The 72,089-nt window shown below is 43.3% G+C and overlaps 1 protein-coding gene across 1 annotated transcript; it reads right to left on the reverse strand.

Annotated features, from left to right (window-relative positions):
• Nucleotides 1–4,496: 4,496 nt before the first annotated feature.
• sc5d (sterol-C5-desaturase) lies at nucleotides 4,497–11,683 on the reverse strand. The gene is made up of 5 exons (XM_056285056.1): nucleotides 11,535–11,683; nucleotides 9,895–10,112; nucleotides 6,658–6,790; nucleotides 6,150–6,250; nucleotides 4,497–6,001 (listed from the first exon to the last, which is right to left on the reverse strand). The coding sequence occupies exons 2-5, from the start codon at nucleotides 10,102–10,104 to the stop codon at nucleotides 5,537–5,539; spliced, it is 909 nt and encodes a 302-aa protein (XP_056141031.1). The 5' UTR covers nucleotides 10,105–10,112; nucleotides 11,535–11,683; the 3' UTR covers nucleotides 4,497–5,536.
• Between the last annotated feature and the right edge of the window lie 60,406 nt (nucleotides 11,684–72,089).

Genomic DNA, 72,089 nt, shown 5'->3' on the forward strand with positions numbered 1-72,089 from the left:
TCACCTGTAGTGTATGTGGCTGAGCATCTCTGGTCATAGTATTTTGGGGGTAATGATCTTTTGACCTCTGAACGGGATGCCATTTTGCAAACTGATCTCGTCTTGAAAAGGTCAGTACTCTCTCACTGCGAATGGTGTTTCCTCTTTCAGGTCCAGTCAACCAGTGAGAACCATGGACTTCAGTGACTGCAGATGTTCGTCCTTGTCCGTGTGTTATCTGACCTGGGCCAGGTGGTGATCTGGGATGTTTAAATAATCTGCCTGGTTGATTTGTTGAACATCTTGTTATTCCTGCAGAAGTGAGCAGATGGCATGCCGCTGATATGCCGTAGCTCTGCCTGTGCATTGCACCATTGCCCTGCTCATTGTGTTGCTGATGAACATCTGAGGTCCCAGCTTGTCAATGTCCTTCAGGCTGTAGTTTTGCAGAGTCAGGAGCATCCTCGGAAGCCTCTTGGACGCAGTGAGGTGAGGCTTGCCGAATATGGCAATGAGTGGCTTGTGGTCAGTTTCCATAGTGATCATCTCACAACCATACAAGTACTGATGGAAGCGCTGGTAGGTGAAGATGATGCTGAGGCACTCTTTCTCGATTTGTGTGTAGTTTTGCTCTGTGGGAGTGAGAGCTCTTGAGGCAAACACTAAAAAATGCTACTTGAACTTGAAACGTGACTGGTTGGCCCTCCTGCATAAGGCAGCAACCAAGTCCACTTTGACTGGAGTCACTCTGGATTGTGACAGGCTTTGTTACATCATAGTAAAACAACAGTGGCATAGACGAGGCCAGAGATTTCAACTTCTGTACCGCTGCCTCATGCTTGGGTAGCCAGTGCCATGGTGTCTCGTTGTCCAGCAGCCATCGCAGAGGCTTGCAGACTTCGGACAAGCGTGGCATGAACTTTGCGAGATAGTTTGCAAAGCTGATGAGCTGCTGCACTCCTTTTGCATCAGTCGGGTTTGGCATGTCGAGGTTCGCCTTCACTTTTTCAGGGTCCAGCTTCAGGCCTGTGGCTGAGAGAATATGGCTGTGGAAGTGAACATCTCTCACCTTGAACTGCAGCTTCTTCAGGCCAAGGCGCAGCTTGATCACTCAGCAGCACCCCATCAGTGCCAGGAGCTTTACATCATGGTCATGTTCTGCTTCTTCACCAGTCACCACAGCCTACAACCAGGATATCATTAGCGATGGGTCTGATGCCCTTGAGCCCAGCCAGTAACTCGTGCTGCTTGCGCTGGTAGACTTCAGGTGCCACGGAGATGCCAAATGGGAGCTTGAGCCAGCGTTTTCGACCCCAGGGGGTCCAGAAGGTGGTCATGAGGCTGCTTTCCTCATCCAGCTTGCATTGCAAGACCGTATCTCGAGCATCTACCAGGGTGAAGATCCTGGCCTTGGGAAGCTTGTAGAGGACGTCCTCCAGTGTCGGCATGATATAGTGAGAGTGTTTCAGTGCCCGGTTCAGATGCTTTGGGTCATTGCAGACCCTCAGTTTCTCTGGCTTTTTTACAATGACCATATTGCTGATCCAGTTAGTTGGATCAGTCACAGATGTCATGTGGCCATTCGCTTCATACTCATCTAGCTGTGCCTTCACAGATGCTTTCATTGCAATGGCCACATTGCTAGAAGCGCACTGGACTGGAAGTGCACCTCCCCAGGTACTGATTCAACAGGCCTGTTGAATATGTCGTCATACCTGCTAAGCAGTTGTTCTTTGGACAAGGGTCCATGCTGGACATGCTCCATGGTGTGCAGGTCATTTGGTATTGTGAAGTGAATCAGTCCTGGATGCCTATTGGCTCTGTTGTGTGTCTTTGCTGTTTGCTCTTGAGCGAGGCATTGCTGCATCTGTGTGTGTTTTCTCAGCATGGTACAAGAGACTTAATAAACCGATTTGTGCAAGAAACTAACTGTTGTCTCCGTTTTTGTAAGTGAAACACTACACTGGTATCAGAAGTTAACATTGTTTGACTAGGGACAACAATCCTCCTTGGGAGTTAGCCGGGTATTTAGTGTCAGTGAGTTGGCCGGTTCGCTAGCTGCTAGTCTGGATTGCTATGGTGGGACAAGAGTAAAGAAGAAGAAAAGGAGGAAGGAGCATGCGGGTGGTCGGAAGACATGGTCAGGGAATTCAGAACTACGCAAGAGGTGAAGGATCACCTGCGGTGAGGATGGCTGCAGACGCGGGTGTGACTCCCTCATAGGCGTTTCACGCCATTTCTTCTTCCACTTGATATGGGACACAGGTCGAGGCTCAAGATGTAAACAAACAAGGCGGCGCCCATCACCCAACAGCTGTCACAGCAGTGAAAACGCCCAAGTATTCCGGTAGGTCAGAGTGGGAGGCATTCCATGCCCAATTTGAACTTTTAGCCCAGGCATAGGGGTGGTTGATAGAGACTAAAGCACTACAGCTTGACTTGACTTGACTTGACTTTGTGCCTCACGGACGATGCTCTGTCCTATCCCGCTCTGTCCTATCTTCTGCTGCTTAGCCTGGAGAGCAGACATAGCTATGGGGGCTGGCGGTTTGGACGGTGTTTACAGCCTGAGCTCCTGCGTAACGAACTGAGTAATCGATGCAGAAAATCTGGGGTGCCGCTGCGGGTGTTGGCCAATGACATAAGAGAACATGACGTGGCGGGCATATGCACATATGCCCCCAGAGGTACAGAGTGAGCTGGCATGGGACCAGTTCATCAGAGCCCTCCTCCCCACTGAACTGTGTGTCCAGTTACAGCTGCAGCATCCGCAGACTTTGCAGGTGGCTTGGAGATGGCTGTGGAGAGGGAGAATGTGCGGTGCTTGGCTGCTGGGATCTGTCATAAGGAGATCCCACCTGATGTGAGGGCTGCAGTGGCGAGCTCCTCAGAGGGCCAGCATGGGTGGCTTTAGTGACTGAACTGAAAAGGGCTGTATCACTACAACAGACATCACGCGAGTCACGTTCGGGTCCCAGGGTCTGCTGGGGGTGTGGTCAGCCAGGGCATTTGGTCAGGGAGTGCCCCAAGTCACCCAGGGCTCAGGGAAATAACTAAGGGCCCACATAGAGGGGGTTATGCAGGCCCCAGCCCCAACTTCAGTACTGTTTACTCAAGTCTCGCCATTGGCAAGAGGGGCCCAGCCGGGGGAGCCAGGCTCCACTTCCCCCAGAAGCAGATGTTAACAGATGTCTGGAGCCTGTCGTCACTGTGGGGCGTACCTGTGTTGGGTACTCTTATTATGTCCCTGTCACAGTGGAGGGGGTGCCCTGCTCTGCTCTAGTGGAAACAGGGTTGGACCCTTTAGTCGACTGGTTAACGTAGTCGCCTGTGGTGTGGGAGACCTGGGTTCGCGTACCGGCGGCAGCAGTTCCCGGCTGCCCCCTGAATTCGCTGCAATATTTTAGGGTGGCCCGGCCAAACCTGGGACTTAAATCCCATTGAAAATTTGTCCTAAAAAGTGCTGTCCATCGATGTCTATATAATTTGGCAGAATTGGAACAAATTTGCATGGAAGTATGGGCAAAATTGTAAAAATTTTACTGTTCAAAGCTCATTAAGACTTACCAAAGGAAACAAACAGCTATGATTACTGCCATAAACAGGGTGTAGCTAAAATGTACTGTACTGACTCGGGGGGGAGGGGGGGGTTACATGAGAAATACAAGTCTTTCACTTTTTTTTAAATGTGCTTGAATTAAACAAAAAAATGCTTCATAATTGTGTGTACTTTTAAATTAGACAAGGCAGAAAATATTTCAATGTATTAAAATTTGGAGGTGTAACAGAACAAACTATATAGCACTAGCAGTTGAGAAGGTATTTGTCTTACTTTATAATGGGATTGTTCTTGCTCTGAGCCTTCAGTCCAATCCCAGAGAGACACCATGCTGTTAAGACCATATCAATCCAGCTCTGGATTTTCTCTTTGCCAAAGAGAAAATGTTTTAAGTTTAGAGAGATTCATAAGTCAGCAACCACTGTAAAACCATTTGGGGGGTGAACATCTTTGTTTAGGGCGGATTACCTGACATGGAGACATAAAAGTCTGAAGACAGCCTTTTCATGAACTTTCAGCTCACCGATCCATCAAATAACCTCAAACGACTCAATTTTTGTTCAGGGCTGAAAGAGAAACTATGCAAGGTTTTTGAGTGAAAATTGAAATGTACAGCCCCATTTCAATTGAAGACTCAGATCTCAACATTTGTTTAGCTTTTTTTTTTTGTTTAGAATTAATATTATCATGAATATTCACATTTCCTACAATAAATCTGCCAAAATTGCTGTTTGAACTCAGCCATAGGCATTCAGTCCTGAATGCTTGTGACCAAGCACCTGTGGACAGACAGGTTACCATGCAAAAGAGAGTATGAATGTTACCAACCCTACCGATGAGAGAGACAGTCTGATACAAACCCACAATTTACCCTTTCCCGTCTGTACAAGCACAGACACAGAATAGAATAATCCTTGACAGGCTGCATTTGTAACAACAAATTGAGACATATGAAAACTTGAGCAAAAGGCATCTTTAATATTTTATATTCAGTTGAAATTTAGATACAAAGGACGTGATTAAACAATTCTTTCCGCCTATCCAGAGCAAGCATTCACAGAACCTATCACCACAAGAGAAATTATATTGTCCACTGTTAAGGAAAAATGTTTCTACATTAGCTGCAGGATTTCTCTAGAATGGGATGAAAATGATTAAATCACTGTGCAATTACTGTTAGTGTATGGATGATAGCAACTCTAAAAAAGAAACCAATAAACAAGATGTTGAGGCTGTGATGACTTCAAAAGATTTTTCTGGAAATGCTCCCCTGACAAATACAAGAACAGTTCTGTCCGACACGCTTAACACAAGTTGTAAGCCTTATTATTCAAATGAGCCTCTTTTCACAGAGGTGCTACGAGTTCTTAATCAGAAAATTAGATGCTCATTCTGAGTTAGACTCAATTCACTGTTAATGGTGCAGCTCCAAACATGGTCTCTTGATGTCCCCACCCTTTCTATCGTTCCTACCATTGCAAGGATTTTCTTAAGCCAAACTGATCTGTGTTTAACTCTGATTACTCTCAAATCATCTGTAAAATCTACAAATAGAAATGCAATTTTATGGGGCACTTCATCAGCTCTTGTTTCAATTATGAGTGCTGTTTTTGCAGCACCAAGATTCACACAAAAGTTATCATAGTTTTTAACATACTCTGCAAATCAGCATGATACAGAGTGCATCGATGTCAAAACGCCCCTTTAACAACATTGTCAATCCACGAGGTTCACCATCATTGTGTCTGCTAGCAGTTCAAATCTCCAAAATGGCTCACGCATGTTTGGCAAATATAGCAACTTAATTAGTTACCTTTTCTTAACTCTTTACAGCTGAGTATGGGTATAGCAGGTTGTCTTTACATGCTCAGCTTGAAAGAGCAGCCTAATTTAAGTTCTTCATGTGGGCATGACATCTAGTGATAAACATACTGATCACACCTGGCTTACTCTAGCAAGTATTTACTTATTCCAGTATTGTAGATGGTTTACCTTCTGCTACTCCTCCTTACGTGTTGTTCCCTTATTAGCATGTCCATTTGTTTGCGCTTTAGCCTTCACTCCTTCAAGGCTTAACTTTCCCTCTGCGGCAAGTTTGCGGATGAGGTCATGGGGACCCTTCCCCATTAAAGCAGAGGGATGTCTGTAGGACCCTCCAAGGCGATCCCACAGTGTGAAGTACTGGCCATAGTTGTAATCGAAGAAAAGGTGGTGGTCCGTGTGGTGGGCTGAGCCATTAATCACCTTCGTCAGAGAACCCGGGACCCAGTAGTCACCATCATGGATAGAGATGGTCCAGATGTTAACAAAAACATACAAGGCCAAGTAAAGTACTTTATGAAGGGGAAAGAAGAAGGGGTAAATGTGGTAGGGTAGTCCTTGAAGAAATCCATCCACTGGGTGAAAGGCATGACTGGCGAATGGAGTAGGGATCTTCCATATGTGGTGTGGTTTGTGAAACATCTGATTTGAGCAAGAAAGCAGCATCGTCAGTAAGGATTTCACGACGTACATCTAAAAGCTCCTACCTGAACATCCATGTTGTAATCAAATCATTAACTCTTAACACTAAGTATAAATAGATGAAAATATGAATCATGGATATGATCACCTTGTAGATAAGCTTATGATGCAGAAAACGATGGATCCAATAGATACACATGTCGGTGAAAAGCAGGAAGGAACCCATACTCAGAAACACTCCGGGCCAACCTGCGAAAACAAAGCCTGTGTCTGAAATCTGTAACAGCCTAATAAACATTCATAGTTGAGATTTATTTACTATGCCACTATGATATTCAAAGTGTATGAACAAGTCAACATTTCAAATTCTGTTTCATGAATCCTGTTACAACAACATAACAGGAAGAAAAAAATCCCAACACCTGAGATTTTTTTGTTTCAACATCCTAAACGGCATCAAAAGCCAACTCTTCAACTGTGCCAAGTAGTAATCATGTTTTACAGATAGCTTTGTACTAGACAACATTTTCAGCAATACACCTACTCTCTCGCTCACTGCAACAATTAAATCTGAATAACATCCCATCCTTCTGAGAGGAGTGTGCTAAAATAAGCCCTATCAATTACGGTTTAGGTTGGTGAAGATGTTTCCTTACCCATGGCAGATTCACTGACATTGTCATATAATTTGCTGTAGCCCCTGACCTCAGCAAAAAACAGGGCAACTGTGGGGATGCTGATCCAGGGGAGAGAGGTCATTGCATACTTGATCTCCCTCTGTACCTGATTCTGAGCAGCAGAACAGATCAGGAATCAATATATGCAGACATTGTTATTTTTTTCAACTATAAGTCTCTTTAAAATAATCAGGTATCAATATACACCACCCCTGCACCTATGTCTGGTCCTCCTTAGTCAATTACTTATACTCAACTTGCACCAGTTGTGTAGTCAGTGTAGTGAAATGCTAAATGATAAGTATTTTGTAATCTACTGGACAACACATTTTTTCAAACATTTTGCTTCCTGGAAAAAAAAAAGAGGGATTATGATAGACAATGTCAAGCCGAACACAAAAATAATTTAAGATTTGCTGTATGATGTAGGAATTTGGAGAAACATTAAAATAACTTTTATTGAATTTAACATGTTTGATTGCATAATGATGCTGACACATTGTGTCAGTTCAACTGAGCTTAAAATGTTTTGCAGCTGATTTTCATTTGTACTCAGCATCTGGTGCCTCTCGTGTCAGTGTCCAACAACAGTCGGCCAGCATTGATGGATTCCAGTTGCCCTGATACCTCTTTTCCATGGTCACAATGTCCTGGTGAAACCTTTCACCGTGTTCTTCACTGACTGCACCAAGATCAGTAGGGAAAAGTCTAAGTGTGAATGCAAAAAAGTGAATTTTCAGTGACATGTTGCACTTCCTGGTTTTGTATGCTTTAAGCATGTTGTCAAGCAGCTCAATGTAGTTTGGTGCTCTGTAGTTGCCAAGAAAATTCTCAACATCCTTAAATGCCTTCCATGCTATTTTCTCTGGACCCACTAGTAGATCTTCCAACTCCCTGTCATTGATGACCTGTCTGATTTGTGAACCAACAAAAATGCCTTCCTTAATCTTGGCACCAATTATTCTTGAAAACATGTTTCAAATAGCAAAATCCATCACCTTCTTTGTTCACTGCTTTCACAAAAAATTTCATCAGTCCGGGTTTTATATGAAGAGGAGACAGAAATATCTTTGTTGGGTTGACAAGGGGTTTATGTGCCACACTCTTCTGCCCTGGAATGAAATGCTTACGCAGCAGCCAGTTCATTTTAATGTAATGTGACTCTTTAGCAGGGCTATCCCATTCACAAAGGAAACAACAGTACTTTGTATAACCAAGCTGCATTCCTAGCAGCAGTGCCAACACTTTTATATCACCACAGATGTCCCAGCCCTGATTGTTGTACTGTTTGTGTTTAACAACAGTTCCATGTTATTGTAGGTTTCTTTCATGTGTACTGCATAGCCAATGGGTACTGAAGGGTGGACATTGCCATTGTGTAACAGGACAGCTGTCAGGCTTAACTTTGATGAATCTATAAAAAGACGCCATTGTTGTGGGTCATGCACGCAATCCAAAGCCATGAACAATCCATAAGTGTAAGTGCAGAAACAGAGGTTGTCAACCTGCATAAAGAAGTTTGTCAAATGTTCTTGATGGTTCCAAAAGATAGAAATTTTTGTACCTGGTGACAGCAAACCCCATTCTTGCAATCTTGAACCAAGCAGTTCTGCTTTAGTTTTTGACAAATCCCTGTCCCTGACCAGGTCATTTAATTCGGGCTGTGTTATCACATGAGGATAACCAGGCATAAAGGGTTCAACATCTGGATCAGTCATTTTTCACATATGGTTCATGTGTTGTGGCAACTTCATCTGCCCCATCTAGGCTCCATGTCTCTTGTGGCTTCGGTGCTGGCGTGTCATCATGTGGCACTGGTCTCATGGCTGAAGGCAGATTGGGGTATTCAACAGATTTCTTATTTTCAGTGGAGAAGCCAGATACATTGGTCAGACAGAAGTAACAGTCCGTCATGTGATCCTTCCATTCTCGCCATATCATTTGGACTGCAATTGGCATTGACTTCCAAGTACCTCTGAGCCAAGCTCTCAGGTTGACTGCACATGTTGCACAATGAAGGTGAGGAGCCCAGGGTTTCTCTTCGTCACCAATTTTACATCCGAAGCCGAGCTCATAGGCTTTCTTAATAAGTGAAGTCATGGTGCGTCTTTGAGCCTTAAGCGTATACTTGCCACAGATGTAACAGAATGTATGGCCGCTGTTGCAACATTGATGAGACGTTTCTACTGTATTAAATCTTCCTGAAGACAATACATCCTATTGTTAAGTATACTCACTATGATATTGCCTGAAGAACATGTGCATCAACATGTGTCCAAACAGCATCTGTAAATATCAGCAGCTTTCATAGCCTGTCTGTCAGCATCTAACCTGACTAAGCATGCCCAGGCATGCCTAAGACAACATTTGCAGAGCACCTACACTGAGTGCATGCCCAGGCATGCTTGGACTGACCAGAACAGCTTGCTTTGTGGACAATATACAATCCATCCATCCATTATCCAAGCCGCTTATCCTAACCAGGGTCGCGGGGATGCTGGAGCCTATCCCACCAGTCACTGGGCGGCAGGTGGGGAGACACCCTGGACAAGCCGCCAGCAATATACTAGTAAGTCAATTTTTAGTAGCGAAGCCAGATACATTGGTCAGACAGAAGTAACAGTACGTCACTTAGACTCAAAAGTATGTCTGTAGTCATATGATTGGAATATCACAAAAATAAGTTATATCTACAAAATGGTATGTGATAGGAAATTTTTAAGGTGATTTTCATGATCAGTGGCCAAAAATCCATAAAATACACCCAAAAATGTTCATGAAGCAAAGTCTTCGTTATCCAGTGACAAACTGCTCAGGTTAATCTTCCATGTGTCTTTGTAAATTCTTGGTATTCTGTTTTTTGGGGTTTTTTTTTTAAAGTACTGGTGATCCACAAGTTGCACATTTTTCCTATTTGTAAGTTTTATTTTGCTTCCTAATTTCCTACACTGCCCTTGCCCACTTAGAAAAACTCCTTATATGTTGTGTTAGATCCTTTATGGTCCATGAGTAACCCACCAAGTCAAATCACTTGTTTGTGTGAATTTATAGATAATGAAACAGGTTCTGATTTTTACGTGACTGTTTTCTGATGTGATTGCAGTAATTACACCCCTATGTTTGGCAAAATAAAAACGACCTAACATTGAGGGAAACATTTATTTTCATGATGTAATGTAAGGCAAATGTAAAGCCAAATATATGTAAGCACTATACCTCTAAAAAGTGTGGGTGTTTCATGAGATTGTGGTCAAAGATGAGGTAGTAGCTGATTGCACCCAGGCCCAAGTAGAGAATCGCAGCCCCTAGATTTGTCAACACCAACAGGCTGATAATCTGGCGCAGTGCCCCATCTTCAGGCCATGATGCAGGGTACACATATGGGGTGAGGACATAATGGTCAGCAACACTCAGCACAAGATCCATGGCTGAATCTGTATGAGAGATACACAGAGAGACACAGAGAGACACAGAGAGAAAGAGAGAAACAAGTTGAGTTTTTACTACAAAGACTATATAATACAATTGTGTGTAAGTTTTATTTTTGTGAGATATTCAATTGTAAGTACAGGAATTACAGAACTAAGCATCAACAATACTTAACCAGCCCATACAAACATACAATAACAAAATCCACTACACTATTTTTTTAAATAACATAGACCTTTCCCAGGAACATTTGTGGAGCCTTGCAGACTTGATTGATTCCATCAGTGCAAATATTAATCAATTTAAATCAAACCAGAGAACCTGCATCTTATGCCACTTCCAGAGTATGAAAACAAATTACTAATACTACAATTTAGGACATAAATAACTCTTATCTAGTCCCCATCAACTCCAAAAAGTAGAAGAAGAAAAAAGCGAAACGTTGAGCGAGGCTCATAACACAATACAGATCTGTGTCACAAATCTCAGACACAGACTGGATGAAGGCAGGTTTCACTCACAGGAGATTTGTTTTCAATATTTAATAAATCCAGTGTTTGTTTTAGCCTTGCTTTGCGACTGCTAACTGAAGCGAAGCCAAAATAAATGGAAATCAAACTGGGTTTACTATCTGTACCTTTTACAAGTTGCAAAGCATTGGAAAGATGGTATAACCAACATTCCCGTGGCCTCTTTTGCAAACAGCTAAGGCTGTTCTTGATTGTGCTGTCAATAACCAAAAGGCTTGTAACTGCAAAAACGGCAATGTTATATATTGCTGAAAATATTGATCACCATGTTAAAAGGAATATGGTGTAGTAGCCAATTAGCTATCGAGTATCTTAGCTAATTTACTACAAATTGCGCACACCTTATATCTCTCCCGACCACGTCCCAAAGCCTTCCGTAGTGTTTCAGATTAGTTTGAATGAATGACTTTTCCGTCTTTCCAGGCTGTCATGGGCTCCAGCCATTTCAGTAAGGTTTGAAAATCGACTTGTGGTCTTAAACCTTGCTTGAGACAACATGCAGGGTTTTTAGTATTTGTCAAACTTAAGTTAACGTTGCGGGATAAAACAGGTGAAAGAGCAGATTGATTTGAGAACAAAAAACATGTTTAAAACATGTCAACATGACTGTTAGCCTAATAGCTTAGATTGAAAGGAATTGTGGAATTGGGGTAATTTCTCAAAAACTTCTCACTTAACGTTATGCTTCGAAAAACAGTGGGGGGTAATATCAATTAACCGCTACAGCACACTCGATTCGTAGTAAATGGGCTGACACACACACACACACAAAACAAAAAACAAAACACCGACAGTATTGGAATAGACTGATAATGTTGCTCCAGTATAAGAAATCACACCTAGATCATTTTCTGAAGCCTAAAAAAAAAAGAAGAAAATGTTGTAATGTCACTCTACCTGCTCGGACGCTTGAGGTCCTCCACAATCCAGGTGAAAATTATGTAAACCTGATCTAAACTACAGCCGGACAACAAACCCTCTGGCCAGCCCCTCGCCACACAACCCGCTGACGTCACCCAGAGAACATCCAATCAAAACGCAGTTCTCCTCACGAAAGGTTTGTTACTTCCTCCCGATTGGACGATAAGTAAACTGGTCATGGTGCTACGAATCATTGGGGGGCAGTGCCAACAGCGGCAAGCGTCCGATCCTGAAATTTTACAAAAGGGCGAAAGGTGATAAGCTAAAGATAAACTTTTTCGGAATAACATAATATATTGGTATGATTTTAGAGTTAAGATTACATGTAAAAGGTAAATGGCTAGAGCAATTGTAAATTCCAGTCTACGCTTCAGATCAGTGAAGTAGCAGGGCCGCGTTTTTTAAGTTGTTTACCAACTGCTATTCAGTGACGCGAAGAAGAGGTGGAAGTGGAGGAGGCGGAGGAGAAGAAGAAGAAGAAAAGGTGGAAGTGGAGGAGGCGGCAGAAGAAGAAGGATAAGAAGAGGAAGAAAATACAACACAAAGTACATTCTATGCATGATGACATTAAAGCACATGATTAACCCTCGAATAAAACTGAGCATTTCAGTAACATTTCAAAATATATTTCACAATCGGCTCCAGCATCCCCGCGACCCTGAGAGCAGGATAAGCGGTTAAGATAACGGATGGATGGATGGATGGATGGATACATCATCACAGTAATTGTTGTATGAACATCAGTTACATCACCACATGTTGTTTTACGAGCTACTTTCACTGATTCATTAAATAATATACTAATTTTCAAGTTCGGATTTATGTTTCAATCACCTCTCGCCGACAACGTGCAAGTTTAAAACGGAGACGTATGATATATAATGAATAAATAATCAGGGGTGGACACCATAATCGACAAAAAGAGAACAGTTTGAAGGCAATTTAACGTTTCACAAAACTCGAGTATGAAATTGATCTAATACATTTCTGAAAACATTAGGGAACATTTTGCCTGGGTAATAAAGAGCTGGAATTTGCTTTTTCCCCTTTTTTTTATTAAAAGTGCCTTTTGTTCCCCCAAAATAGTCCAAAATGGAATAATTTTCATCTGGAATGTTGAGGTTGAATCAGTTCATCTGGATACAACGTTTATGGACAGATACGTTTCATCACTCAACTAAGTCCATCTTCAGCCGAAATTGACCGCAGGTCTCCCCACCACTATATTGTAGCGAATTCGGGGGACAACGCAACCACAGGAACTGCCGCGGCCGGGAAGCGAACCTGTATCGCCCGCACCGCAGAAGACATCGCTAACCGCTAAACTAAAGGGTCAGACCCGCGAGCCAGCGGCCAGCGTGTCTTCTTATCCATGCGTTACAATATTATTCAGAGAAACAGAAAAGACGTGAGAGAACAGTTTGCAATAGTCAATAATCTATACGCTATAATCTCATCGGCAGAACAGTGCTTGGTAAATTAATTGACAATACAATACAAATAACTTTATTAATACCACCAGGGGCAATTTGTTTGGAGAAGCTTGTGAACACAAAACACAGTAACCACGCAAACAAACAAATAATGCAAACACCAAATGATAACACCCCAGGGAGGTAAATGTGGAATAAAATCTACAAAATCTATAAAAGTACAGAAACCAACCCACCATGCAATACAGGTTGTGAAGCACTCAACTTAAAGGCAACTAATTGTAGGTTAAGGCAAAAAGACGAGTTTTAAGTTTGGATTTAGGACTCAGCAGACTCCGACTGTCTGATGGCAGCAACTTCTTTTTAACTTTGGGTATACACAGGAGCCCCGTATTTTGAGAGTGAAGAGCTCGAGATGGAATATACGATTTAAGGAGACAAGACAGATATGATGGGACAAGTCCATTTAGGATTTTATAAGTCAGCAGACGTGCATTGAAGTCTGATCTAACATAGATAGGAAGCCAATGAAGGGAGACAAGAATTGGTGTAATATCGTCAAATTTCCCAATTTTACTTAGGATTCTAGCTGCAGCATTCTGAACCATCTGAAGACTTTTAGTACTAGCACGTGGCAGACCTGAAAACAGAACATTACAGTAATCAAGTCTAGATGAAACAAATGCATGTATTAGAGTCTCTGCATCAGTAATGGACAGGAAAGATCGAATTTCAGCTATGTTATGCAAGTGGAAAAAGGCAGTTTTGGCGATTTCTTCAATGTGCTTATCATAGGAAAGACTGGGAACAAACGTAACACCAATATTTTTTGGCTACCACACTTTGTGAAATCCCAGAGTTCTTGATTGCTATAATTACTTGATCAAATTGGTGTCTGTCTAGCAGGGCCAATGACCAGCATATCGGTTTTATCTGAATTTAAAAGCAGAAAGTTTAGTGACATCCAATTTTTCACAGCAGCCAAGCAGGCCTCTAAATTAATCATTTGAGTATGATTATCAGCCCTTATAGGCACATACAGCTGTGTATCATCAGCATAGCAATTGAAATGTATTCCATAGCTCCGTATAATTTGGTCAAGAGGTGAAATATAAAGAGAGAAAAGTAGAAGGCCAAGAACTGACCCTTGAGGTACACCATCTTTAACGTCAGAGAATTTTGATGTAATATTACTCTAGCAGTCACGTGTTTTTCCAGATAAGTAGGACTTAAGCCAAGAGAGAGCTAAACCGGAGACACCAAAATTACAATTTAATCTGTCTAATAATATATGGTGATTAGTGGTGTCAAAGGCTGCACTGAGGTCCAGTAGTAGAAGCACAGAAGTGGAATCAGAGTCCATAGCTAGTAAAAGATCATTCACCACTCTGGTCAGAGCAGTTTCAGGGGAGTGACAGGCCCAGAAAGCCGACTGAAAAGGTTAATATAGATGGTTTTCTTCTACATGGGTCGAAAGTTGTTGATACACAACTCTCTCTAGTACTTTAGAAAAGAATGGAAGATTAGAGATTGGTCAATAGTTATTAAGAGACCCCGGATTGAGGTGCGTTTTTTTTTAGATAGAGGTTTAACCACAGCTGTCTTAAAACTGCTGGGAACAATGCCAGTAGTAAGTAATAAATCAACAATGTCTTACATTGTAGGTCCCAGGAAAGGCCAATCAATCAATTTGCATTCTTTATAGCGCTTTTCTAGCTGCAACAGCCACTCAAAGTGCTTTACAATTAATTAATTCATACACACACACACACACACACACACACACACACACACACACACACACACACACACACACACACACATAAAACATTGTTGCCGTCTTGCCACAAGACAGCGGCAATGAGCAATAATGACTTAGGGTCAGAGGTCTTTAAAACGTTTTGCTGGTAAGTAGGGTCAAGTAGGCAAGTAGTTGGTTTAGAAGCTGACATGAGCTTAGTCAAAGTATCAAGAGAGATAGTCTCAAAAGCTGTAATAACAGGGACTATCAGTGACTCGCTGTATAGATATGAATTTGGTAAGACAGGATCTGGAGTTGAAGAACTAATTTTGTTTATGCTCTCATCAACCTTTTTGCAGAAAAAGTCTAGAAACTCATGGGCCATATAAAATAATAAAAATAAAAATAATTAAAATAAAATAATAATGACAAATTTTCATCTAATGATGTGAAGGCTAGTTGTTTGATATCCAGTAGCGTCGCCACTCCCTTTCTGGGTCCACAGTGGTCTTTACTAGACTGGTTATCCCTTGCTGTTGTCTTGAAAATGATCTTCCACCAAGCGACGTGCAATTCAAGCCGTTGACTTTATTCAAGTTCATCTGCCTTGAAGCTGCATCCACTGACCTGCTGCCATCAGCTTCACCATTACTCTGGAGGGGGGAGCCGGTGGGGTGCTCCTTGCTCAAGGGAGCTCCAAGGTGCAGTTTAACATCATGTCATGTCTAGCCTGGCTGTCGACGAGATGTGGAGCTGCACATACACTGCTGCGACTCTTGCACCCATCGGGCCCGGGCCAGCTCCGGAGTGCAGCAGAATGGGGCCTTGGGTGATGGGGTCAACGGGGATGACTGACCCTTCAGGTGGGGGCTATGTAGCGACTGGGGAGGGCGGTCGCTGGACTATTGACAGTTTTGTGCTGGGGGAGTGCAAGGGATTTTGGGACTGTTAATGTTCGTGTTCAGATTGTTTTTGTAATGTGTTCATGTTTTGATTATTGTTGTTTGTTTAGGGGTTGAGTACTATGTTACTGATTCACTGACTGTAGGACCATGACCAAGATTAATGTGTTTCCAGATTGACCTCGTTAGGGGAAGCCATTGTTTGGCAACTATTGGAGGAGCAGAATAAAGGAGCACTCCTGGGGTCATGCGGTGTATGGGACACATGAGCTGCCATACTAAGTGAATCCTTGCCTCTTGCCTCTACTTTCCCGTCAGCTTCATTCGGTTCTGACGGCGTGTTAAAATGAAACAGCACTCTCGGGCTCTTGCTGTGTATGTGTCATGACAGTCGCGAATAAGAGATCTCTATTTCTCATTCTTCCACGCCAGCTTGCCACAATATATTGTCTTCTACACAATACCGGATAAAATCCATTAGTTAATTTGGATCTTATGAGCTTGTTAGTGCTTTTTTTTTACCCTTGAAACAAATAGTTTCTACAGCTGATGAATTTAGATTAGGTTTGATTGTAGAGCACAACAAAGATCCTTTGATTAGCATAATAATAGCAGAGGGAATGGCTTTTTACAGCCTCATGTTGTTAATCTAAAATCACATCTCAAAAGAAACTCAAACCACCCACTTCTTGGAAGCTAGTTTTATCCCACGATGCATTACTGGTGGAAATGAACGCCTACAAACATTGACGTTTTAATAAGAAAAAGAAGTGTGCAAATAACTGTAATTTTCAGAAGAAATAGGCTTGGACTGTTGGTGCAATTTGCCTTTTTGCCCGTGTTTAGATGAAATGGTATACTTTTTAAAAAAATGCTGTTGCAACTGTGATACTCTAATATGACCGCTGCAGCTCTTATATACAGACTGAACAACACCATCACAGAAATGACTCCAGTTCTCTGTATCTAAAGGTTTAATGTCTTTCAGTCATCTTCTACGTAGGTCATCACCTTCAAGTGCGTGAGGTAGTCAAGTGGAATACACCTTTATAACAACAGCCTGCGTTTATGATCAGATACATCCCTATCCTCTGTCCTCATAATGTCTTAATTTTTCTCATGTTTTATATTTTGGTTTCAAAATAACATTTTTGGCAAGCTTCAAACCACTCCAATTTTGGCAGACAAAATATAAGCTACACCCTCCATAGGCGTTGAAACACCACTGACGAGCACTCTCAGGATGATAAATATGTAGGCTGATGCAAGATCAAATATGACTGATAGCCCACCAGTAGCTTAAACAAAGGGCTTTTTGACCATTTTGCATCATTTTGTGAGAATTGGCTTTTTAATTCATTTATTTATTTGTGGGGTTTTACTTCCAACTACCGTAATTCCTATAAAATAAAACACCAATGCGTTTTTTTTTTGTTTTCTTTAATTGAGAACTGCCTTTAACTGTACAATTTCTAGCATTACTACTGGTAATGAATGACGAGATCAGACTAAATGACCACAAGATGTCGCCATTGATCTATAAGTCGCAGCCATTCTGTTACCTTTTCCTCTTAGCCTGGTGCCCCACTGGTTAGTACTGTTGCCTCAAGCCAGGTCAAGTCAGTTTATTTGTATAGCCCATTATCACAAATTACACATTTTTCTCAGTGGGCTTTACAGATACACAACATCCTGTCCTTAGACACCTCGCATCGCATAAGGAACAACTCCCTAAAAAAGCCCTTGAACAGGGAGAAAAAATAGGAAGAAACCCCAGGGAGAGCAAGAGAGCAGGGATCTCTCTCTCTCAAGATGGACAGATGTGCAAAGGATGTTGTGTTTACACAACAGAACACAATTTACAGAACACAACATTGAAAGAGGATAACAATTATAATGGAATTATAAGATATATGAAGAACATGATGGGGAGGATGCCAAGCAGTGTCCAGATGCCACCAGAACAGCCCAGGACCTGAGCTACGTGACCACCATCACCATGTAGACCTGACAGGACAGACTACACATGCACACAGGGGAGACTCACAACACACCATTCACACACACGGGAGAAGAGACAAGAAGAGAAGTTAGCCACACATCGGAGAGAGAGGATACAACATTGAAACAGGATAACGAAATTAAATGAGTATATACAATCTATTCCACTTTCTTCCCCACTTTCTCTGTCATTCATTAAAAAAAGTTTTTTCAAACTTCATCTGGTACAACACGCGTCCTAGGCTCAGGCTTTTCTTGTTACATTTACCGTATGATAGAGGTGGATTAAAATGACCAAATCTTGTACAGTATTATTAGGCAGGTGAAATTAGAGCAGGAATGTTTTACTTTGTGAAGGACCACCCCACCCCTACTTAAATCTCAATGGAATCCTGATTAATGAATATTCCTTTAAGCTTATATTTGTACTTAGCAGATAAGGGCAAGCTAATCAGACTAAAAACCATTTTCTTAAAAATGCATTAATGATTTGGCATAGTTCTGTTATGTAATTGAGAGAGACTATACAATTATCTCAGTTTACTCCAATATTTGGTAACGCTGATTTCCGGCCAGGAAGATTGGACCCAGCATTTAAGACTTGGGCATTTTAGGGTATAGCTAAGCCGCTAAGGTATCTGACCTCTATAATAGCAATGATCTCATGTCATTTGAAGAACTTAAGGCCACATATGGAATTCCATCAAAGCACTTTTTTAAATATCTTCAACTGCGAAGTTTATATTGGCCAAGTAGTAGTTTGAAACTTCCCCCTCTATCCACCCTAGAAGATCTTGTTCTGAAATCTTTAGATTCTAGGGGACAGCTGTCTTTATTACACTATCTGTTTATAAGTAAGAGCAGAGTCTTCACATAGTATATTGCAAGTGTGGAGATCAGATTTGCAGGAGAATTTAATGGAGGAAGAATGGTCAGAAGCATGCTCTTTAGTTCAAACCCAAATTGCAAACACACATTCTAAACTACTGCAGTACAAATGGATAAGCAAACAGTACATTACGCCAACTACGTTACATCACTTTAACCTTAATATCCCCGACACTTCTGTATTAAATGTAATCACCATTTGTTCCATTGCATGTGGAATGCTCCCTGATAATGTTTTTGGAGGAAGGAGCTGAATCTGTCTAGTCAGATCATTGGTAAAGAGGTGCCTCTTAATCCTAAATTATGTATTTTGAATATTTACCCAGATAGTTTTGTGACCTCTAAAAATGTAAGATCCCTACTCAACATCTGCTTTCTGGAAGCTAAATGGTGTATAGCCTGCTCATGGTTGAAACAATCTATACCTGTGTAATTTCACAATGGCTGAAAGGAAAGACTTTGTACTTTGCTTTAGAGAAGACAAGTTATATTACAAAGAATAAGCTTGGCAAGTTTTGGGGCATTAGGAACATCTCTGTAACTTCCTGGAGAATCATAATATTGAATATTGAAGTTGATGGATGGAATGTTGAACTGTATTGAACTGATTGCCATTTAGGGCTGTATCCCCCCTTTTTTCCTTTTTTTTTTGAACAAGTCTACTACTACTACTTTCAGCTGCTCCCGTTAGGGGTCGCCAGAGTGGATCATCCGTTTCCATCTCTTCCTGTCCTCTGCTTTCCTCTGTCACACCAGCCACCTGCATGTCCTCCTTCACCACATCCATAAACCTCCCCTTGGGACTTCCTCTTTTCCTCTTCCCTGGCAGCTCCATATTCAGCATCCTTCTCCCGATATACCCAGCATCTGTCCTCCACACATGTCCAAGCCATCTCAATCTTACCTCTCTTGCTTTGTCTCCAAAACATCCAACCTGAGCTGTCCCTCTAATATACTTGTTCTTAACCCTGTCCTTCTTCATCACTCCCAATGAAAAGCTTAGCATCAACAACAATAATTATTTTAATTTATTCATTATTGTTTATTCATCATCATCTATGCTATATTTTTGTACACACATATACCTTGTTCTGTGTTGTTCTTTCTTCTAAAACAAAATAATTCAATTAAGAAATGTTAAAAAAAAAAAGAAAATGTGATGAGGAGGATGACAAGCAGTGTCCAGGTGGCTACCACCACCACGGAGACCTGGGAGGACTCACATCACACCATTCACATATACAGAAGAGAAAGAAGACATCATCATTCATAGAGAGAAAAGATGCGAGATACGAGAACAGTTTGCAATACTCAATAATCTATACTCTTTAATCTCATACTCTTTAATCTCATCAGCAGAACAGTGCTTGATTAATTGAGACAGAAACCGACCCGCCATGCAGTACAGGTTGTGGAGTAGTCAAATACATTACATTACAGTCATTTAGCCGACACTTTTATCCAAAGCGACTTACAATAAGTGCATTTAACGTAGGAAATCAGGAGAACTACAAGTCATCAGAGGTCATAACTGCATCTTCTCTCTAAACAAGCATCTAGGAGCAAAACCAGTGCTGATTTTGAAGAGGAGAAATCTGCAGGAGTGAGCAACCGATGCAATGTTTGCAGCAAAAGACAGTTGGTCGTCCAGGATCACACCCAGATTCCTTGCAGTCCGAGTTGGCATCACCACGGTGTTGTCAATGGTGATGGCCAGGTCTCGGTGCGGGCAACCTTTCCCCGGGAGGAACATTAGCTCTGTCTTGTCCAGATTGAGCTTCAGGTGGTGTGATGCCATCCACTCCGAGATGTCAGTCAAGCACGCAGCAATGCGTGTCTCTACTTGTGTGTCAGAGGGAGGAAAGGACAAGATCAGCTGGGTGTCATCGTCATAACAATGGTAAGAGAAGTCATGCAAGCAAATAACAGAACCCAGGGATGTCATGTTCAGGGAGAAAAGGAGAGGACCCAGAACCGAACCTTGCGGAACGCCTGTAGTCAGTCTGTGAGGCTCCGACACAGATCCCCTCCGTGTCACCTGGTAGGAACGATCTGTCAGGTAGAATGCAAACATTGAGAGTGCAGAGCCTGTGACACCCAGCCTCTCGAGGGTAGAGAGGAGGATCTGGTGGTTCACTGTGTCGAACGCAGCTGACAGATCCAGGAGTATCAGGATAGAGGAGAGAGTTTGCTCTTGCAGCGTGCAGCGATTCTGTCACTGCAAGGAGGGCTATTTCCTTTTTAAAAAATTTATTTCTGATTTTTCCCTTTTTTCTCCCAATTTAGTGGCCAATCGATCCCTATTTTAATTCAAACACCCACCCTCATACTGCATGCTTTCGACAACTGCATCTCTCCGGTCGGCAGTCTCGAAGGAGACCGCCTCCCCACTTTCGTGACAAGGCGACTCCAGGCCGAACCACTGTTTTTTCCGACACAAACAGAGACGCATTCACGTGATGAACACAAGCCGACTCCGCCCCCCTCCCGAAGACAGCGTTGCCAATGATTGCTGCTTCATCGAGTCCGGCCATAGTCGGATCTGACGAGACTGGGGCGCGAACCCCAGTCCCCAGTGGGCAACTGCATCGACACAAAGCCGATGCTTAGACCACTACACCACCGCGGACCCTAGGGCTATTTCTGTCGAGTGACCCACCTTGAACCCAGACTAGTTGGGTTCCAGGAGGCTGTTCTTGTGGCAGTATAAAGAAAGTTAGTTAAAGACAGCACATTCGAGAGTTTTGGACAGAAAGGGTAGAAGGGAAACCCGTCTGTAGTTTTTGATGTCAGAGGGGTTAAGTGATGGTTTCTTGAGAAGGGGGGTGACTCTAGCAGTCTTGAAGGCAGATGGAAAGCATCTGCCTGGAGGGAGGTGTTGATGAGGTGGGTTAGAAGGGAAGGAGTTCAGGTGCTATAGACTGAAGAAGAGGGGAGGGGACCGGGTCAGGGGAGCATCTGGTGGGGCAACTGGATGTGATGAGGTTGAGGACCTCGTCGGGGGAGAGGGGAGCAAGCTGGGATAGAGTGGGACATGGAGAGGTGAGGAAGGGTGTAGAGCAGTGTTTCTCAACCAAGTCCTCAAGGAACCCCTATCCTGCATATTTTCTTTGCAACCCTGAATAGGTACCTGTTTGTAGTTATTCAACCAATCAGCAATGAATTTTGTCAGATGTTGCACACCTTGCATAATTAAGTGCTGCGAGATGATTGGTCGAGTAAGTACAAGCAGGGCTACCTATGCAGGGTTACAATGAAAATCTGCAGGATAGGGGTTCCTTGAGGACTGTGTTGAGAAACACTGGTGTAGAGGGTGGGCTAGTGCAAGGAGCGCTAACCGGGTGGTCAGAAAAGGAGGATTTGATGTCATTTACCTTCTTGTCAAAGAAGTTAGTGAAGCCATCAGGGAGAAGGGAGGAAGTAGGAGGAGGATGTGGGGGTTGAAGAAGTGTAGAGAAGGTTTCAAAGAGTTTCTTAGGATTAGAGGCAGAGGATAGGATTTTAGAGCGATAGAAGGCAGCTTTAGCAGCAGAAAGGGAGGAGGAGAAAGTGGAAAGAAGAGTTTGGAAGTTTAGAAGGTCCTCTGGGAGTTTGCCTTTTCTCCATTTGCACTCTGCCACTCTTAGGTTCCGTCTGTCAGTACGTACTCTTAGGCTCCATCTGTCTGGTGTGCAGGCCTGGAGGTGAGGGGACAGATTGTCCAGAGAAGACAAGAGGGTAGAGAGAAGAAGATCTGTAGCAGTGTCATGGGTAGGAGAGAGAAAGATTCCGGTGTAGGGAGGATAGAGGTAACAGAAGAAGAAAGATCAGTGGCGGAGAGAGCGCGGAGGTGTCTACAGGTGGAAACCATGTGGGTAGGGGGAGGGGTTGAGGGGGGAGAAGAGAGGGAGAGAAAGTAGGACATGAAATACTGGTCAGAGAGCTGGAGGGGAGTAACAGAGAGATTGGAAATCGGAGTGTCTAGTAAATATAAGGTCCAGCTGGTTGCCGGCCTTGTGGGTAGGAGGAGAGAGTGAGAGGTGAAGGTCAAAGGAGGAGAGGAAAGAGAGAAGAGGATCTAGCTTGTCAGTGTGGATGTTGAAGTCACTGAGAAGGATAAGTTTAGAGTCATCAACAGGGAAGTGCGACACAAGTGTGTCAAGCTCCTCCAGAAACTCACCAAGGGGGCCTGGTGGGCGGTACACAACCACAATGGTGAGTTTGACTGGATAAGAGACAGTAACAGCATGAAACCCAAAAGAGGGCGGAGAAAATTGTGAAATGGAAACAAGAGAGTATTTCCATTTCGGGGAGATTAGCAGGCCAGTACCACCACCTCACCTCCCAGCTCTTGGAGTGTGAGACAAAGAGTACACATCTGACAGAGCTGCGGATATGGTAGTGTTTTCTGGTGTGATCCAGGTCTCAGTTAGAGCAAGAAAGTTGAGGGAGAGTAAGGATGTGTAGCCTGAGATAAACTCAGCTTTCGGCACTGCAGACTGGCAATTCCAGAGCCCTCCTGTCACCACTTGCTCACCGTGAGTAGAAAGAGTGGGATAGATGAGATTGGTAGGGTCACAGTGCCTAGGAGTGACCCAACATCTATGCCAGCCCCGGGAAGAGGAAAGGACAGGAATGCGAAGGAAACACATAGTCTATACTAGGTACACAAAATACAGATGACTGACTGGATCCAAAAAGAGCAGTCCTTGCTTGACGAAGTCTTGGCTTGAAAAAGTCACGCTTGCCTTTGTTCACTCTCACCTTCAACCTAGACCTGTTTGCCCTTGGCTTGTTTGCCTGATGCTACGCTTGGAAGCAATGATTTAAAAAACACTGATTGCTAATTGTCTGCCAGGAGTGCAGGCCACACCCTGGCCAATTAACACCCAATTGGCCAAAGAGCTAACCTGAAACTAGGCCTATTGCCCAGAAACTGGTCACTTGTGTAACACTCTTATCAAATCTCACACAAAACTATGAAAACTGCAAACAGCAAGCTACCAAGGAATATAGTATTTATAATCTAAAAGGATAACTAAGTCAAAACAGCTAGGGAACAAGAAATATTTAAAGACACACTAGGTGAAAACAGCTACAGCTAGAATAAGACAGCTACAGCTAGAAAAAGATCCCACTAGGTCCCACTAGGAACCAGCAGCAGACCTATAGAGAAAAGCAGTAATACTCAAGCAGTTGGAATAAGACTAATAGCAACTTATTAAGCAAGAAAGATGATACCTACTCTATTCTAGATGCAGCAATTCAGCAGCAATTCAGCAATCACCAGCAATTCAGAATCACTCCAGAAGTTAAAATGCACAGATATATCAAAACAGCAGTCAGTTATATCAAAACAGCAGTCAGTTATAGCAAAACAGCAGTCAGTTATATCAAAACAGCAGTCAGTTATAGCAAAACAGCAGTCAGTTATATCAAAACAGCAGTCAGTTATATCGAAACAGCAGTCAGTTATATCGAAACAGCAGTCAGTTATATCAAAACAGCTGGTACTTGCCTCACAGTAAGATGATCCCAGGTTCGAACACCAGGTCGTCCCAGGTCTTTTCTGTGTGGAGTTAGCATGTTCTCCCCGTGTTTGCGTGGGTTTCCTCCGGGTGCTCTGGTTTCCCCCCACCATTAAAAAGACAGGGTTAATACGCCTGTCTGCCTCTGACCAAGGCAATGGAAAGAAGAACTGGAGTCCCACTGCTCCTATACATTAGGATGGGAACTTGAATGCAGAGGATGAATTTCCCCACGGGCATTTATAAAAAGTATATCGAATAGTTATCATCTCAAATCTATGACAGGTACGTTTTCCAGTCTCTAATACAAATGATAAAGGCAATCATTAAACCTTATATAGCAAAACAGCAGTCAGTTATATCAAAACAGCAGTCAGATATATCAAAACAGCAGTCAGATATATCAAAACAGCAGTCAGTTATGCAAAACAGCAGTCAGTTATGCAAAACAGCAGTCAGTTATGCAAAACAGCAGTCAGATATATCAAAACAGCAGTCAGTTATATCAAAACAACAGTCAGTTACGCAAAACAGCAGTCAGATATATCAAAACAGCAGTCAGTTATATCAAAACAACAGTCAGATATATCAAAACAGCAGTCAGTTATGCAAAACAGCAGTAAGTTATATCAAAACAACAGTCAGTTATGCAAAACAGCAGTCAGTTATATCAAAACAGCAGTCAGTTATATCAAAACAGCAGTCAGTTATGCAAAACAGCAGTCAGATATATCAAAACAGCAGTCAGTTATACGAAAACAACAGTCAGTTATATCAAAACAGCAGTCAGATATATCAAAACAGCAGTCAGTTATATCAAAACAGCAGTCAGATATATCAAAACAGCAGTCAGTTATACCAAAACAGTCAGTTATATCAAAACAGCAGTCAGATATATCAAAACAGCAGTCAGTTATATCAAAACAGCAGTCAGTTATAGCAAAACCGCAGTCAGTTATATCAAAACAGCAGACAATTCTTTCAAAACAGCAGTCAGTTCTATTAAAACAGCTGGTACATGCCTCACAGTAAGAAGGTCTTGGGTTTGAACCCCAGGCCGTCCCCGGTCTTTTCGGTGTAGGGTTAGCATGTTCTCCCTGTGTCTGCATGGGTTTCCTCCGGGTGCTGTGGTTTTCTCCCACCATTAAAAAGACATGCATGTTAGGGTTAATACTCCTGTCTGTGTCTCTGACCAAGGCAATGGAAAGAAGAACTGGAGTTGGTCCCCAGGCGCTGCAGCTGCCCACTGCCCCTATACAATAGAATGGGTTGAATGCAGAGGATGAATTTCCCCACGGGCATTAATAAAAAGTATATCGAATAGTTATCATCTTAAATCTATGACAGGTATGTTTTCCAATCTCTAATACAAACGATAAAGGCAATCATTAAACCTCATACCATTATTTTGCAATAGTTTGATTTGTCACGTATTTTATCTAAACTTTGAGTTTGTTTCACTCCACAATCAAGGTTCCACTGTTTCTTAGTGGGAAAAGCGTAACCTATTCAAAACTCTGAAAAGTCATACTGTTTTATGCTTTTTATTACTGGTCAGTTATTTCTCAAGTCCTCAAATCTTTTCTCTTGTATAGGCTTTCACCGTACATATCACTTTAAACAGCTGGTTTTAGAGAAGCAAATACATACTGTTTTTCTTTAAACATAGGTTATTATGAAAACATGTTCACCGGCAATATTGTGTCTCAATGGAGAGAAAGACAACAATAGATAGGAAATTCAAACTCTACATACCCTTGCAAATGTTATAGTTTTCATTACATTGAAAGTACTGTGTAATTTTACTTGAATCTTGACCTCTATTGTTCAAATAGAAAGCTATCATATATATATCCCTTTTACCAACATTTGCCATTTTAAAGGAAAAGAAAAGAAAAAAAACCCCAACTCAGACGGCCCAGCTCCTGTGTCTTTGAATGTAGAAATCTGGGGATGTGTATCAGTAAGGAACCCCTGTTATTCGTCGAAAATTAGTTAAAATCCATTCATCAGGGCTTTATTTACTTTCACTGGAATATAGTAAACATCATAATAAATGTACATAAAATTGCACACCTGTTGCAAACTAGGATGAACTAATCCCAATCCATGGCAGGTACAAATCTAATTTTCCTCCACCTGAGATAATTTAAAATTATTTTTATTCAAAAGATGAACACCAAAGGGTTAAACAAGACATCCAGGAGATTCTCACAATAGGAGAGTAATGTAAAAACTCTGTTCAGTAAAGTGTGTGGCAAGGGAGTTGCCCAGTCAGTAGATGAACAAGACCGCAACTACATTTATTAAACAGCTGGTTTTGCGTGACTACGTTCGAAAAGCGACTGTTTTGACATTGGTTCCGTGAACAGCTGATGACATAATGGAAAACTATCCCTACGGCCAATGGGGAAACTTCAACCCAGCCGACCAATGGTGAAGCTCCATCACTCACTCAGTCATTCATGGACAACCGCATGTGTAGAGCCAGCCATGAGAAGACATGTGAGATCATGTTATCAGATGTATTATGGGTGCCACCCACAGGGGAACCCTTAGGAACTTCTGGGACTTCAGAGAAGGCCCAACATATCAGCATTTTAAATGCTATATTTAAAATCTTTCATTTAATAATAATTCTCTCTTCTAATTCTAATTTTAGCTCTAGTTTCTATCAAGTTTGCTTCAGTAATGAAAGGATTACTGTCCTAAAACCATGAAAACCGAATTATGCAATCAGATTTTGTTGTTGTCATCACTGGCTCCCTCATTGGTTAGGACTGCCAGAAGTCCTTGTGATTGTGTGTTTATTTAGAAAGTGACAGGTGAATAAGCCAATCATATTTTGCTGTTGTAGTGGGTGGGACAAAAAAAGATATTGCCGTAGGACTTCTAGAAGTCCAGACCTGTCCAGACGTGGGCTCACTCATATAAAAGAAAGATGTGCGGTTGCTAAGGAGTCATTACTTGTGATTGACCGACTCTTTCACATTGGCGATCCAAATCTACTGGTTCACTTAAACCAATCAAACCATACATCATTAACATTTGTCTGTGTATCAGATGAGTGCGATGAAGCTTAGTTTAGTTAGAGAAAGAAGTTAAAGACGAAGCATGGCTACAGAAGGGGACGAGAGCGACATTGTAGCTAGCTTGTTAGCGTTACCCTTCTCAAGACGTGCTTTTGGGGAAAACCAACAAGTGATTGGAAATGGAAGGCCAACTCCCGCTCTTGTCTCACCTATGCTTCATCACCTCACCTGTCTGGTGTTGACCATCCCCGTATACACCTCTTCAGCTGAGCGGTCTTTCTCAGCCCTGAAGCTCATCAAGACGCACACCAGAAACAATGGGACAGGATCGACTGGGAGCTCTGGCACTGATGTCCATAGAAAAAGGCCTTCTGATGGAACTTAAATCCAAGGACAAACTGCATGCTGCTGCCATTGCCCACTTCACAAAGAAGGACTGATGGATGGAATTTGTAGAATAATAAGGTCAGCTGCCTAATTTTATTTTACTCCAAATCAAAGCTGGCGTATTCTTTTTACATATTGCGATGGCACTTCATAGCTGGTTAATACCACACTTTGTTAACTATACTCAATATTACCGCATAAGGTTTGAATTTTCTGCATATGATTGTACTGCGACTTTGCTCATGGCATATTCTGAATGTGAAGGTTGATTTTATCGTTATTTCTATTCTTTGCTCATGAATTGCTTTGACCTGGTCTGGTCAGTTTGTAAAAAAGAGGTTTTATGATGCTGCATGCTTGCGCTGTCCATGGTGATGTTGTAGGCCAGAAGCAGAGGCCATGTCATATGCATTTTCATTGTTTTCCAAGTATGGAGAAAGACAAACGCCATTTGATGTCCAGTGGATTTGATTTTGGTGGATCTTGAGGCACTGAGTTACTGGCGGTGTGTGTGTGTGTCGGAGGTTTTCACCTGTGGTGCTGCGATGGGTGCACTTTGTGTGTGTGTGTTAGAGCTGTGTGTTGGAGCTGTTCATATATTAAAAAATACCCCAAAAATTTGGCTGATTACAATATCCTTGCGCCATTGAAGGCCCACTGCCAGACCCCACGATTCGCTACTGGTGCCACCTACTGTGTTTTTTAACATTTTCCCCAAACCTTAGTCAGTATTGGATATGTTAGCACCTCACATCGCTCTTACTTTGGTACATTCAGTCAGAATGTAAAATGAGTCTTTCCCAAGGACACAGTATATGTGGCAGTCAAACCAAATGTTGTCTTGCAGCAGGAATTGAGAGCCAGCGGTGAGAAAGATTCTTCAGCTACTAGGAGGAAAAATAATATCAATGGTCTAATGAAGTAGGAAATATTAGGAGTAAAGCATATTTAGGTAGGCATTGACAGCTAAGTATGAGCAAGAGAAAAAGTTCAGAGTCGGTCTCTCGCTTACACTCTCCATCATCTGCTAACAGACCATATGTACTGTGGTATGTTGAGGAGATGTTAAAGAGATGATCAGTAGATTGTAGTGAAATGTCAGTTATGGATATCATGCATATCATACATATTTGAAAGTAATGGTAACAGTTTATCCTTTAAAGGGCTTGAAAATATCTATAGGGAGCCCATCTGGGCTGTCTGTGTCCCCCCTTCCATGTAAGTTACCACTTCATAGAATTCAGAGAGCTCCATCGGTCCATCAAGGTTTCCTCTGATAGAATGATGGCTCTTTTGGGAGTAAAGGCCATCTGAGAATCTTATTTGCACATCAATATCTGAGGGCAGTTCTGTTTATAAAGATGTATATATATATAAAAAAAACCCTCCAAGAGTCTTTTTTTTGCCAGTGCAGCGTATTCATCCGTTATATCCTGTAGTTAGTCCGCCGCCCACTGGGAGGAGGGGGGGCAGTAGAAGGGAGAAGTAAGAAAAAGACGTAAAAAGACAGGAAAATAAAGAGAGCTGATGTGGTGTCGTTTCTGCTGTCCGATATGTGGATAAATAACATTGGCAACGAAGTAAAAGCAACACTAAGACATAACTTATCATATCATGAACTACGTGAGCAACGTGAAGGCAAAGTTACATCACGCGTGAGTAAGCAGCGTAGCCAGCGAGAGTGAAACCAAGTGAAGCATCAGCTACGCAATGATACTAACGATGTCGGCCTTTGGAAAAGTGGATGCATTTGATCCAACTTCAGAAAGTTGGAGTAGATACGTGGACAGACTGGAGTTTTATTTCGAGGCAAATGGGGTAACGGAAGAAAAGACAAAACGGGCCATTCTTTCTGCGTGTGGCAGCGCGCTGTACGGGCTAATAATAGTGGATCTGATTGGGCTACTAAAACCTACTGAAGTCACGTTTGCAGTCCTACTTAAACGTGTAGGTGAGCATTTCGATCCCAAGCCAAATGAAATTGTGGAGAGATTTAAATTTCAGTCCTGTACAAGAGGAACCGGTGAAGCCGTTTTATCATATGTGGTTTAGATTAAAACATCAAGCCACACACTGTGGCTTCGGTATACATTAGAGCGACTGAGAGATCAGTTCGTTTGGGGCATAGGCTCTGAACAGATACAGCGCTGCCTACTGGCAATCTCTGATTTGACATGGATGTCTGCCCATGATACAGCCCCAGTACTGGAAGCAGCCATTAAAAGTGCAAAAACCCTGCAGCCTGTACCCCAAGTTAATGAGGTAGCAAACCCAGTGTCGGTTACACATGCACGACAAGGGGCAAAGCCAACAACATGCTACCGCTGTGGGGATCCACCCATAGCTGACAACTGCAGGTTTAACGACGTAAGAGTGCCATTACTGTAAAAAATGGGGTCACATCGCCCATGTGTAGGCAGCGGATAAATGGCAAGCAGACTCGGACGGTGGGCTCAAGGAAAGCTCATCTCATGTCAGAGTGTTCTCCGTCGTCAGCTGTAGAGGAAGGGGAAGAACAGACCGATTACCTTTTGGCGCTGAAAGTGTAATGAAGGTTTGCTAACTCGGACTGTAATTGTATCTGTTTGGGAATGCGTGACCACTGTGGCGCATTGGCAAGAATGCAAGGATGTTATCGTCAAAGACGTTTATTGGTAACACCTGGTGGGTGTGTATGTGTGGTTCTGAAAATGAAACAATACAAAGTAACCATTGGCAACATTATACATAAATGACAACTGGTAAGACCTGTCAGAAGAATAAAGCACAAATGTGAAAGCTGTTAGCTGCAAACCGTTAACTCGGTGCCTTTCTACTCATTAATTACAGAAACATAACAAGCAGCGAAGTTATATCCGGTACGTAAATAGCAGAACTTACATTCCTCTGAACGCACACGAACACAACAGGTCTTTCGGGGGACAGGAGAAAAATATAATCAGACTCTCCCTTAACTTCTATGGTAATCCTTAGGTCCAGCGACCTAAGGATTAGTGTCCATAATAGGACAATTGGTAATTTTCCACCAGCGGAACTACCCGAACCTTTTAGGGAGGGGGCCGGCAGCTTTGCTCGTGTTTCCACTAGAGCAGGGGTGGGCAATCTTATCCAGAAAGTGCCGGTGTGGGCGCAGGTTTTTGTTCCAACCAAGCAGTTACACACCTGTGTCTCCTAATCAAGTTCCTCAGCAAAGACTCTTCTGGTTGATTCGTGGCATCAGGTGTGTAACTGCTTGGTTGGAATAAAAACCTGCACCCACACCAGTACTTTCTGGATAAGATTGCCCATCCCTGCACTGGAGGAACTACCCCTGTAGCGAGAGTAGGGTGCAGGTTGGGGAGAGCCTGGAGAGGTGGAGGTATGCACTGGAGAGAAGAGGAATGAAAGTCAGTAGGGGCATGACGGAATACCTATGCGTGAATGAGAGGGAGGACAGTGGAATGGTCAGGATGCAAGGAATGGAGGTGACGAAGGCATACAAGTTTCAATACTTGGGGTCAGCTGTCCAAAGTAACGGGGAGTGCAGGAGAGAGGTGAAGAAGAGAGTGCAGGCAGGGTGGAGTGGGTGGAGGAGAGTGTCAGGAGTGATTTGCAACAGAAGGGTACCAGCAAGAGTTAAAGGGAAGGTTTACAAGATGGTTGTGAGACCAGCTATGTTATACGGTTTGGAGACAGTGGCACTGATGAAAAGACAGGGGGCGGAGCCGGAGGTGGCAGAGGTGAAGATGCTAAGATTTTCGCTGGGAGTGACGAAGAAGGACAGGATTAGGAATGATTATATTAGAGGGACCGCTCCAGTTGGACGGTTTGGAGACAAAGCAAGAGAGGCAAGATTGAGATGGCTTGGACATGTGTGGAGAAGAGATGCTGGGTATATTGGGAGAAGGATGCTGAACATGGAGCTGCCAGGGAAGAGGAAAAGAGGGAGGCCAAAGAGAAGGTTTATGGATGTGGTGAGGGAAGACATGCAGGTCGCTGGTGTGCCAGAGGAAGATGCAGAAGACAGGAAGAAATGGAAACGAATGATCTGCTGTGGCGACCCCTAACGGGAGCACCCAAAAGTAGTAGTAGTATATGTCATGCTCTTCCCCTCTACTTCCAGTTAGTCAGGCAAATCATGTGTTTTAAAAAAGATTATACAATTACCAAAGCGAAGACAAAATTGGAAGGGAGATGACTTTTAGGTCTATGAGAGGCAGTAACAGTTGTCTTTCAACTCCCGTCGAAATAATAATTAAAGTCAGTTGCTCTCGTAGCCTATTTCGAAAAAGAGTTCAGTAATAGTTTGATAAATAAAGACAAATACATGACTAAATCATTAAAAGGAATACTGATAAAGAGAAACTCACAACTTGTCCTGAATGCAATTAGTCAGCTATTTGGTAATTGTTAGAAGAAGAAACTAATAAGAATAAAAAAAAAGTCAGCCATAAACGGCACAATGATAATAACAGGAGCGTATGCCAGTTCATTTGCTTACAGAGTTGTATTCAAAACTTCGACAAACTTTGCAGCCTCTCAGGCAGACAGGAGCCATGTCTTCTTCCTGTTAGGTAGGGTAATGCGCAGCTTGGCTGGGTGGGGAAGAGCCAGCTTATATCCGCACTTATACAGCTCAGTCATGGAGCTTTTGTACTCAGTGCGCTGTTTTAACACGTCCAGGCTGTAGTCGTCATAAAAGTGGATCTTATGGCCGTTGTAGGTCAGATCACGCCTCATGGATCACCAGGTCTTTAACTTGGAAGCGGTGGAAGGATAGAACAACAGGTCGTGGACTCACTCCCAGAGCAGGTTTGGGTGCAAGGCTCCAGTGCACCCGGTCTAACTCAGGGTGTAGCAAAGATTTTCATACCGAAGACATCAACGAGAAATTGGGAGAAAAATTCTGATGGGCGAGAACCTTCTATCAATTCAGGGAGACCTACAATCCGGATGTTTTGGTGATTCGTTCTCTCCCTGCAAAGCGGAGCATAAGTTCCCAAGTTGTTGGAGACGTTGGCAGACCTCATTAGCATTATCTTCCAAAGAGCCGATATGCTGCACATGGTCTGCAACAATGGAATGCAAGCCGTTCAGTTTGGATGCTGTAATGTTTACGGATATGTACAACATTACAGTGATTAATATTGCAGCGAATTCAGGGGGCAGCCCGGGACCGCCACAGCCGGGACGCGAACCCGTATCTCCCGCACCGTGGGCGACAACGTTAACCAGTCGACTAAAGGGTCCAACCCATTAGCCAAGGGCCAACGTGTCTACTTATTCGTGCACGTTACACTACCCCCCTCCTTCGGGAAGTGCATCCGATGGAGGGGACTGCCACACCAGGGGCGGGAACTCATATCTCCTGCACCCCGGGCAACTACGTTAACCACTCGACTAAAGGGTCTGACCCATTAGCCAAGGGCTAAGCGAGCCTATTCATCCGTGGTCGTTACATTGCCCCTTTCCTTCGGGATTCACCGCGAATCGCCACAGTCAGGATGCGAACCTTGGGCTCCCACACTGCGAGCGACTACGTTAACCAGTCGACTCAAGGGTCCGACCCGTTAGCCAAGAGCTAACGTGTCTACTTATCCATGCACGTTACAATATTTATGACAGTGACGTATTGCTGTCATGTGCAGTCATACATTACATGAGGCAGAACCCGCGAAATCAGTTAGTCAGACAGTAGTTCACAGTACAGCTGTATGCATTGAACCTGAGCTTCTCCAGTAAAGTGCCGCGTTTGTTTAATAAGTTGTCTGCCTATTTGTATTACACAGGAGAACATCACATTGGCGATGAGGAAAAAAGGATGACAAAATGACGACAAACGACACACTGCACGCACATAAAGAAAAAGAGACTGAATGAGTGGCTAGCAAAAGACTAAATTCAAAATGTCACTCGCAAACGCTGTCACTTTGCCAGATTTCGACACAGAAACAGATCCGAGTTCAGTAGTACCACACTGAACTAAATGGGTGCAGAGGTTTGAAAATTATACTACGGCCATGAACATTACAGGCGATGCAAGGCAAAAAGCATTGCTGCTACACTTGGCAGGAGAGCGCGTGCATGACATTTATGACACGCTAGCAGCAGAGGCAGACACGTTTGCTGAGGTAAAGCAGAAGCTAGGAAAGTACTTCGCGCCTAAAAAGAATGTGCAATACCAAGTGTACATGTTTAGAAAGGCAGCGCAACAGCCAGGCGAAAATTTAGACACATACTGTACAAGACTACGTATGCTAGCGAAGAATTGTGAGTTCAACGACGTTGACAATGAGATTAAAGTGCAACTGATTCAAAGCTGCTCAGGGAGCCTGATAGCAGCCTGGGTGAACTCCTAGAGCACGGGAGATCACTGGAATTGTCCGAGCAGCAAGCAGCAGGCATGGAACAGAGTGTAGCTGCGTCAGTGAACGCAGTGCATCAGAAGGGGCGACCAGCTACCAGCCGACACACCGGGAGAGCCAAGCCCAACAACCAGTGCCGGAACTGCGATGGAAAATACCCTCACGATGGAGAATGTCCAGCAAAAGGGAAAGAATGTAAAGCATGCGGCAAGCTGAATCACTTCGCGAGCAGTGCAGGTCAAAGCAAAAGCAACCTGGAAAAGCCTTTGAAATGAAACCCAGAGACAGCAAGCAATTCAAAATGCACAAGAAAGTGTATAACATCAACAGCACAACAACACATAGTGTGAACACACAAGATTCATCTAGCAGTGACGAGGCATATGTGTTTGCAGCCAGTGCCAGCAACAATGCTATGCAGCCACAGACATCCATTAGAATGAATGATGTTAGGATTTCATCACTGATAGACTCGGGCAGCGGTGAACATTATGTAGCGCCTCCAGTGCAAACTAGGGGTAGCAGTAAAGGCGCTAACATCTAACTAGGTTTGGTGAGGGGTTTGCCCTGACTAACCCACGAGAGGAGTTGATGTGTAGTTGAACAGTTGACAATTTTATTGCCTCACAACAGCAAAATATACACAACGCTGACTTTTACACAAAAGAATTGAAATAAAATAAAATAGAGCTCTTTAAAGTAAATAAAATAATAAACCAAAGAAAACCTCGTTCAAATCACAACCCTCAATGAGTGTTAGCAGTTTGAGATGAAAGAAAAATTCAGTTCCTTGTCCTTGACTGTATGTGTTGGTCCAAGAGTTCAGTTCCTAATCCATGAGTGTATTGAATATACTTCAACTATGACTATTTCTACCCTGGTAGAGGAAATAGGCTAGTGTGTATGAGTTCTTATCTGGTGTCTGGATGAATGATTCAGGCTTGTCAGACGGTTCCTGGGACAGATCCTGCGGTAGGCCACAGCTTCTATGATCGTCCACAGTCTCACTGGGCTGGGCTCGCCATCGCAATCTTCCAAATTCTATCTGGTAGTTAAAAAAAACAATCTACACAAATAGAGCAGAATAGTAAGTATTTCATTCTATATCTGTTTCTAATATGAGATCTCAATTTCTTTTCATTCAGAACATCTTACAATATGCTTTCCATTAACATGTATATGAATTGCAATATTATTACTTAATCACTCTCTCTATATATATCTATATCTATATCTATATATATCTATATAATTCTGTTACACAAAATCAGTGCAATCACAGTGCAGCCTCAATACAAACCATTTAAGTGCGCCAACCACTTAAACCGAATGGCTTTAACGTCAACAGGATAGGTGCCACGCATCTTTAACGCTACACAATTCCCAAATGCTTCACTGACTAAGCTAGCGCTTAGCACTAGCTAACTTTTGGCGTGAGCTATCTTCTAAATCTAAAACATTCAACATGACACAACGATGCAATATGTACCAAAGTACGGGCTAAAACATTAGACATTCTTATAACCCCGACTGGTTTTATGAAGAGTATCTTAACAGCTATATGAGCCAGCATTATCTTTTCCCTTTAGTGGTTAGCAATAAGCTAGCACAAAAACGTGCTTTACTCACCGGAGTTCCAAATACTTAAAACTCGACAGACCTTCGTCTCGTAATCTCACAGATGAGATTCTGGTTATACATAACACTTTTCAGAATCAAAAAATGTCAATACTCTAACTTTCTGAGGCTATGTATAATAAAATTCAGTCGTCGGTTCAAGAGCACAATTTCCAGGATGTTCACAAAAGGAAAAGGGGGGGGGGGTGACGACTGCGTGTAGCAGTCTCTACCCTAGCGAGTTGCATAGTGCGCCCCTTAAGGAGCGGCATGTCACTACACCTCTAAATCAATGACTATTAGTAGCCCTATATATCATATGGGTTACAATTATTAGTGAAAAGGTGCTCAGTACACTGAGACCACGCCCACAACTCACCCCAGCTGTCATCAGAATATTCCCTTACGGCTGCACTAAATCACTGCCCATAGCTGGTGCATTCACATGCAACACAAAAGCAGGAGATAAAAAGACTAAAGCCAAATTCTATGTGATGACTGGTGACAGCTGCTCTCTGCTAGGCTGCAAAACAGCTGAGGAGCTAGGCCTCGTCAAAATCGTGAACAGTGTGACCTCCCCAAGCAGCCAAACACTAGCCAATGAATTGGTAGACAGCTACCCAGAGCTGTTTCAAGGCACTGGCAAGTTAAAATACTTTCAAATTAAGCTGCACATCAACACTGTCATTCAGCTGACCTGTCAGCCACACAGGCGAGTGCCATTTCACATCCGACAGAAAGTCGAAGAGGAATTGAAAAAGCTAGAAGATGATGACATAACTGAAACAGTCACAGGCCCTATGCCATGGGTCTCACCCATCGTCACACCACCCAAGCCAAAAGATCCAGACAAGGTGAGAGTATGTGTCGACATGAGACATGACATAACACCACCATCCAGCGCAAACGCCACATCACCCCCACCATGAACAACGTGATCCACGAGCTGAACAGAGCGACAGTCTTCACCAAGCTTGACCTGACAGCTGGATACCATCAGCTTGAACTCCACCCGGACATCAGTACATCACGGCATTCACAACACATCTAGGCTTGAGATGCGACAAGCGCCTGAACTTTGGGATATCTTCAGCAGCGGCGGTGTTTCAGAATGCAATCTGCCAGACACTATAACGGATCAAAGGGGTGAAGAACCGGAGTGATAACGTCATTGTCTATGGGAAAACGCAGACTGACCATGATGACAGCTTCAGAGTGGTGTTCCAGAGACTGAAAGAGAGAGGGCTCACATTCAGCTGGAAAAAGTGTGAGTTTAACAAGTCCAAGCTCGAATTTTTCCGGTTCATTTTCTCAGCTGACCCAAAAAAGGTCACTGCCATTCAGCAAGCCAGCAACCCACGAGACCCAACTAAAGTCAGGAGCCTACTAGTTATGGCCAACTATTGCTCACGCTTTATCAAAGACTTTGCTTCAATTTCAGCACCACTGTGTAAGCTGACCAGAATAGACACACAGTGGCACTGGGGCCCAGAGCAAGACAAAGCACTACAGACCATCAAAGAAAGCCTGATCAGCAACAGGGTAATGTCATATTTTGACCCTAGCAAAGACACAGAACTTGTCGTGGATGCCAGTGCTGTCAGCTTGGGTGCCATTTCTACCAAAAGGAAGAAGGGGAGAGATGCACCATAGCCTACGCCAGACGTGCCCTCAGTGATGTGGAAAGAGGCTACTCGCAAACACAGAGAGAAGCACTGGCCATTGTTTGGAGTTGTGAACACTTCTACCTGTCCTTGTATGGCAACCCTTTCACCCTTGTCACAGACCAGATCACTTGAGGTGATCTGGAACAACTCCTGATCGAAACCACCCGCCAGGATCGAAAGATGGGGACTGACATTTCAGCCCTACAACTTCAGGGTAGAATGCAAAAAAGGAGCGGAGAGCCCTGCGGACTACATATCCCGTCACCCTGTTCCAGTGCAGACAAGTGGAAACACAACAGGAAGGTAGGTAGGTAGCGGAGGAGTATGTGAACTTCATGGCACAACACGCCACACCCAAAGCAATGACTGTCACAGAGATAAAAGACAAGACACTTAAAGACCCAGTCCTGCAGAAGGTCAATACCCACATCAGAGAAAATACATGGTACAAAGTTGCAAGTGACACACAGCACGATGAAACACTCGAAGAAGTACAAACAAATCAGTAGCGAGCTCACTGTGTCAAACACTGATGACATCATCCTGCGAGGCACAAAGATTGTCATCCCTGCTACTCTTGAACACAGAGTGCTACAGCTAGCCCATGAAAGACACCAGGGCATTGCAAAGACAAAGACACTCCTCAGATCAAAGGTATGGTTTGCTAACATTGACCTGAAAGCAGAACTCACTGTTAAGAACAGTCTGGCATGCCAGGCCAATACACCCATAGCACAGTCGGAACCTTTGAAGATGTCCGAACTACCAGTAGCCCCCTGGCATAATGTCAGTGCAGATTTCTATGGCCCACTCCCTACCGGAGAATACCAGTTAGCTATCATAGACAAATACACATGCTACCCAGTAGTTGAAATTGTGAGATCCACTTCAGCCAACAAAGCAATCCCAGCCATAGATAAAGTGTTCTCCATGTTTGGAATTCCGAGAGACTTAAAAACAGACACACAGATACTGCTCCACACCACACAGCACCACTGAGGCATCACCTGCAGAACTGATGGTCCAATGCAAAATCCACACCAAGATCCCGATGATCACCACGAGTCGACCATTGAAAGTGATATTAACCACAAAATCAGAGAACAAGACAAGACTGCTCAAGCAAAGATGAAGTCTGACTCAGATGCACGCCATCATCCCAGGTCACGCGCACTCACCCCTGGTGATACTGTGCTCCACCAACAACCCAAGCACAACAAGCTCATCCCTCCGTACAACAGTGAGCCTTACACAGTGTCAAAGTTCAAAGGCTCGATCGTCACAGCAACCAAAGATGGACATTCTATAACCAAAAACTATTACATGTTTCAGACTGTTCACATTCAGTGCATCAATGGATTCATCTGAAGGACTCTAAATGACTGTTCTGTCTTTAAAACAATTTACACTGGGTACACTATGAATGTATTTTAATGACTGTGAATGAGTGTTTTATCTTTGATACTGTTTGCACTAAGCAAGCCAATGAGTTTATTTGAACTTGAACTAAGACAAAGTAGCATTTGAATTTTAAATTGTATGTTGAGTTGTGATTGAGAATTAATATTGCTATTGCAGCTAGTAAGTGAACCAGTTATGTCTAAGACCTTATAACCTGTTTGTGAAGACAATGGTGTTCCTCTTTTTTTTAAAAAAAGGAGTGATGTAATGTTTACGGACATGTACAACATTACAGTGATCAATATTTACAACAGTGACAGAGACGTATTGCCGTCATGTGCAGTCATATATCACGTGAGGCAGAACCCGCGAAATCAGTTAGTCAGACAGTAGTTCACAGTATGGCTGTATGCACTGAACCTGAGCTTCTGCAGAAAAGTTCCGCGTTTGTTTAATAAGTTGTCTGCCCATTTGTATTACACATGAGAACGTCACAGATGCCAGAGACTCCACAGGTGATTTGAAATCAGCTGCGACAGCCGCTCTATGTTCTTCCATCCAGCCATCCGTTATCCCAACCGCTTATCCTGCTCTCAGGGTCACGGGGACAGTAACAAGCTAATCTCAGCCATAGCTATGCTAGCAGACGAGGATTCCTTGTCTTTTTCAGACAGTTTCCCCCTTACTTTGGACATGGTTGTGTAGTCCTTATCGTTAGTACCGACTCATAAACCTGTTGCACAGTTTGTATTGAAAACGATGAGGTTTAAAAGGTGAATAAAAATACGACAGTGGGAACAAGCTGTGCACGCGTCTACTCAGCATGCCTCATACCGGAAGTCCTGAGTCACCAGTAGCCTAATTAAAACAGACTACTGTTCTGATCATTCAAAGTTCAGTTGTAAATACTAAATTATATATAATGATACACTGAATAACAAGAGTTAGGATTTTCATGAGAAGGGGCACTTAACCTGCAGCAGCACATCAGGAAGAGAAGCCAACTCTCAGACAGATCAGAAACAGATGTCATGCACATTTTCTGTTTTTAGTTGTTGTATACCCAATAACAGTTTACAAGTTGGTCAATAAACTTGAATTTTCCGCAGTAAATATTTGGCCTGGAGAATGAAAAGATTATAAATAAACATTACCCTCTGAACATAATTCACAGTGTATACTTTCATTCCTTTTTATTTGGTTAAAGTTCACTCATAAGCTATTGGAGAAAAAAGCAGCATACTGTAACAAATACATCTTGTCAGTTTCTTTTCCCTATAGGTATAGTAATGAAACCGGGGAAAGCTGGATTTTTGAGTTTATAAATGAATTTCATTCGGTTTCAGACTTTAATAGAGGCATACAATTCACTTTCATGGATTGATAAATCCTTAAAGCATTACGACTTTGCCAAGGGCACAGTGCACATGTTCCCTGATCAGTTTCAAGATGCGTTGCACCAAAATCATAGTCTCATTCATTTGAGAGAGATTTGCTCCAAGCTCCTCCTCGGTGTTGCTTGATGGTGTCCAGATGTCTTCAATTTATTTGGCAGCCATGGACCACAGCTCTATCAAACCCAGGAATAGCTATCATGCACTAGTCAGCATTGCTTCTCAGGGCAATAATATTCAGTAAACAAACTAAAGGGTCAACAATCCTTTCTACTGCATCACCATTACATTTTATGCCACACATTGCCGGGCTTACATAACATACTTCAGTCTGTTCTTTACTATACCCATTTGTTAACAACAGTTTCACATTGCTTTTTCTGTTCTATCTTGTACCCTTGTTGTGAAAACAGGAACTCCAATCCTCAAGTTTCACTTGCTGCTGTTGTTTTCCAACTGTGTAGATCAGCACATTGTTTATCTACCTCATTTAAAAAAAGTGTCTTCATTAAAAAGTGAAATCAGATAAAGAAATGCTAACAAACACCCACATGCATCTTTTCGTAAACCACACTATTGATCTCATAACAAAAGCCTCTAAGGGAGAAATAGACCATTTTTTCCCTGTCATTTTTGGGAGTTAAGAGTTGAGCCTTCTTTCGGTTAAATCTGTAATTTACAATCCAATCTGCCTTGCGGAGAAAAAGAAATTTAATTTGACAAGAAGGTAATGAACCTTTGCAGCCATTATCTTAGATAACACGTTTGAGGGACTGGTTGAGCACTGATGAAAATTCTATTAAACATAGCTGGCTGATTTCTCTATTTTGCTCAGTGGCAGAAAAGCCTTTTTTACTCTTGCCAATTTACTTTGGACTGTGAGTTGCCAGGGATCATTACATCAAGGAGCTTCAAACAATCACCCTTAACTCAACAATTCAAAGGCAAGGTCTCTCATCTTTGGGCTAACAACCGCCGAGACGTGTATACAAGGCACATGCACGGGTGCAGAAATGCTCAAACAAGTTGTACAGGTTGCATCAGTAACAATACCGTGTTTGATTGCAACCTTCAGTGTAATCGTGTCAGATTTCTCACCTGGAAAAAAAAATCTGCATAAAAATGTGCTCATTTCTGAGATATATATAGATGCACGCCTTTCGGATGTATCTGCACACGTGGAAGAGTGATGACCTTTTAAAAAGACGACATAAAAAAGCCCTTCTCTTTCATGACATTAAGAAGTTTTACTGATAAAAATCATGCAGTATGCTGTGTCACTAAGCTACTGAAGTGGTCCTGTTATTAAACTCATTTCACGGTGTTGCTTTACCTCCAGCCTTTACCTTAACCTGGGACGCAGTTGAATGGGGGTTATGGTTAGTGCCACAGTAAATACTGGATTGTGACATCAACAGAGTCACAATCATCCTGAATCAGAGAGTAATTTATTCTCCTCTGTCTCTCTTTAATCCACCCAGAGATTTCTATCCTGGTCTCATTGTATTGCACCAAAGCTGGATTGATAAAACAAAAGATGAATGAGTCTAACAGAACGGTAAGATTATCGTGTCATTGAAATATACACAGCTGTCGTGTTGTTGTTTGATAATGCTGAGCAATATATCCCCATCTAGACTTGAGTCTGTTTCATCCCACTGCTCTGTGTTGGCTGGAAATAGCTATTGCAGCGCAGCAGGACTAAGTATACATAATCCAGTGAGCAGACATGAGATTTGAGTTTTAAATTATGGCCCCATATTCCTTGCTCCATTAAATGTCTTTAAGCAAGAAAGGTTCAATGGGCAAGTGAAATAATTCAAATGTACATTTCTGCAGACTATTTAAATGAACTGGGCCTACACTGACTTGCGACGTTAGACCCCATCCTATTGTGAAGTTCATGTTAGTTCAGGAAGCAGGACCAGACAGATATCATCAGTTATTACACACCAACATTTTTAGTTGCTCTCATATTAGAACAAGAATTAATATTTCGGTGAGAAAATCTTGCATTGAGATTAACTTGTGGAAATACTTTTATTTGAGTTACTGTTTTAATGGAGATTTTAGAGAAGTGGGTATTTGCTCTCTCTCATCTCCAAGTAAAGTAAAAAGTCTAACAAGAAAGCGTTTGGGTATCGGAGCCATACCTCACATTTTCTTGCTAGGGCTAAAGCAGTCTGTACTAGCATTTAAGCTTGATCTGTCAGATGCACCTTCCAGTTACCATAGTTCCAGGAAAAAAAGTCATACAAATGTGTATGTCCATGTGAGGCCTAACCTGAGCACAAATACATGTGTGTGAGGGAGGTTTACCACACAACTTCTGTTAAAGTGACTTAAAAAGAAGACCTTGGGGACAGTCTCAATACCGCAATTCAAAATCAAAATTATGAAATGTTAAAATTTGAAGCGATGTGTGCTCCATTCAATATTGATCATCTTCTGGATGCCTTTCAATATTTATTGGTCCCTTGAATCCTTGTCATTAATAATGACATGAAATAGCTATATATATATCTGTAATCCAGATTTTCCCCAAACCACCAGCACGGCTTTAATGCATGTTGCTAAGAATTCATAATTTACACACTTCCTTGATATAAATTAACATTGCTGATCCCAGATACGGGTACACTGTGTCTGTGGCAGACACTAGGGGCTATGCCTCTCACCCAGCAGAACTGTGAACTGGGGGCGTGGTTTACGTTCCCGGGCTTGCTGGTGCAGGGTTGTTCCTGCTGTAGTTTGGTTTTGGAGCTGAGGAATAAACAGCAAACTCGCCTTCGTCTCCTGTGTTTTTTCCTCATCCTGCCACATTGGTGACCCCGACGTGATAATGTGGCAGGATGAGGAAAAAACACAGGAGACGAAGGCGAGTTTGCTGTTTATTCCTCAGCTCCAAAACCAAACTACAGCAGGAACAACCCTGCATCAGCAAGCCCGGGAACGTAAACCACGCCCCCAGCTCACAGTCCTGTTGGGTGAGAGGCATAGCCCCTAGTGTCTGCCACATGTCCATATTAGATATACGTATGTCTGACCATAGGCACTGATTAGCAGCTTTTCTCCACCGACGTTTGCTTTGCACCTGATCCGCTTTGCATGAGTGGATCCCTCTCTCATTCACATTCACTTGCCTCTACTTGAGCACCCTTGCAGCCCAGCAAAACCCAACACAGTCCCATTATGAAAAGAAAATCATCAAAAAAAAAAGAATCATTCAACACATCTATCAGTAATCAGCTAGCCAGGCGCATCCTGAGCCAACACAGAAATATTGACAAAATGTCTACCGGCCATCATATTATCTTGCCCAGGGTTGTATTTGGCAAAATAGCAGAGGCTGGAGGCAGCATGGGTGATGGTTAGGGGTGCTGCTGGTTGAAAGAATCATCTCTCTACTGCCCATGTTTGTGCAGCTTACAAACCTCGACATCCTGTTGTTGCACCACTGAGCTCAGAGTTGAGCTATCTATCGTCTTGTTGAATCAGGGAATCTGGCCGAAGCAGAGAGCACAGAACAAAAATGACTGAAGATCTGAAAGACTGAGTGATCTCGATTTGTTTTTCAATGTGCATCTGAGAGAGAATGAAAGAAGAAAGGTTACTGTTTGTCTGCCAAACTACCAAAGGCATCCCTCACTCTCTTCTTTCTGCCTCAGCTGCACTGTTGCTTCATGCTGATTAGCACATGCACCAACTACATCATCGACATCATTATAGTTGTTGTCCTTGAACTGGTATGAAATGGTCACAAGGAGGAGAAAAAAAATATCAAGGGGCATTTGTTATGTCTTGTATTGCCAACCTCCAGTGTGGGGATAGGGCTGCGGGTTTGTCTTTCTTTGTTTTTAAAAATAAGAGACTTCGTTATGGCCAATGGATTTAGATGTTTTCTTAACAAATTGTGAAAGTGGTGGTAAACAATCAACAGGACTGCCATAAAAGATACCTGCTTTTATCTCTTAACCAGATTAAACAACTGCCTATCACAGATAGCTGGATTCCTATAGGCTAAACAACATACAGTCACTGCCACAAGTTGATTTTTTTTTCACGACTGATTAAATTTGACATTTTTGACATCCACCTGGAGGCTACATTTGACAATATTTAACATGGTTTACGGCGTCTTTGTAGGACGTCAGTATTTATGTCTTGCCTTGTTATGTCAAAACACAGGGTGGATTTCAAAATTGTCATTCCAACAAGCAGCATGTACTCTGTAACCCAAGTAGAGCACTCATTAATTCAGAAGACTGTCAAAATTCCCATTTGAGTGTCACCCTCGCAGAATGACATTGGCTCTACGGGAGATGCAGCAGACACAGCGTTCACAGAGAAAATGACTCTTCCTCTGGCCAACACTCAGACGTGAAGCCTTGTAATTTAAAGTCACTTAGAAAAAGAGTATACCTCCCCCTGTCCCTGACTCCTGAAATGTAGCTAACCTTATGGCCATACAAAATGAAGCTGGAGGTGGTCTAACAGGATATGTGTGTGAAGCATGCTTTTCTGCTGAGTGGTCACAATGTTTTGGCTTTGCAGCCACCATCGGTATAGTGAACAACCGAAATGGCTGAACATTTGAGAGCGGTAGCAGCTGAGTTTGACTTCAAGGGCTGTCGGCAGGGGCCTTGGATACAAAACCCGGTTCTGATGAAATGGGAAGTTTCTCTAAGACTAAAGAGATTCTTCTCTGCATGACTTTGTAATGTCCAATGAATTTAGCTGTTTGCCGAGCAACTATCTGTGAGGAGCGACAAGTGAGCCACTTCTTGATTTAAGTGACTCTGGTAGTGTTTCAATGAGTTTTAAAGTTCGAGAATAAAAAGCAGGGAAAACATTATATAAATGAGTGACAGTGATTACTTTTTAAAGTGCTGAGAAAGAGATGTATTTGCAAGTCTGTCTGGCTTTTTAAATAAAGCAAAGTCAATGGCAACGACCTTTTCATAAGTCTCTGCAGTTTAATGTCATTTCACTATTGACTTCTTTTGTAGTTATTAAGGACATTTTGTTGAATATAAACCATCTTATTTCTGTGCACAGTACCTGTGGAGTGTTTAATTTGCAAAACCTCAGAATGTGACCTTCAGTGACATGTCACGTTAAAGCCCACCATTGACACCCAGCAAACCTGAAAACAGAAAACACATTGAAAATAGTTGGCAAGAAAGATAGAACTAGATCAATTTTGAAGCGGATAAATAGTCCAAAACACTGATCTACAACATAAACATTAAGTCTGGACTAATGGGATGGCTGACTGAAAATGGTTTTTTTTCCGCTTCTATGCACCCTATGCATTGCCTTTGTGCATTGCTTGTTGACACCTATGTCCTATTGGACTTGAACCTAGTTTTTTTGACACTTGCGTTGTCGTCTCTTGACTAGATCCTTGCTTGTGTTGTATTAGCTCTCAGTTAATACAACACGTTGTATTAATGTTGCTTTGGATGAAAGCGTCTGCCAAATGAAATTGTAAATTGACTGTACTTTTCATAGACCTGAAACAAAAAAAATGTATCTTCAACACAAAGAATTAACTGATGTATTAGCAAGAGTATAATAATAATGATGATAGTGGGGCATCTGGGTAGCACAGATCGCCAGTTCGAATCCCAGTGTTACCTCCGGCTTGGTCGGGGGTCCCTACAGACACAAATGGCCATGTCTGCGGGTGGAAAGCCGGATTTGGGTATGTGTCCTGGTCGGTTGGGGCACCTATTCGGGGGGGGGGGGGGTAATAGCGTGATCCTCCCACGTGCTATGTCCCCTTGGCAAAACTCCTCACTGTCAGGTAAAAAGAAGCGGCTGGTGACTCCACATGTATTGGAGGAGGTATGTGGTAGTCTGCAGCCCTCCCCGGATCGGCAGAGGGGGTGGAGCAGCGACTGGGATGGCTCGGAAGAGTGGGGTAATTGGCTAAGTACAATTGGAGAGAAAAAGGGGGAACCCCCCCCCCAAAAAATAAATAATGTGACTTAAAAAAAGAAAAAATTGAAACTCTGCATTACTTTCTTTTCATTATTTCTGACCTCGTCTATAGTTTTTATTATTTCACAGTGGAACAGTGATGAGTGCTGGGGAACCTAAAACTGGATTGGTAAACATAACTTCATCAGAAATTGATGCATGTTAAAACGTGAGAAGGCCAGGAGGCCTAAATACTGCCAATTAGGGCTGGAGATGCTTTATTAACATGGTCCATTGAAGTCATGATCCAAGACCATTCGAGAGAAACTTCTCACACCATGTTATTGACAGTGTAACTTGCTGAATGGTGATGCATCCAAATCTGCAGTCTTTGAAGTCTTGTAAGGATGAGCCCCATACAAAGATGATCTGAGAGGTACATTAAGATAACATCAGCTTTGGCATAACAGAACAGAGCAGAATAGATACTGGATTACCAAAATCAATTTGCTTGATATCCACAAGCTTGGTCTGTTTGAGGATACTTTACAGCATCACTTTCTGTGCAAGAGTGTATATGCAGTTAAACAAGTGCCAAGGCCTTTTTTTTATTGCTCCCAGAAAGTAAAAACCCTGAAAATAAAATTCACGGGCATCCGGGTAGCGTAGCGGTCTATTCCGTTGCCTACCAACACCGGGGATTGCCGGTTTGAATCCCCATGTTGCCTCTGGCTTGGCCGGTCGTCCCTATAGACACAATTGGCTGTGTCTGCGGGTGGGAAGCCAGATGAGGGTGTGTGACCCGGTCGCTGCAGTAGCGCCTCCTCTGGTTAGTCGGGGAACCTGTTCACGGGTGAGGGGGAACTGGGGGGAATAGTGACCATCCCACACGCTACGTCTCCCTGGCGAAACTCCTCACTGTCAGGTGAAAAGAAGCGGCTGGCGACTCCACATGTATTGGAGGAGACGTGGTGGTCTGCAGCCCTCCCCAGATCGGCGGGGGGGTGGAGCAGCGACCGGGATGGCTTGGAGAGCAGGGTAATTGGCCAAGTGCAATTGGGGGAGAAAAAGGGGGGGAAAGAAAATTCCCTAGGTGTTGACGCCCAAGTCTTTAATTTAATCAAAAATGTACCATAGAAAAATAAGCCTTCAGTATATATTACATTTTCAATATTCATCGTAAATAATGGGCAAATTTCAGAGGGAGGTTCATCTTAGGTCAGCTAATATTCATTTTCCTAATTCCGCAAATTATCCCATTTTCTTGGTTTTGAGGAAATTCTGAAAATGCTCAGCCCCCGCTCACCCTCCCCTTGTCTTTCGAGCCAACGTGGACCTGGAGAAGGTTTCAAAGACAACAGTGGCCTAAAAAGAGAAGGAAAAACAATACACCCAGAGTAAAGCTGCCCGTCTTAAAAAGTTAAGTGAAAGCAGCTTTAATGGGAGAGATGTACCTGGGCACCTGAGTGCCTTTCAACACGTCCCGCTACTTCCTCTGGTGTGCCAGCTACTTAATCAGATCAGATGTTCTGCAGCACGGTCACACGTGTCCTTTGCCTTTTGAGAGGCTGCCAACTAATTAGGAATAACTGAAAAATTTAGGGTTGGTCTACTCAAAGACCCTTCCTGTGAAGGCATGCTTATGCCCACTGCGCGCACACACGCGCACACACGCGCACACACACACACACACACGGACTGTATGATGCTTTGTATGGTTAAGAAGACTGAAGCAAAGGCACAAGTGTATCAGTTGGTGCACAATTAACCAGGCTAAGAGAGGCATCCCATCATATATACACAACACAGACATAAAGCCCAGTGCTCATATTTATGATGAACAGCTAACATCTGATGTGGACTTTGTCAGACATGGCCTCCATTACTGTATTGGCTTATTGATTCAAGAGCTAGAGCAAAAAAAAAGAAGAAAAAAAGAAAAGAAAAGAAACACGTGTAGCAGAAGCCTGAAGGTCAGCAAGGCAAACAGGTGACTTGGAGGGTTTAAATCTCCTGATGTGAAAGGGGCCATTTGTAAAGCAAGAGAATGACTGGTGTTTTTCTTAGTGTACAGAAAACAACAGAGATAATGGTACATACAATTTTTGAGCAGACCGTTATGAATTTGATTGGGATAAATGGACATTGATGTGCTTTTTCTCTACCCCCTCCCCATCTCTTTTAATTTACCGGTGTTGCGGAGGATATGGTTCTCATCGTTAATCAACAAGATGAATGAATCCCCGGCAGCCTCAGCAGGAGGAAGAAGGACGGAGAAATAGAAAGACAGAGTGGGGAAGGAAAGTGGAAGATGAAGGGAAGGGGAGGGGTCTATAAATCAAGTCAGCTTTGATTAATTCACCTTGGTCTTGAGGACATGGCTAATAAGATCCATTACGGTAATATTCGGGATTCTCATGTAATGTGCTAGATGTCAATAAAATGGATGCCAGTGTGCATTCACAATGGTTAATTATACCCCAGCTAAAGAAAATCTTTGCATTTAGTGACACCAATTAGTAAGGTTGAGCATGAATTACAGTCGTTTGACAAGCATGTTCATCTTTGTATCTTTTCGTCCTCTCATAAATTCTGCATTTTGAATGCCCTTAATGAAGATGTTAATGAAATAATAAAAATAAATGAAATATTCAATTCTATATTCAGTAGAGCTCTCGTCACCTCAATGACAGTCAACAGGTTGGTTTAAAATTTGATGCAACAATCCTCCATAGGACGGTCATGCATTTTAAAGATGAAAACAGCTAGAAGGACAAAATTACCCATCCACCCATCCATTATCCGAACCGCTTATCCTGCTCTCAGGGTCGCGGGGATGCTGGAGCCTTTCCCAGCAGTCATTGGGCGGCAGGCGGGACACACACACACACACACATACCTAGGGGCAATTTAGTATGTCCGATTCACCTGACCTACATGTCTTTGGACTGTGGGAGGAAACCGGAGCACCCGGAGGAAACCCACGCAGACACGGGGAGAACATGCAAAGTCCACACAGAGGACGACCCCCAAGGTTGGACTGCCCCGAGTCTCGAACTCCGGACCTTCTTGCTGTGAGGTGACCGCGCTAACCACTGTGCCACTGTGCTGCCGGACAAAATTATAACCGATAAAATAACGCTTGAATTCACATGGGTAAATAAATTGTTTCGTCTGTTTGTAAGATGAATGGTACCCTGAACAGGCATAAACACAAGAACAGCTATGAGTCACCTACATACATCCTCTATATGGATGGACTGATGGATCATTGACATAAATAGCCAGTCAAACATACATTTTGACTAAGCTCTGATGTGTACTTTCAAATGTCAACAGCTTAATTTTTTTCTTTAACTGTTCTTAAAATGTGATGGACTGTGATGGACTGGCGGCCTGTCCAGGGTGTCTCCCCACCTGAAGCCCAATGACTGCTGGGATAGGCTCCAGTATCCCGCGACCCCAATTGGGATAAATGGCTTGGATAATGGATGGATGGATGGATGTTCCTAAAATCAGGTTTTTTGAAGAGATTTTGAATAACAGTTCATCATAGATTGTATGTATAAGATTTTGGAAACTGAATGCAAATGAGGATATAAAGTTATGTGTCTGCCTTACCTTAAACTTCTTACGAATGTTGGTATCAAGATCTGAAAATTTACACAATCTCAGAAAAAAAAGATCCAGTAATGGCATAATTTCAATATGGTAAAATCATGTAATTCTTGTATCATGAACCATCATGGGAAAATTGTGGTAGTGGTGGTGGTGGTGGTGGTGGAGGAGGAGGAGTAAGAAGAAGAAGATGAAGAAGAAGCGGGAGGAGGAGACCAAGACGAAGAAGAAGAAACCATAATAATACTTCCCCAGTCTGTCAGCTTCAACGTGGTCCTCATTTTTTGACAATATTTCATGTAAAATACAGCAGACACTGATAAGGGAAACAGTCGATGGTACGTGTTTAAAGAAAGGAAAAAAAAATCCCTCTACTATTGTTCACTTCCGGAGTTGGCCACCAGGAAGCAGTCTATCACCTGTTTCAGCTCTCACCAGAGAGCGCTCCAGTAAATGGAGTTTTTGAAGGAAGTTGAAGGAGGACAGACATTTCATGGGGCTGCAACGCTTTCGCCCCTGCATGAGACAGTGGCTACAAAGCAAAAACAACCAATTGTACGCACAATTTCCTAACTGCGTCCTGAGTTTAAAATATGAATTGTTAATGCCATCTCTGTTTCATTGGATGGTACAGTATACAACATAGAAAGATCACAATAACATGCAGCAAACATCATGAACTCTGTTATTACTTACAACTTTGTGAATGCCACCACGTCTCAGCTTGCTCAGTAGCTTGGACACATGATATCAGTGGTTTGACTGGCTGTGGCAACCTTAAACACCAAAAAGGTCATGGAGAGGTTGATATGAAAAAACAAAAACAGGCAAATTCAGTGAATATCCGTGCAACTTAAGAATGACCTGATCTACACGTAGAAACCCTCCTATACGCTCTTAAACCCTCTGACATGCTCAAGTGTCCTTGAGCAAGACACTGAACCCCTAACTGCCTCTGATGAGCAGGTTGGCACCTTGCATGGCAGCGCTATAACTAGTGATGCCAATAACAGTGACGACAACTTTTTTATTTGAATCAAGTAAATGAACAATTGGACAGAATTAAAAGAATATAAATCCATCATCTTCTTGTTATTTCCCAGTGATGCAAATAACTCTTTTTGGCATCATCACACATAAAACAACAGTTGCATACATTATAGAAAACAGCCAAAAACCTTATTCGAGGTGACAAAATACGATACACACATTTGCAGCAAATATCTTGGGTTCTACTAACAAAATGTTTGGCAAAAGAGGTGAACTGCACATATCACCTGCCAAGCTGATTAACAAAACTAAGGAGTTTAACCTGGGACCTTTTATCATACCGCTAATAGCTCAGTCCTTCCTTTTGTCTTCTACTCATCTTGAGTGTCTGTGTGTCAAATGTACAAGAGCTAACAAATCGATGCAAAACTATGGAGTTGGTGGAGCTGAAATAAGGATAACTTTCAACGCTGGCAAAATGCATTGGCTGACAGTGGTGAGACTGGGCCATCAGAGGCTCAATTTAATAGACCGCCCTACAAGAGAGACAGCAACCAAACTTCCTTCACAAAATTATGAACCCCAGTGGGCTATTTAAACAGGTATGGAGTCAATTTAGGCATGGTCTGATGTGGGGGGAAAAACAGGTTGAGATGCAAAGATTACACTTCCCTCACAAGCCTCAGAAGCCAACATCAGAAACACAGCCTTGGGCGTGTTCCCATCCTTACCTTATGGCAGCAGAAAAGCCCTCTTTTGAGGACCTGTTGCAATTGTCAGCCCACCCAAGGACCAAAACAGAACGTCTTGCATTTGCAGACCAAACACTGACTTGCTCCCTTAGCAGGCCATGAAAAGTGTCAGGCACCTCAGAAGAAGAAAAAGATTTTCTCATGTGGGCCCCTCAGTCGGGGCCCAAGGGCATACCACAAATATTATCTCCACGATGGTTAAAACCCAGTTGATTTAACCATAGATATAGTCCTGCCGGCTTATGAGGACAGCTCAAACAGACAGGACCTAAGAGCTAAACCTTAGTCTAATCTTTATCTCATTCAAGAATTACAAAAGCAGGCAAACCCACAAGCTAAACTCCAACTCGCTGTTTTACCATTTAAAAATGACTGTGCAAATATCCGCTTTAAATTCATCATGCATGAAAAAATGTAACATGGACCTAGATGACATCCGTTAGGTGTGATTGAGGGGTACCTTTCGAAAGACACACTCGTCTTGTGAATTTAATATTTCCACTACGTCTTGCATGAGAGGTAATTTTTCCAGTTATATAATCTCGGAGGCGTTTTCCCCCCCAAGACAGGCAGTATCGTCATCAATACAGCCCCATAACGTTCATTAGCCAAATGACGTAACTAAGTTACGTCCACAGTTATGAGGATGAGCGGACGGACGGACGGAATTGTGGACGTACCTGTACAACTTGAAACTTTTCACCCGTTTGCTGGTAGGCGCAGGTAGAGTTTGTCCAATGTGTCCCGGTCACTGCTCCACCCCCTCTGCCCATCCAGGGAGGGCTGCAGACTACCATATATCTCTTCCTATACACGTGGAGTCGCCAGATGCTTCTTTTCACCTGACACTGAGGAGTTTTACCAGGGGGATATAGCACATGGGAGGATCACGCTATTCCCACCAGTTCCCCCTCCTCTCTGAAGAAGGGCCCCAACCGACCAGAGATGGCGCTAGTGCAGCGACCAGGACACATACCCGCATCCGGCTTCTCACCTACACACATGGCCAATTGTGTCTGCAGGGGTGCCCGACCAAGAGGAAACACGGGGATTCGAATCGGCAATCCCCGTGTTGGTAGGCAGCGGAATAGACCGCCACGCTACCCGGACGCGCCCAAGAACGTACTGACATCTATGGTGATACCAGGGAACTGTAAAGAAAAGCTTGAGGCCACCAGCAACAGCATATTCAACTCTGTGAATTTTCATTACTTGATTGAAGTACCAACTCAAGGACCATGGAGCAGAGATTTGAATAATGTTTTTTTTTTAAATTTTTTTGGGGGGAGGGGCACACAGATGGACTAGGGGTAAAAAGAAACTGCCGGTGTGGGTCATGGGAAGATGGCCGTTTATGCTGTCGTTTCCTGAGTTTATAACTGCTCTTTAAATATAAAAAAAGTACAGTTATGTGTCAATAACTCGGTGTATGAGAGCATGACATGATTGACATTGGAAGTGAAAAAAAATCGAACACATTATTAACGTCTGAAATAGTTCATCGATTATATGTGGAAAGTATTTCTTTATCGAGACTGGCATTCAGGTACATTCACGGAGCTGTTTTTACCAAATCTCTTCACAAACTGATGTAGCTTTTGCGTTCCAAGCTAAAGCTCGAACAGCTCATTTTACCATAATCATTTCCTGGTTTCTCTCACAGCTCTCACGGCATTATTCTCGTCGTTATGCTGCTATTAACATACTGTCTAGTGCTGGGAATCGTAGTGTCTATAACACGATTACTCGCCAGGACCTCATCTAGGCAATAAAAACAAATTATAGGACCTATATAACCGATGTCAAAACGAGTTTGCCTTTATAATAATAATAATAGTAATAATAATACATTTTATTTGTGGGTGCCTTTCAGAGCACTTAAGGACGCCTTACAGAACAGTAAAAAAACAAGCAGCACTGTATCAGACAGCATGAAATCAAAACAAAGCAGGGTCGACAATAAAAAGTTAATACAACAGCTAAGTATAATATCATCATCTGCACAAAACTCAATGAAGTGTGTATCAGACTGAATATGCCAGTTTGAAAAGGTACGTTTTGAGATGGGATTTGAAGATTGAAAGAGTCAATGTTGCGAGTTTCTTGTGGGAGAGAGTTCCATGAGCAGGGGGCAGAATGACTGAAGGCTCTAGTCCCCATGGTAGTCAAGCTGGCCGATGGTGTATTGAGTTGGAGAGCAGAAGAGGATCTGAGAGTACGGGAGGGCGTGTGGATATGAAGGAGTTCGGAAAGATATGAAGGAGCTAGGTTATTAAGGGCCTTAAAGGTGAGGAGCAGGAGCTTGAAGTCAATACAGCATTTAACAGGGAGCCAATGGCGTTGCTGAAGAACAAGAGTGATATGATCTATGGAAGGAGTTCTGGTAATGATATGGGCCACTGAATTCTGGACTAATTGAAGTTTATGAAGACACTTGAGGAGAAGACTAAAAAAGGATAGAATTACAGTAGTCAATATGGGATGTAACCAGGGCTGTGCTTTTAGGTGTAAGTGGCGGCCGAAGATGATTAATATTGTGTAGGTGGAAGTATGTAGACCGAGGAACATTGTTAATGTGGGCTTCAAAAGATAATGTGCTGTCCAGGATGACACCCAGACTCTTATCCCGAGGTGATGGAGGAACTATAGAATTGTCAATAGTCAGAGAAAAACTATCAGGTTTGGCCAAAGTAGATTTAGTGTGCCTACTAGGAGGACCTGTTTTATCACCATTAAGTTTGAGGAAGTGGTATGAAAACCAGGATTTAATTTCTAGTAAGCAGTCGAAAGAGAAGTGAGTGGAAGAGTGGAGGTAGGTTTGGTGGATAGATAAAGCTGGGTGTCTTCCGCGTAGCAGTGAAATTGAATGCCAAATTTCTTTATGTTCCCATTACTATTGCCCCCTAGTGACTATTTCTAATTTTGGCACTATACTCTCAAAGAATCATTAAACCCCTGTGTGATTATGGTAAATGAGCAATCCATATATTTTGTCTTGGGAGAATCCACTGCGACAGTAACCATTAGAATGAGGAACTACAAAAGCATTCATGATTCAGATAATTGTGGATTAGCTATTGTAAATCTTAAGGATTTTTTACTTTAGGAGCAGTTAATTATATAGTATAATGTGGGGGTGCAGGAATGAGGAGACTGAGAGATCGAGACGAGTTAATTCCGTTTACTTGCCTCACAAAACAACACCAATACAGCACTAACTCTCGTGGCTACAAGCTAATGGCTAGGCTGTCCAAAACATGGTTCCACCTCCTAGGAAACTAAACCGTGTCTACGTCATAACTGTGAACGTTTTCCTTAAAGGAGCAGCAGCCCCTGGTGAATCTATCCTCCATTGTGTATCACCACACAGGCCCCCCCAGAATTCACCATCATGAAAAAATGCAAAACAGTAATGTAACACAACAGTACTCAATGAAACACAAACAGCCAACAGGCGAACAGTCCCCAGTGAAACAGTCAACGTTCCGGGGGGCAGACCAGGCGGCCAAAACGGCTGCGCTGAAAGGGTATAGGGGCGAGGGCAGGGGCAGGGGACAGAGCCGGAGCCCTGACAGGGGCCAAGGCTGGGCCGGGGGCCCGAGAAGGGGGGGGCGTCCCCGCCGTGGGGGCAGGGCCAGTTCGACTGGCCCACCCAGGTCCAATGGGAAGGCTTGAGGCGGTCCACCGAGACCCGCTCCGGCTTGCTGCCCATGTCCACCACAAAGTTCTTAGGCCCCACTTCCAGGACATGGAAGGGCCCATCGTAGGGGGGCTGCAGGAGGGTACGGTGGCTGTCGTGGCGGATGAAGACGTACCTGGCTGACAGCAGATTCTTGGGGACGTAGGACTGAGGGAGGCAGTGATGAGATGTAGGGATCGGAGCGAAAGCGTTGGCACCGTCCCGGGCCACAGCCCGATGAGAAGCTGCAAACCAGGGGGCCACGGCGCCTGTGAGAAACTCCTCCGGGACACGCAGCGGCTGGCTGTAAACCAGCTCGGCAGACGAGGACTGGAGATCTTCCTTGAGGGCAGAGCGAAGGCCAAGCATGACCCATGGGAGGCGGTCGACCCAGTTGCTGTCCGTGAGGCTGGCACCAAGGGCGGCCTTCATAGACCGATGAAACCTCTGACAAAGTCCGTTGCCCTGGGTGTTGTACACTATGGTGCAGTGGAGCTTCACCCCCAGCCCCTTCACGACTGCAGTTCACAGCTTGGACGTGAACTGCAGGCCCCTGTTGGAGGTGAGGTCAGCCGGTGTGCCAAAATGGGCCACCCAGGACCCAATGAACACCTGGGCCTCCTCAGTAGAAATAGTCGATGATAGGGGAACAGCTTCTGGCCACCTGGTGGTCCTGTCCACCATGGTGAGAAGGTGAGTGAACCTTGGGACGGGTCACCACCATGAGAGGATCCAGCACCAAGGGAGGCACTTTACAGAGGGTGCCGTCAGAGTGAGTGGCCTGTGGTCAGTTGGAGCCAAGAGATACGTGGGCAAAGTCATCTATAAGTGCGTTATCTGTAGGAAACTCAGAGGCAAGATCGAAGAGCAACAAATGAGTGACTTACCTGCAGATCGACTCCAAACAGACCCCCCCCCCTTCTCATACGTGGGCATGGACATGTTCGGGCCATGGGAGGCGTCCACCAGGCGAACACACGGGGGGTCAGGCTAACAGTAAGCGATGGGCCATATTATTCACCTGTTTACGCACAAGGGCTGTCCACATTGAAGTTGTTGAAAAAATGAGCTCCTCCAGCTTCATCAATGCCTTGAGGCGTTTCTTTGCTCTGCGTGGCTTAGCCAAACAGCTACGTTCAGATTGCGGCACGAATTTCATTGGTGTGTGCAGAGAGATGGGAATCAGCACCACAGAGCAGGGAAAAGTCCAGAACTACCTGCAGGAACAAAGGTGCACATGGATCTTCAACCCATCCCACATGGGTGGAGTGTGGGAATGCATGATTGGGGTAGCGCGACGAATACTGGATAGCATGCTGCTGCAAGCCGGATGTGTGCAGCTTACACATGAGATATTGACGACATTCCTGGCTGAGGTCACAGCCATAATCAACGCTTGTCCTCTGGTGCCTGTCCCGTCCAACCTTGAGCATCCTCACATTTTGTCACCCTCCATCCTGCTGACCCAGAAATCGGGAACCTTCACTCCCCTCTCAAGCAGCTGTAGTCCAAGAGAAATGCTTAAGAACCAGTAGAATCTTGCTGGATAATGGAATAAGGCGTTCTGTGAGGCCAGTACAATAGTAAATAGTATTATTTTTATATGGGCTCAACATTAGCTGTTCAATATTTTAACTTAATTATTATTAACGTAATGACCGAGCTAGGTCAGCTACCAGGCTAGCATGTTTGACGAATTTCTGTTAAATCAGTTTTTAATACATCAAGGAATGAAGGTTAACGCTAAGTAGGAATGTAAGTTTATGATTACAGGTTGTTAATGATTACAGGTTGTTAATACACCTGAATGAAATTATTGTATGAATAAAATGTATGGACAAGTAGAACTTTGGCTATCTGATATTTGCTAGTTAGCTCACTAGTTTTAGACAAACTATGAGGAAAATCCTACACTATAACATATTTAATTCAGTTATTTCCATTGGGGAACATTATATATTACGGTGTTCTGGTTATCAACGGGTCTGTAATGGCAGTTTGCTGTACTGCTACCATATATCATTACACTTGAATAAAATTAATGTTACTATATTTGGCTAACCTGTTATTAATTTGTTAGCTCTCTAGCGTAGTTTTAAATTGCCTTGAAATGGAACTCGTGATCAGGCCATGCCCAGTCGTGTACAGAACTCGTCAACTCTGCGCTCTCAGTAAATTTCCACTTTTGAGGTTTTTAATATCGGAAGGGCGTTCAGCTGGTGAACAAGGTAAACACACCATATGACAACAGCACGAGAAGGTAGGAGGTAAACCGAGAATGTGTTCTTTCTGGAATACATTTCATTACCATCTTTTTCCTAATTAATTTGTGGTGAACATTGCATATGTTGAGAGAGGTTGCCATGGTCATTGTGTATTATTCAGGTGGACATTTTTTGTGAGTGTGCAGGGTTATTTATTCTGATATTTATTGTAGGGATTATTGTATGGATAACTAAAAAGGACAGATTGCCCGTGTTATGACCAAGCTGTAAATGCTACTGCTCAGTTCAAACTCTACAATATATGAAAAATCAGACCTCATCTGACACAATATGCCACACAACTTGTGCAGGCTTGGATAATTACTTTATCTATCAAATACACTATCAAAAGTTTGTGGTTCTTCTCACAGATCGCTATAATGCATTCATTTGTTGTTTCTGCAATAGCAGAGCAGCTTGAGCAGAGGACACAATGCTTTGGCCGGGTATAGCTTCACTGTTGGCTCATAGTTCATTAATTAGGCATATATCTTGGCATAAACAAACAAACCAAATAGGCCTTGTAAACAACTCTGTCTATAGGCAGCACCCAAAAAAATTCAGGGAAGCTTGCCCTTTATTCAGTCAACGGACAGCCTTTTTACAATAAGTATGGCATATTTAGTGTGTTTACCATACTCACACTCAATTTTGTCTTGTCATCATGTTTACATTGCCATATCATTGAATACATTCTTCTATTTATTGGAAACCTAAGTTTGTGTCAGCCTTCCTTTTATGTTCCAGGCTCACCAGCCAGGCTGTAACATATTACAATTGTTTTCTTGAATGCAGTTTGTTGCCTTGTATTTTTTTTGCACTGCTGATCAAACTTGCTTAATTACAGTGAGCAGTTATTGGTATTCATGGATTTTTATTCATCATTATGCATGCTTACATTGTATGTGAAAGTCAGGGATCATATCAGGATAATATCAGGGATGTGTGGTGGAGCTAGGGTTACCACCTTTGTCTCATCAAAAAACTGGACACCAACACACTGAATGCCCACTCGCTAACACATTCCAAACTCAAATGTTTGACAGATCTTTGACAATGCAGGTAAGTGACATACAGTGCAAGTAGATCGAACCCAATAACATAGCTGATGGGTAGTGTATGTCTAAAACTGTTGATATTGTAACCGGTTATTTTCTTGCCCGGTGCAGGATTCGATACGGGGTGTACTGTATCACAAGGCGACATCACTAACAGCTCGGCTAAAGGGTCAGACCTGTTAGCTAGGGGCTAACGTGTCTTATTAGTTGTGTACAGTCGTCACCCTCTCCCGGAAGCGCGCCCTCGCGCTTTGTTATTTCCGCGCTCTGAAGAGACTTCTGAGGATCTGCACACTTCCGGATCCCACCGCTGCCGCCAATGTAACCGGTTATTTTCTTGTCCGGTGCGGGATTCGATACGAGCGGTTAGTGATGTCGCCTTGTGGTGCAGTACACCTCATTTCGAATCCCGCACCGGGCAAGAAAATAACCGGTTACAGTAGGTTAAGATAAAATCCATGGCGAAACAAAACGGTTTGCTTAAGTTTGTCACAAAAAGACGTCGTAAGGAGCAGGAGGAAGAGAATTCAGATCAAGTTCAATTCTAAACACACTTACTCCTGCACCAGTTTCTAAGTGCCAAAGTAGTAACGACACATGCGTGGCTAATTCAGGCCTTTCCCCGTCAGCAGCTGTACCGTTGAAAGTCTCTTTTCAGCTGTCAGTCGGATAAAAACTGGTATCAGGGCGTCAGTGATGCCATACAGACTGAACTCTTTGTCCCTGCTCTCCTATGAAAGAACCAACTGAATCGTTGGACTATAACGAAGTAATTTTAGTGTTCAACACCAATGTCGACGTCGTCTCCTGCTGCAATCATCAAAAGTAAGCTAATTTCAGACTGTAGTAGCCTATTGCCTGTTACAATATTATTGTTTGTTGGGTGTTTTCGTTGGGTGTACAGTTGTATTTTATGTGTGTGTGTGTGTGTGTTTTATGTGGCCGCAGTGACAGGCTATGTTCAAGGGTCATCCACAGACAGTGTGGATCGCGGATTGGGCTTTACAGCCATAAGAAGACTCACAAGTGACAGAGGCAGGATTGTCATCATCGGACACGACGGACAACCTTAAGCATCTTTAACGTTACTGAGCATGTTGGTTTCGGCGTGCCTCTATCCATATGCATAATTAATGATGCTGTTGCGTCTGTCAGCTGTGTGTGTGAATATGTGGCTGCCATGCCAGGCTATCCGATGGCATTGTGTTTGTATTGGTGCCTGTAACATTACCTCTGATGATGTATGAGGCTTGTACTGTGGTGCATTCAGGCAGGTTTACTTGTAATGGCCTATTTTGGTTAATATACACATTTCAGAAACCGGATGGGCACCCACATTGTAATTTCTGCCTATGCTACAAGTGTGTGCATATTTTTGTTACGTTCTTGAGATCTTTTCTGGTGTGAGCAACGTTGCTGGGACCAGTAGTTTTCATGGAGACCAAACCCTGGTCTTAGTGAGGCAAAACATAATTTCTGACATCCTGGTTAAGGTTAGGGGTTAGGTGTGAATTGAGGTTAGGTTAAGGTTGGGGTTAGGCATGAATTGGTTATGGTTAGGGTTAAGGTTTGGGTTAGGCCAGCGGTCGGGAACCTATGGCTCGTGAGCCATATATGGCTCTTCCGGTGACGGCATATGGCTCCCAGACAATTTTGAGTTGAAAATTATTTTTTTTTCAAAAAAATCAGTTTGGAACTGATTTTAAAATACTTGTGATATTTCTTAATAATACTGTGTCATTTTAAAGTAAACAGAAATTAGTTTTGAAGATAAATTTCACGGGTCACGGGTCACCCGTGGGTCGGGTCGGGAACCAATGGCTCGCGAGCATGTCCGGGTCATTGTAAAGGTGAAGAAATCAATTTTATCAGATAGCCAACTAGTTTATCCGCTTCAACCCTTGTAACGGAAAAGATGGCGAAAAGAAAAAAAGACGATGATTACCGTGCATTCCAGGCTGCGTGGACAGAGGAATTTGCATTTGTGGAGAGAGCAGGATCTGCGGTATGTCTAATATGCAATGATAAAATTGCATCGATGAAACGGTCAAATATAAAGCGGCACTTCGATACGCACCATGCTTCATTTGCATCGAAATATCCAGCGGGGGACAGCAGGAAAAGGGCATGCGAGGAGCTACAGCGGAGAGTGCAGACGAGTCAGCAGCAACTACGTGTGTGGACCAAGCAAGGTGACGGGAATTCCGCTAGCTTTGCGGGGGCTTTGGCAATAGTAAGGAATGGAAAGTCATTCACAGATGGCAAGTATGCCAAAACATTCATGCTTGATGTGGCCAATGAACTGTTTGATGACTTCCCAAATAAAGACAAGATAATCAAACGAATAAAAGACATGCCCCTGTCAGCAAGAACTGTGCACGATCGTAGCATCATGATGGCAAATCAAGTCGAGGAAACACAAATTAAGGACATAAACGCCGGGACATACTTTTCTCTCGCGTTAGATGAGTCAACAGACGTTAGCCATCTATCTCAGTGCAGTATCATTGCCAGGTATGCTGCAGGTGACACACTGCGTGAGGAAAGCTTGGCTGTTTTGCCAATGAAAGGGACAACAAGAGGAGAGGATTTATTCATGTCTTTCATGGAGTTTGCTAAAGAAAAAAAACTACAGATGGATAAACTTATTTCTGTCTGTACTGATGGTGCACCCTGTATGTTGGGGAAGAACAAAGGATTTGTAGCGCTTCTCCGTGAACATGAAAAGAGAGCCATCCTAAGTTTTCATTGCATCCTGCACCAGGAGGCGCTTTGCGCTCAGACGTGTGGCCAGGAGCTTGGCGAGGTGATGTCTCTGGTCATTCGAGTGGTCAACTTTATTGTTGCCCGAGCTTTAAATGATCGCCAGTTTAAAGCTCTGTTAGAAGAAGTTGGGAATCATTATCCCGGTCTGCTTTTACACAGCAACGTGCGTTGGTTGTCAAGGGGGAAGGTGCTCAGCCGTTTTGCAGCTTGCCTGAGTGAAATCCGGACTTTTCTTGAAATGAAAGGCGTCAAGCATCCTGAGCTAGACAACACTGACTGGCTCCTGCAGTTTCACTATCTCGTGGACATAACTGGCCATCTGAACCAGCTCAATGTGAAAATGCAAGGTATTGGAAATACAATCTCATCCCTTCAACAAGCAGTGTTTGCATTTGAAAGCAAGCTGGAAGTCTTTCTCAGGGAAATTGAAACAGGTCAACATCTGGATCTCCAGCAGCTAGCTGGCTTTACGTTCAATCTCCTGCAGTCATTCAAAGCACGTTTTGGAGAATTTCGTGCGCGCACTGGTCTTTTCAAGTTCATCACTCATCCACATGAGTGTGCAGTGGACAAAATCGACCTGACATGCATCCCCGGGGTCTCTATCGCAGACTTAGAGCTGGAAGTTGCTGACCTGAAGGCATCAGACATGTGGATGAGTAAGTTCAAGTCACTTAATGGAGAGTTGGAAAGTCTTGCGCGACAGCGAGCAGACTTGGCGAGGGAACACAAGTGGACAGAAATTAAAAATCTTCAACCTGAAGACCAGCTGATTCTTAAAACTTGGAACGAGCTTCCTGTGACATACCACACAATGCAGCGTGTGAGTATTGCCGTATTGGCCATGTTTGGCTCTACATATGCATGTGAACAGTCTTTCTCGCATATGAGGAACATTAAGACCAACCTACGCTCACGTTTAACTGATGGAAGCCTCAACGCCTGCATGAAGCTCAACCTCACCACGTATGAACCAGACTACAAGGCCATCAGCAAAACCATGCAGCACCAGAAGTCGCATTAAAAGTAAGACATATTTAATTTATTATACGTTAAAAATACTATATGGCTCTCAATGAAATATATTTAGAAATATTTGGCTTTTATGGCTCTCCCAGTCAAAAAGGTTCCCGACCCCTGGGTTAGGCTGTCCACAATGAATGGAAATCAATGCAATGTCCTAATAAGGATAGCTGTGCAAACTTGTGTATATATGTGTGTAGCCTGCTGGTGACAGACCTTTCACTTGCTCTTAAAACAGCTCTATTAATGTTACAGTAGGCTAGAGTATCCATCCGTTATGCTTATAAGTGGTGGAGGTAAAGGGCTGGTTTGTTTGTTTGTGCATCGATGGGACAGGGGTGATGGAGTATCTGCGGGCTGGTTGTGGTGGGCTGGTCTGGCTAAAAAATTCCAGGGCCATTTTTCCGTACGAGCCCGGTCCCTGGTGCCAGTGCCTACCCTGTGATAATTTAATCAAAATAACCATACAACAAATTCATAACAACATATCAAACTTTCACTCCAGTTACAAGTATGCTGTGTTATAATGTATTTTTAATGATATTTTTGTGTCCTTGTCCTTTTTAAGTCCTTAAACTTCTAAGAGCGAAACGCCGTATAGCACACAAGCTCACCTACTTTTTCAATGGGAAGGGTAAGCTGTGCTTTTTTCGGGATTTCCTTTAACGTTGTGAATTTCGGAGTTAGACGTATAGACATGTTCCCTTATTTACATGCACCAAATGTGCGTGCGCAGATTGTGAGTCAAAAAGGGGCCACGAGTCCTGTGTTTGTAAACATTACTACATTCATTTCGAAGAGATCATCACGGAGAAACTGATTTAAAACAAAATGTCTCACAGTTGTTGCGCTGTCGGTTGTACAAATCATAAAGATGCTAAAAACAAGCATCCACATTTTTAATCACATACTGAAAGGGAAAACTCCAATCGAAAAATGAAGACAGACGTGGATTTATGTGATCCGTCAGGAGGACTGGAAGACATTGTCTAAGATATACTGAATGCACGAATAAATGACAGACACGTGTGCCATGCTCAGAATGTGTAATCTCCAGAAGCATGTAACAACCCTACTACATCCGGGGTCATGCATGAAACAACAAACAAGAAGATTGCTGATGGCATCGATCTCACTAGACCCTGTAACAGCCTCCTTTTCCAAAGTAAACACCAACACATTAAAGCATAGTGCAAGTACGTAGTGCAACATGTCACAATATAACTTGTAAATAAAATAAAACTTGTCCTGTATCAGAACATTACAACAGTCTCTGTTAACGCTTGTTTTTTTTTTTTAATGGCAACAGCCATACACAGTCCATATTATAAGTTGAGTTTCTCAGATGGCTTAGACAGCCATCTGGCCCTAGTATATCTGTGTCCATCTGAGGGTCCGGCTTCAACTGAACTGGGAGAGGCCCTTGGTGTGAGCCTGATGGGGCTTGGCTTGGCCACAATTGGGGGAGCCTCTGCAGCACTATTCTCTGGAACATGTGTAGGCTGTGACTCATTCTCTTCGCAGGCTCGAGTAGGAGTTGGCTGTGCCACTCTGAGGTCAACCCTGTTGCGTCAATAGAGTGAGCTGTTGAGATCCACCAAGTAAGATCTCGGTGCAACCTTGCAGAGGCAGGTCCCGACCTTCCAGAGACCAGTGTTATCGACAGGCAGGGGCTTCATTCGGACAGTTTCCCCATACCTTCAGCTCCCAGGCCGGCTGGCATAGACAGACTTGGCAAGCTGCTCCCTGTGACGCAGTTTCTCAGTGACCCCTACCACAACGACTGGTTCAAGGAGTTTGTTTGTCACTGGAATGGAGGTTTTCAGCCGACGAGACATGAGGCGTTGTGCCAGGCTGCTGTCCATGGTTTCGGTGGGAGTATTTCTCCAGTGTAGTATAGCCTTCCAAGGGTCGGCACTGTCACGCATCGCCTTATGCAGTACATTCCTTGCAATCTTGTTGGCCGACTCTGTCTTGCCATTTGCCTTCGGGTGCCTTGGAGAGGAGGTCATGTGCTTGAACTCCCATTCAGAGGCAAAACATGCAAACTGCAAAGTAAATTGTGGGCCCTTGTCTGTGATGACGTCTGGCTGGCCATATAATGCTAACTGTGCCTTACAACGCTTGTTGACTGTCTCTGCAGATACCATGCCCACAATCTGCCATGGCCTGGTGGGCAGTTCATGTGAGAGCATGGTCTCTTTTTGCTGTTTGTGAGCATGCTTGTTGCAGGTTGAGCAGGTGCTCACAAAGTCCTTTATTTCTGCCTGCATGTTGGGCAAGTACAACACCTCTTGAGCTTGCCGGTAGCATGTGTCTCCTCCTATGTGACTCATACGTATGCGTGTAAGCATCTCGGAGCATAGCGAGTTCCAACAGGATTTGCATGAGGGTATGCACGTGAATCCACATGTAGGAACACACGTGCCTGCCCTTGCACGAAATTGAATAATGTTACGGTATTAATATAGCTATCAATATCTTATGCCAAATTATTAGGGCCTATTACAAAAAAAAATAACAAAACCAAAAAAAACAGTTTTTATCAATTAACAAGCCCAAGTCCTCATCTCCAACTTCTGAGTCCGAATGCAGTCAATGCTCGAGTACAAGTCTGAGTCATCAGTGCTCAAATCCAAGTCGAGTCACGAGTCCTGAAAATCAGGACTCGAGTCAAATCCTGGACTTGAGTACTACAACACTACTAGGTGATGGAACCATTCGTCACTATGCTGGTTGAGAACATCGACAACCGCTTCCCCAGCACAAAGTGCCCTGCAAAACTTTGGTGTTTTCACACCGAGTACACTGCTGGCAAACCCTGATCCAAACGTTGGTGTGAAGGAGATGCAGGCTCTGTCTAAGCAGATCCCCAGACTGGATGTCTGGGGATCAGTATGTCCTACTCCAAGAGTGGGACATATTCACAGAGAGGGACAAGAGCCCAGACCTAAGGGTCAGTGACCATTTGCAATACATTTATTAATTACCATTCAATATGGAAATAAGTCTTCATACTAAAATTACATCATTCCATTGTTTTTATTTGCTTGCAGTCAAAATCACTGGAGGAGGTTCTCCTCTAGCTGGTGTCTCCCGAGGCCTAAGTCATCTATCCCTCCCTCAGCTTGGCAGCTGCCGTTGCCCTCACTGCCCCTGTCCAGACTGCAGATGTTGAGCGGTTGTTCTCTGCCCTCAAGCTGGCAAATAAACACATGTAACCTGCCATATACAGTATACACCCCACCCCAAAATGTTAAAGGATTGTTAATATAATTTGTTGATATCACAATCATTGCATTCTCCATTCAATTTTCAACAAGTGAAAACACCATTGAGGAACCGGCTCAAGGATGACCAACTTGATGTGTGCTACAGGGTGGCGATTGACGGCCCAAAAGCGGATGACATTGACTACCGTGGCCTTGTCAGATCCTTTTATCTCGTCAATAAAAAGAGGGTGAAATGCTCTGAAGCAGGCGGTGACCTCTGCAATTGACTGACTCCCCTCTCCCAACCCGGCCCTCAACCTCACTCTCCTCTCCCTCAACCCCTCCCACCTCTTCCTCAACCCCACTTCCCTCTCCCTCAAACCCACTCCCCTCTCCCTCAACCCCTCCTCTAATTCAACCCGATCCCCACACCCTCAACCCCACTCCCCTCACCCCCAATCCCCTCTCCCCCAACCCAGCTCCCCATTATGAATTATCTTTGCCCACCTCAACCCCACTCCTCTCCCTCAACCCCTCTCCTCACCCCCCTCTCCCCTTTACAATGTTGTAATAAAATTATTTTCTTAACCAGTTTGTTAAGTGGCGTTTCATTTACTCAAGCATAATAGACATTTTTGTTTATCAAATTGCCAGAAATAACAGGAAAATGCATAGATTTCTGTCAAATAAGGCAATGCAGACTCATTGACTACTGTTGCGCATAGTCGCTACGCGGACCGATCATGCTTACTGTCGTGCGTAGTCACCCCCCAAAGGCCCATTCTGAGCCAGAAAAAGCCCTGCAAAAACCATATAAAGCAAGAAAAAAGTACTTCGTTTATACTTTGCCAATATTTGTTTTGGGTTTTCATTTGGAATGTAGTTCAGTCAGGGGGGCACAATATTCTAGAATTCTGTGGCAGTTGGAAGAATGAAGAAGGATCAGATTGTTATAAAACTTTAGAGCACAAAAGGATGTAATTTTGATTTGTGAATGCCCACTGCCTACCCAGCCACTGACCTCACCGCACATCACTAACATGGGGATTTGAACCGCCGATCCCCGTGTTGTTAGGCAACAGGACCGCCATGCCACCCAGACGCCCGAGATCGGGGGTTATCTTATGGTGTTGACCTTCTCTCCTCCTAAGATGGGCCTTCAATAGGCTTTCCAGTCATCGGTTTTTCTCAAAGCAAGATGGTGCTCTCATGGTAATAAAAGGGACATTAATAATAATAAATAATAATACATTTGATTTATATAGCGCTATTCAGAGTACCCAGACACTTTATGTAAGTTCAAATGACCATAAAAGCAACACACCAAAAACATAAAACACACAGCATTAATCACACATTAAAAGCAATTCTGAATAGGTGAGTTTTGATCAATGATGTGAATGTGGACAGATCAGTGCAGTCTCTGATGTGTTTGGGGAGGGGGTTCCAGAGGGAGGGGGCAGCTATGGAGAAGACTCTGTTGCCCCAGGTCCGGTGCTTGGTCCTGTGTGGTGGAGACAGGAGTTTGGCATCTGAGGAGCAAAGTCTGCGGGAAGGAGTGTGGTAGTGGAGCAGGTAGGGGAGGTAGGAGGGGGCCCGTTTATGGAGGGCTTTGTGAGTGAGGAGGAGGACTTTGAATTGGATCCGTTGTGGGACAGAGAGCCAGTGGAGGTTCTGGAGGACAGGGGTGATGTGGTCACAGGAGTGGGAGTGGGTGAGCAAGCGAGCAGCAGAGTTTTGGATGTACTGGAGTTTGTTTAGGACTTCGGATGATGAGCCGTAGAGAATGCTGTTGCAGTAGTCAATTCTGGATGTGATGAAGGTGAGGTGGAGAGCGCGGAGAAGGTGGTCAGGTTGCTATAGTGTCAATCTTAGTTTGGAAAAATGAAAGTTGTACTTGTTAACTGTGAAGGATTTGGAGGGGTTTCCACTGGGTTTGAGAAGTTTGTTTATTGTGAAAAAGAGAGCCTTGGGGTTGGTGGAGCCAGAGTGTATGAGGTGTGAGTAGTAGGTGGACCGGGCTGTGATGACAGCATGTTTGTATTGTTGAAGGTAGTCTGTGTAGGCTTGGAGATGCACTGTTAACACCAGATTTCTTGGAGAGTCTTTCAAGGTGACATTTATGGGATTTCATTTGATGGAGTTCAGGAGTTTACCAAGGAGCCGAGTGTGTGAATGAGACTATTTTGGTTTTAATGGGAGGGAGACAGCTGATCAAAACAGGAGGAGTGTGTGTCATTATAATAATTGACAAGATCGGAGGGATTATCAGACAGAGAGGGAGGGGAGGCAGAGACTGTACGAGCATGAGAGTCAGAAAGAGCTGAGGGGGAGACAGATTTGAGATTTCTGAAGGATATTATGCGTTTGACTTTTGGGATGGGAATAGGGATGTCAATGTCCATGGTGACTGTGAGGTGGTCAGATATATTGAGGTTGAGGCTGCAGAGTTGGTATTGTGAGACCAGTGGAGCAGACCAAATCCAGGGTGGTGCCACAGCTGTGAGAGTTGATATGTTGTGTGAAGTTGAAGCATTTTAGCAGTTCCAGAAATTATATGGTAGATTTACAGTCAGTGTCATCAATGTGGATAAGAGAACGGAAGGTGAGATGGCCAATAGCTGGGTCAGAAAATTAGAGAAGGCGAAGAAAAAGGGGGTTGGCTTCGTGGGGGTGGGGGATAACGGCAGTGACCAAGGGAGTGGGACCAGAGAGTTTTAAGCTGGGCAGGAATGGAAATGGTGATTGTAATTTTTAAGTTATTTATCAAAAACTCAAAACTAGATCAGCTATTGGTTAGTATTTTCATGCTCTTGTGTTCCACTCCCATCTCATTAAATGTGTTTTGAATGTATCAATGTGGTAAAATACTATGTTTATTTTGCTCCAGCACTTCTGTGAACTCCTTTTTTTTCTCCCAGAAAATAAGCCTTGAAATAATAATTCAAAGGACAGTGCTTGGTGTTAGTCAATTAAAATATTAGATTAGACCTTAAATGTACTTGTTTTCTGTCGTATTTTGTTTCACTTTTGACTCAATATAGCCCTTCTGGAAAAAATAAAAATAAGCATTATTTTTCCACATAAAGCAGGATCACAGCCCAACTCCTGCAGATCAAATTTCTAATATATTGAACATAAATTCTATTAAAACCTGGCAACACTTGACTCGTTAGCGTGTTAGAGGTGCATGCACTAAATAGGCAACTGTGACAGCTCAGACCAAAAAAAAAAAAAAAAAAAAAAAAGTCAAAACCAAGGTCAAGTGCATTATCTTTAAAGAGCACATGCTAGCACCTCCTTTGCTAGGAATGGGACTAATTTCATGTTTTTAGATAGTTTAATAATCTACCCACCACTCTGGGATTTTGCAGCCCAACATGATAGAAAATAACAAAAGGACGTTCTGAGCATGAAACAAAACAATAACAAATGTTGAATAGCGGCAGAATAATGTTCTGCCGGAGCCAGACAAACACATTTATGGCTGCTGTTTTAGGTGGTTAGTGGCTCTGGCAATTATTTCACAAAATAACAATGACAGCAGCTCAAATATAGCAGACAGCGGTGATGGAATGGAAGATTTGTTTCTACAACAGAAACTGCTGTTTCCGCACATCTTTGGCAGGGAGGAATTATCTAAAACAACAACCAATATTACACACGGATGAGTGTTCTTTCAGTGATGTAACAAACGTCACCATTAGCTAAAACTTGGGTGAACCCCTCAAAAAAGACAAATCATTTAACTTATACAAAGCAGATCCTGGTAGCTCAATCAGCTAAGCATTCTGCTTTTCTTCCCGTATATTGCCTAACTTGTACTTTTTTTTTTTGCATTTTGTAATGTGAACATATGTATATAAGTATGTATTTTGATAATGGAAAATAAAAGAACTAAGCTATGCATATATCATACCAGCTCAGGCCTGAGCAGAATGTTCTGGGTGCAGATCTGGTGCAGTACCTTTGTCCCATGTCTTCGTGCATCTCTCTACCATATACTTCCAGTCATTCTGCTCTCTGTCAAATATGTGATCACTTCCCCCACCAGAAAAACAAAATCTCAAATCTCAAAGTATATAACGAGGAATCAGATAATGTTGTGTCAGGAGTACTCCAAAGAAAACTGAAATGCCCCACACTTTTTAGGTCAACAAGTCATGTAACGAACAATGTATTACAATACATGATAATGTTTATATCATGTGTGTTTATGTACATATGCATGAACGAAAGGGAGTACAGCGGAATGGTGAGGATGCAAGGAGTAGAGGTGGTGAAGGTGGATGAGTTTAAATACTTGGGGTCAACTGTCCAAAGTAACGGAGTGCAGAAGAGAGTGCAGGCAGGATGGCGTGGGTGGAGAAGAGTGTCAGGAGTGATTTGCGACAGAAGGATACCAGCAAGAGTGAAAGGGGAGGTTTACAAGATGGTTTGGGGACAGTGGCACTGACGAAAAGACAGGAGGCGGAGCTGGAGGTGACAGAGTTGAAGATGCTAAAATTTTTGTTGGGAGTGACGAAAATGAACAGCATTAAGAATGAGTATATAATAATGGATTACATTCATATAGTGCTTTATCTAGACAACCAACGCACTTCATATTGAAGGGGAGAAACTCACCTCAACCACAACAAATGTGTAGCATCCACCTGGGTGATGCATGGCAGCCATTTTGCACCAGAACGCTCACCACACATCAGGTTGAGGTGGAGAGGGAGGAATCATTGAGCTAATTACATGGGGGAGGGGGAGATTGGGTGGCCAGATGGAGAGGGCCAGCTTGGGAATTTGGCCAGGACACCGGGGGACCCCCTACTCTTTGGAATAAGTGCCAAGGGATCTTTAATGACCACAGTGAGTGAGGACCTTGGTTTTAACATCTCATCTAAGTACGGCATCTCCTACAGAACAATGTCCCTGTCACTGAACTGGGGCATTGGAATTTCTTTTTTTTTTAAATTAGGACCAGTAGGAAGACTGGCCCACCAACACCACTTCCAGCAGCGACTCATTTTCCCAGGAGGTCTCCCATCCAAGCACTAGCCAAACCCACACGTGCTTAGCTGTTGTCATTCAGCAGAGTCAGGGTACATGTTGGTATGGCTGTTGGCAGGGACAGATGGAAAGCTCAGGTTGGATGGTTTGGAGACTAAGCAAGAGAGGAGATTGAGCTGGTTTGGACATATGCTGAGGAGAGACACTGGGTATATTGGGAGAAGTTGAGTATGGAGCGGCCAGGCAAGAGGAAAAGAGGAAGGCCAAAGAGGTTGTTATGGATGTGGTGAGGGAAGACGTGCAGGTGGCTTGCATGACAGAGGAAGGTGCAGAGGACAGGAAGAGATGGAAACAGATGATCTGCTGTGGCGACCCCTAACGGGAGCAGCCAAAAGTAGTGGTAGTAGTAGTGGTGGTGCCATGGAGGAGAAGCTTGTGTGTACCAATGACCCCAAGAGCTATGCTGTTCGGAGCTTGGCTCCTGGAAGGGGTCACCCAAGGCAGATAGATCAAGGGGGAGGTTCCAGATGAAGCGTGATCCAACAAACACTTCAATGGTGGAACTGGCGGAAGACGTCTCTCGGTCACAACAGCAGTGAAGACGGATGAAGTCTGCAACAGAGAGCAGTCTGTTGTAATGTAATGACCACAGTGTAATGACCACAGATGATTAGACTCGCTGGCCCTCTCCAATCATCTTGGTTCTCCACGTCAGTGGACTCTGGCCACCCCTGCCAAGGACCGTGTGGTGGCTGCAGGCTTATCAGCCACTCCACGTAAAAAGCTGTCATGCGCAGGCATCCCCCCATTATGTGGATCCAGGATTGGCCTGTATGCCCACCTGAGGACCCAGAGGGACCCATAGGGAGGACGGTCATACTCGACCCCAAGTAACTGCTGATAATGAGTGATAGTAATGTTACAATACATGATAATGTTTGTGTGCCTGTGAACATCCATGGAATATGCAACTGGAGTCTCTGCCCTTAGTGTGTTAAGGTTTGACTAAGAAACAATTCATATTAATGTAGAATCAATACTTTTTGTGAACCATGTCCTTGTATTTACAAAATAATTTAATTGTAAATTACTGTGCAGACTTGTCAATACATATTGGCAAAGACTAAAATTGATCACTTTGCTCAAAGCATCAAACAATATACGAATAGTGACTTTTAAGGCACTAGAATAGTCTGTAAAGCTTTATGGAAACATTACTTATGTCACATTACTTATAACTTCAGAATGAAATCAAGTTTTATAATACACCACTAATTAATTAGAATACACTGCAGATTATACATGCAGATATAAATAACAACTTAAACCGACACCGAGTCAAGCTGAAATGGGAGAGCTGGCAGAGATTATCCCTTCAAACTCAAAAACTGGGATCTCTTAATTAACTTCGCCTGTGGACTTCTTCTGGAAGCACAATAATGAACTCAGACTATGGCCTTATCCTGAAAAACGAAAATGGGAACGTTACACCGGTAGTGCATAATCTATGTCAATTTTTGTGTGTCTGTATGATAACACAGGTGACTAACAAATTAAATAAAGACTTGGACACTACAACAGTAAGACAAATCCTCTATGATAAAACCAATTTTATTGTTCCATTGCCTTAAAATAACTCTACCTCCAACCCAAAGCCTGAACTTGAGATGCAGGGATGAAAATGAATAGATGGATATTTTCTGAAGCTGCTGCTCCTTAGATAACTTTCTTTGGTGGGGTGGGGGGGACAAGAGTTGTACGAGGTTATAAAATGACCTCTTTTGGGAAATAACATCCCGTTTTCCATTTTAAGGCTAGTTGTTTATTGGAGTTGGTGGACACAAAGTTGTCATACTTGTGATTGTTTATATGCAAGCTAATGCTGCTGGAAATTCAGCACAGCAGTGGAAACGCTCTTCTTTTCCATTT

This window comes from Lampris incognitus, chromosome 8 (assembly GCF_029633865.1).
Source record: "Lampris incognitus isolate fLamInc1 chromosome 8, fLamInc1.hap2, whole genome shotgun sequence".
In the NCBI taxonomy this organism is placed as follows: Eukaryota; Metazoa; Chordata; class Actinopteri; order Lampriformes; family Lampridae; genus Lampris; species Lampris incognitus.

Coding starts and splice junctions, on each gene's coding strand:
- sc5d (XM_056285056.1), bottom strand. CDS start 10,104: ATGGATCTTGTGCTGAGTGTTGCTGACCATTATGTCCTCACCCCATAT. Junction 6,791..9,894: donor AACACCCACACTTTTTAGAG/GTATAGTGCTTA, acceptor TCTGCTGCTCAG/AATCAGGTACAGAGGGAGAT. Junction 6,251..6,657: donor TGTCAGTGAATCTGCCATGG/GTAAGGAAACAT, acceptor TTGTTTTCGCAG/GTTGGCCCGGAGTGTTTCTG.